Source organism: Lissotriton helveticus, chromosome 6 (genome assembly GCF_964261635.1).
Source record: "Lissotriton helveticus chromosome 6, aLisHel1.1, whole genome shotgun sequence".
NCBI lineage: Eukaryota > Metazoa > Chordata > Amphibia > Caudata > Salamandridae > Lissotriton > Lissotriton helveticus.
This window is the reverse complement of record NC_136067.1, coordinates 1,838,321,366-1,838,393,454: the sequence shown is the minus strand read 5'-3', so window position 1 is coordinate 1,838,393,454 and position 72,089 is coordinate 1,838,321,366. Positions and strand designations below refer to the sequence as shown.

The 72,089-nt window shown below is 45.4% G+C and overlaps 1 protein-coding gene across 1 annotated transcript; it reads right to left on the bottom strand.

Annotated features, from left to right (window-relative positions):
* Positions 1–35,156: 35,156 nt before the first annotated feature.
* On the bottom strand, positions 35,157–55,914 carry LOC144763802 (chymotrypsin-C-like). Its single transcript, XM_078649749.1, has 8 exons — positions 55,848–55,914; positions 50,917–51,005; positions 50,733–50,830; positions 49,419–49,544; positions 47,653–47,789; positions 46,958–47,103; positions 35,495–35,647; positions 35,157–35,247 (listed from the first exon to the last, which is right to left on the bottom strand). The coding sequence occupies exons 1-8, from the start codon at positions 55,885–55,887 to the stop codon at positions 35,230–35,232; spliced, it is 807 nt and encodes a 268-aa protein (XP_078505875.1). The 5' UTR covers positions 55,888–55,914; the 3' UTR covers positions 35,157–35,229.
* Between the last annotated feature and the right edge of the window lie 16,175 nt (positions 55,915–72,089).

Here is a 72,089-nt window from a genome sequence, read left to right as displayed (position 1 = left end):
CACCCTTAAGAATAAAGGTGACAATTAGTCTCCCTCTGAATGGATAATGAATAAAACAACAAATGGCGGGGCTACACACTTACTGCTTAGTTAATGCTCAGTGTGCATGGTTCCTTGTTCCAAAAAGTGGGTCCTAGTTAGTTGGAGGACGACTGCCCGAACTGATCAGGAGCAGGGTTGAATGAATTAATCTGGAAGAGACATAAAAACCAGCAATGGGACCGTGTGTGGTCAAAGTTGCAGCATATCAAGGGGGTACAGTCTTGTCCAAGCACAATACTGTGTAATTACCGGACGTGTTTGACTGAGGTGAGACGTGCATGGTAGTATATTAATGAGAGATGTGTGTGCTCATAGGAAGCATCTGCGTCAGTGGTAGGAAAAGAGAACCACTGGAGTACACACAAGTTGTAAGCAATTTGGACCTAGCGACAGAGAAGAGTGGAAAAACGGTAACAGAGGGTTGGTAGTAAAAACTAAACCCATCTGTCCAGCGATGGAACACTATTTTAACCAAAACTACCACCCGTAAAATACTTAAATGTGGGGCTAGTTGATGGTAGAGATCAAAGGCACCCCGAGTGGCTGCTCAGATGAAAACAGGATGAGAGCGGGCTGTTAGCTCTTGAAACATGCAAAACAACGCATCTGAGCAGCCACTCGGGGTGCCTTTGATCTCTACCATCAACTAACCCCACATTTAAGTATTTTACGGGTGGTAGTTTTGGTTAAAATAGTGTTCCATCGCTGGACAGATGGGTTTAGTTTTTACTACCAACCCTCTGTTACCGTTTTTCCACTCTTCTCTGTCGCTAGGTCCAAATTGCTTACAACTTGTGTGTACTCCAGTGGTTCTCTTTTCCTACCACTGACGCAGATGCTTCCTATGAGCACACACATCTCTCATTAATATACTACCATGCACGTCTCACCTCAGTCAAACACGTCCGGTAATTACACAGTATTGTGCTTGGACAAGACTGTACCCCCTTGATATGCTGCAACTTTGACCACACACGGTCCCATTGCTGGTTTTTATGTCTCTTCCAGATTAATTCATTCAACCCTGCTCCTGATCAGTTCGGGCAGTCGTCCTCCAACTAACTAGGACCCACTTTTTGGAACAAGGAACCATGCACACTGAGCATTAACTAAGCAGTAAGTGTGTAGCCCCGCCATTTGTTGTTTTATTCATTATCCATTCAGAGGGAGACTAATTGTCACCTTTATTCTTAAGGGTGACTGCTCACTCCTGCCTTGCTTATCCCTTTGCCTATCCTCCCTGCTTTTTCCAACGCCACACTCCCGTTCTAGAAAATTCTGTGAACTGTGCATCCCATGGTAGGCGTTACGTTTGGAAACTGCAGGCTGTATTTAATTGTCGCAGTAAAGGTTTGCTAGTGCTCCATGTTTCCAAAGGAAAACCTTTTGGTAATAGGAAATGTGATCACTTTTCTTGTTCTATGATTAAAAATGTAAATGTGTTCCAGGTCGGCCTTCAAGGTGACCTCATGTACCCTTGTGTGAGTTTTTACGCATTGTTTTTCTCTGGGAGTACTGGGAGAGGCTTCCTTTGGATGGGGTTCCTATTTTTAAAGGTGTCAGGTTTCTAGGGGTTACTGCGCATGAACGTTTTAGGCGACAGACACTCCCTGGAAGTTGAGCACAGTAAACTCTCTTCAAAGGTGTTAATAACAGAACCCATGTATTTGCAAACCACATGTTCACTCCTGGAGTCTCTCGGAACTGATGACGTGTTTGCTGTTGCTTAAATCAATGGTACTGATTTGTCGACCTTGCAAGGATAAATAGTAAGTAGTGTGGGCCTGCTGGGATTCGAATAGTGGCAATGCAACTGACTCAGATCCCTGGAACTGGCGTTACACTGGAAGGAACTGTCTTCAACCAGCTATCTTTGTGTTGTTTCTGTTACTAACTCAAAACCTGTGACACTACAATACTGTGAAAGAGAGAAGCAATTTAATTGATTTCGAAGTTAACAACCCAAAAAATCTCCAAGTGAACCTTCTCTGTAAAATATCCTGAATCGTACCCCAGAGCTCCCGTAAATGTTCAGCGCTCCCTCACATTCAACAAATACATGCACATGCATACATACATGCACATATCAGTGCTTAATTTGTAGGGAAATGAATGCTGGTGCCGAAAGCTCTGCTCCGTTGGGTGCTATTAAAAATCATTGAGCTAAATTCCAAGGCTGTGTAGTCTTGAATTCAGCTCAGGCCTCTTTATTCCATTAGCAGACTATGCTGTCCCTTTATCTCACTTTTACCAATCCCTGCTTTCTCTCTTTATGCCAGTTCCTCCATCTTTCTCTTCCCCCTTCTTTCCCATTTGTGTGTTTTTTCCTCTCTTGCTTGCGGTCAATATCTGATGAGAAAAATAGGAGCTGGTCCCCGAAAAATGAGAGCCGGTGGGCCCCACCGGCTCAAATTAAGCACTGACATACATAAGGGTAGATACGAGAGAGCCACCTGGGAACACTCCGGACTCATGTACTCACATCCAGATCTCACATAAGTGAATGCAGCACAGAAGGTTGTGTTGCGGTTAAATTGGCTTTGAGTCACCAGTGTTGACCATGAATTTATTATTTCACTATTGTAATCTTTTAAAATAGGAACAAAGATATGCTGGTATAATCTGGTGCCAGTCTAAACTGTTGCTAAGCACAATAGAAAACATTGCAGACTATTGACATATCACTCTTATTTAAATTATGAGTCAATACCATTGTTAGAACTGGGGGTCTCTAGTTGGCAGGGGTAGGTACCACTGTCCAAATAGGGACCCTTGCTTCTAGTCAGGGTAAGGAGGAAACCCTCTGAGATAACCCCTGCTCACCCTTTAGGTAGCTTGGCACGAGCAGTCTAGGCTAACCAGAGGCAATGTGTAAAGTAGTTGTACCAACACTCACAGTAACACAGTGAAAACACCACAAACTGACTCCACAACAGTTTAGAAAAATAAAGGTACTTAATCTAAACTACACAAGACCAAAACTGCAAAAATCCAACATACACAGTTCAAGAATATGGTTTCAAAAGAGTTCTTAAGGTTTGCGATAAAATTCTTCAGGTTGCGATAAAATAATCCACAGATGCGTGAAAAGTTCACAGTTGCGTCACGTTTACTCACAGTACCTTTTAGTTGAGACAAAGTTCCAAAAGCAGAAGCTGGTGCGGTGGAAAACAAGCGATGAATTGCTCCTGAGACCCTGGGGAGGCGTTTGCGACAGCCCCACTGCAGCAGGGGGCGTGTTGCGATGAATCCGGTCTGTATGGGGAGGTAGGCCACTTGTATGGATTCCGGTGCGGAGGTTCCGTAGGAAGTTTGTTCTCGCAAAAGGCACGATGCGACGATCTTTGGAGTTGCGACGATCTCCGGGGCGACAATGCGCGGACCAGCGGTGATCTTCCCTCTCGAAGCTCCTCGACGCGATGGTTTCTGCGACGACACTTGCAGCGACGTGATGCGGTCCACAAGCAAGCGGTGCGGCGATCTCACCCAGCAACGACAGGCTCTGCGACGACACTTGCAGCGATGTTAGACTTTCCCGCACCGTTCTGGTGCGTCCCACGAACGAAGGATGCGATGGCTCTGGCAGCGGCAACAGGCGCTGCGACGATCTCGGCCTTCGTAGCGGCGGGAATTTCCTCGCACTGTCGGGGATGCGCTCCGCAGCGAGCAATGCGATAACTTTTCAATTGCAAAAGTCTCTCAAGCTTAGTTTCTAGCTTCCCAGCACAGGTACAACTTCCAGAGGCCCCACAACTGGATCAAGCACTCTAGGAAGGACAGAACTCTCTCAGCAGAGTTCAGGGAAGCTGGGGGTGAAGTCCTTTTGTTCCTGGGACTTCAGAACAGGGAGCCAGCTCTTCTCAGGCTCTTGGAGATTCCTTCAAGACAGGGGACACAGCCCAACAGCAAAGTCCTTCCCCTCTCCTTGGCAGCAAAGCAACAGGTCAGTCCAACAGAGCAACAGCAGGACAGTCTTACAGTCTTCCTTCTTCAGTTTCAGCTTTCTCCTTGGCAGAGGTTCCTTCTTGATTCCAGGATGATCAAATTTTCTGTTGTCAGGGGTCCTGTACTTATACCCCTAAAAGTCTTTGTTCTCTTTGTGCAAGTGGGCCCTGTGCCCGGTCTGAATCAGTTCTGGGTGTTGCTTGAGCATTTTTGTTACCTGGCTTTTCCTTTCCTTTCAGAGTGAGGGGCAGGGTCGTCAGCCGCCCAGCAGGGGGTGGAGCCAGCATTGTGGAAGGCAGGCACAGCCCTATTCAGTGCCAGGTGATATCTCCTCCCACCACTCAAGTTGCAAATGCAGTCATTTAGCCTAGGGCTGACTCAGCCAGCCTCCTGGGGAATCCCCAGCCCCTGTCACTCTCAAACCAGACCGTCAGTACACAAACAGGCCAAGGCACACAGAAGGGTCAGACAAGAGAACAGCAACTTTCTAAAAGTGCTGTTCTCAAACACAGGATTTAAAAACAACTTTTCCTAAAAGATGTGTTATTAAATTCTGAGTTCAGGGATACTAGACTCCTATGTCCTATCTTGTTCCTATGAGAAGAAATGCTGGTAGCCACTGTAGCCAGCATCCCCCATGTTAATCTATGGAGCAAGATAGCCTTACAATAGTGAAAAACGAAAATGGCGGCCATTCACTACCAGAGCATGTCACCTGCACCAGTACATGCCCTACCTTTCACATACACTGCACCCTGCCCAGGGGGGTACCTTGGGCCTTCCATAGGGGTGGCTAATGTGCACAAAAAGGGAAGGGTTAGGCCTGGTCAGTCGGGACACTGACCAGGAGGACATGGCAGTTTCTAGACTGCACACAGGCACTGCAGTGGCAGGCCTGAGACACCATTTTAGGGCTACTCATGTGGGTGGCACAATCAGTGCTGCAGGCCCACTAGTAGCATTTGCCATCACCAGCCCTGGCACACCCAGTGCACTTTACTAGGGACTTCTTGGTGATACAAATATGCCAATCAAGTATATCCAATCACAATAACAATTTACACAGAGAGCATATGCACTTTAGCACTGATCAGCAGTGGTAAAGTGTGCAGAGTCCTATTGCCAACAGCCACGGGTCAGGAAAAATAAGGGAGGAAGAAGTAAAAAGTTTGGGGATGACCCTGCAAGAAGGGCCAGTTCCAACAACCATTATGTCCAAACCAAGGTATACTCAGCATTCTCTTGACATTTTTTTTTTACACATTTGGTGTTAAGATTTGTAACAGGTTTGACAATCACATTTCACTGCCCTCCTCCTCTCCTCTTGCATTAGGACAACATTTCAAACATTTAGGGGCAATCAGGCAAGATGGTAGTGGGTGTCCTACTCTGCTGACTGGTAACGCATTTCTCTAAACCCAGCGCTGATGCATGCAGGATAAAGTGTCCTTTGCACATATTGGCAACTTGCACAGATGGCAATTTGGTGAACGCAAATTTGGTTTGCCTCCTTGCATATTTGAAAAGTACCTTGTGGCATAACTGGATGTTAAGTGTGACATACAACACCACACAATTCCACTCCACGCAATTCACCTCCACACAATTCAACACCATCCAACATAATTACATCCCACATGATACAACTCAGTGCAACATAATTCAACTCCACATAATTACAACTGACTCAATACCACATAAATACACCCAACATAAAACCACTCAATGCCACATAGCAACAATACACATAAATACACTCCACAATATGCCACATAATTTCAATCAGCATAATTTCACTCAACACCCCACAGTTCCACATCACACAATTCAACTCAACACATTTTGATTCCACACCACAAAATTCAACAACAAACAACATAATTCAACTCAACAACACAATTACACATCACACCACATATATCTAATCCACACCACATAATTCCACAAAATTTAACAGCATACCACATAATTAAACTACCCTACATACCGCTCCACAACACAGAATACCAATCCACATAATAACACTCCATGACACACAATCCCACTCTACATAATTCCAGTACACTCAATACCACATAATTAATAGCCACATAATTCTACTTCAAACCATGCCACATAATTCCAGTGCACAAATCCACTCCACACCACACTATTCCACGATTCCACAAATATTCATCCACTTCAGTCCATGATACATGGGTAAAATACATGTCATTTACAATGTCAATTGCTCTAACTCTCGCAAAAGTGAGACCTATTGGCTTTGCCAATGCCTGTTAAGTTCTACAGGAGCAGAATACATGACTGTCCGCAGATGCTGACTCTGTAAACAAGGATCTGACAGCTAACTGGGAATGTGGCGGGGTGGGGGTGAGGGGGTATCACACAACTAAGTTGTACTTAGCTGTGACAATTTTGTGAGTTGAAGTACAAGAAGAGAAGAAGGTCCAATCCGAGGTGAAGAAAGATGGCACATTAGAAATCTAGCTAAAGAATAAAGCATTAAGGACGCCTGACATGCTCTTGCATCTGGCACAAGAAGCAAATATGTTATTAGTGAAAACACTACATTATGGTAAAATACGTGCCCTTTAAAAGGCTTACATGCACACGCGGTGGTCTTATTCCTGAAAACATGTGCAGCCTCGGGTTTCCTACCACCCGCGGCTTCACAACTATACACACAATTTCCCGGGTTAAGAATAGAAACCTGTGCCAGGTGCAGCCTCCCAGGCATACCCTGAAAAGGTTTTCTGAAGCTATTTACCTGTGCAAGTCACACTCAGACACACCAATAGTTTGTGAATGAGACCTTGAGGGTTAATATCAAAAGATGAGTAAAAAACAAAGCACTTACCGCAGGTCAGGAGGACAGCAGCAAGCAAACACCTGAACATTGTAGCAGTTGAGGATATAATGAAACCCAGGTGTTTTTTATAGGGTATCTGACAAGTGTCTTAGATAAGCTAGAGTTTCTGTTAATTAACCTATAGAAAAAACCTGCCGCCTTGGGAACTGTTCTATGGGAATGCTGCATGTTCTGTCAAACATTAATAAAAATCTGATATGAAGTTATTTATACCGATGGATTTAAAAATACCTACTCAGGACAAGAAGGCCTTGTGCAATTTAGATTGTAAAAGTTGTGTATTTTGTGCAGTTTATCTTTTCTACAAATGCCATAAGCATGTTCTGTGAGTGAAAGTGCCATGCTCTTAGGAGTCAGTTCATCTATTGTTGAGGGCCGGGGCCTTGTTCGATGCACTTCAAATTACACAAAGTGCTTCCGTCTGTTCGTCATTACATTTCCTGTGAAATTACAGTACATATCTGGTGATTTTCCTGCAGAATTTCTTGGCAAGTAAAATAAGAAGAATTGACGGCGGGAAAACCACAATATTCCGAGCTTTCAGCACTGAACAGGGAAACACATGCAGCTTTCCTGCACTACACCCAATTCTGATCTGCGGAACTCATAACAATGTGGTAATACCAGGGTGCATAGAAACAAAACCCACGGTAATGATATTTCCCCTGGGTGATATTACTGCACCTAAAGTACTGGGACCTTTAGAACGGGAGCTGAAGTGTGCTGGACAGAGGCTCGTGTACCTCTGTAAACTCATCCCTCAGTGTAACCCTACCAGTGCCCACAGGTTAATTAGAGTTAAGCGGAATCCCGAGGACATTTCGCCTTAATGCGCATGTGAGATTTGCTGTAGCTCGATTGTCTGAAGTATGAAGCAAACTCTCCCCAAACAAATCTCAAAGATTATTTAACTATTACATATGTTTGTCTGCTGACACCCCCCTCACTCAAAGCTGTCCTCTCTTCCAAATGCTTTTTAGGTCTCGCCTATGCTGCGCGCAAGCGTTGCTTTGGAGTGACGTCTTGGAATCAATCCAGACTTTTTGGGAAACACGTGCATGTTCTGCACTGTTTCCAATGAGCGCTCATTTGCAGAACCAGGGCACATCAATAATGCCACTCTGGCATGGCTTGTAGACTCGCTTCTCTGTGTCGCACAAATATATAGGTCAGCCAAGCTCAGGGGTTCCCACGCTGCTGGCTTTGAATATCATAAAAAGTGCAGGGATATTGCAGCCCACTTTTGGAAACTACAGCCTTAGAGGGGAGGGAGTCGTGGCCCCTGTGCCAGCCCCTGTGGGCCGAGGACAGAAGAGCGCTGTTGTTTACACAGAGTCCCGACCTGAGACAATGGAAGGTTTTAAGATTTCCAACACAGTGTTTCTACTGCTGAGCCTCACAGCGAGGCGAATATAAAATGTGCTTGCTGGCTGGGCTGTGTCAGAAAACCCGTAGTCGCCAGAACAATAACTCCTGGCAAAATGTCAATCAATCAATCAATCACGGCATTTATATAGCGTGCTTCTCACCCGGGAGGGTCTCAAGGCGCTGGGGGAAAGGGGTGTGTTACTGCTCGAACAGCCAGGTCTTGAGTTGCTTCCTGAAGGAGAGATGGTCTTGGGTACGTCGAAGGTGAGTGGGGAGGGAGTTCCAGGTCTTGGCTGCCAGGTAGGAGAAGGATCTTCCTCCGGCGGTGGTTCTGCGGATGCGAGGTACGGTGGCGAGTGCGTGGCTGGTAGATCGTAGCTGGCGCGTGGGCGTGTAGAAGGTCATTCGGTCGTTGAGGTACTTGGGTCCCAGGTTGTGTAGGGCCTTGTGTGCGTGGGTGAGGAGTCTGAACGTGATTCTCTTGCTGACGGGGAGCCAGTGCAGTTCTCTCAGGTGTCCGGTGATGTGGCTGTGTCGGAGGATGTCCAGGATGAGTCGTGCGGAGGCGTTCTGGATTCGCTGGAGTCTTCTCTGGAGTTTGGCTGTAGTTCCGGCGTAATAAATATATATCATAAATATATATTTAAATACACTATAGCTCGGCTGCTATTTTCCCCTTTTTTTTACAGCCTCGATTATTGCATAATTTTATGTCTAGGTCTCCGATCGCGGGCTTTCCTCTTGTAACAGGGGCCGTGTGATGCTGTGATTAATTCATGGTATAAAAGAGTCAGCTCAGAAAAGGGTAACCGTGTCTAGATGTAATCTTTTAATCTCGGCTGGCCACAATTAAAACAAACTTTGCCGTATAACTCAGCTATCCCCTTTTTGCATATAAAAAAACATATGGCTTGCTGCTATAAAAAACTTATGGCTGGAAACACCGACCCATTAATAGACTGCGGACTGATTTATACATTATTGTTCTGCTGCGTGACAGCGGGCGGCCAATGGGAGCGTGCGATGCCTCCAACTTATTAGGTGACTGTACTTCTCGCTGGCTCCAAGCTGTTACATGAAATCTGCAGTTTCATATTTTTTTCCTGAAGGTCCCGCTCTGTCGTGTGAATGGTGATGTTGACCTCGGGGACTCTCAGCAGTTACTATGTGGACAGGGGCGGCCTTAGGCATGTGCAAGCTGTGCACCTGCACAGGGCCACCAAACCCCAGGGGCCACCACGCCAATATATATCCTTAATATAATAATCCTCTGAGGATGGATATATATTTGCGTGGCGGCCCCTGGCAGGGATTTGGCGGCCTCTGGTTCTGTTCCACTTCCAAACACCCTGACCCCCGCCCCCCCTCATCACTGGCCTCCGCGCTGTGCCCCGCCCGGACCCCCTCTTCCGGGGCCCCCTACCTACGCTCCCTGCCCAGGGCCGCCATGAGCCTAGCCCCTGATGTGGACTCTTTTCTCCTGCACGACAGCAAGGAGCTAGTGCAGTCGAGGTATGTAGCTGCCACAGCCGCCGCCGCCTCGGGTCCCCGGGCTCCTCCGGGCAGGCAGCCGGGCATGAGGGATCACGCTGAGTTCACCCCGTGCTGCTTCCAGTCCAAGAGCACCAGTGCCAAGTATCAATATTTTCAATAGTGTAATCTTCACATTTGACTTCTTTCGATTTCACCCACACCTACGCTGCCTGCAAACCGAACCAGATACTTCTTTTAATAGCTGTTTATTTGGGAATGTATGTGGCTCAACACAGCACAGAAGCCTTAAGCCCCCGGCGAGGATGCTGTTTCGCCATGTCACAACTGTGCATAAGTAATGGCTGGAACCCGAAATATGCAAAAGCACAGCAAGTCAATCATTCTCAACACACAGAGGATGCAGAATAACACACCTCTCATGCATCAGGCGTGCACCGTGGGCATTTGCGATTCAGCATGGCCTCGCCTCTCCAAAAAGCACATTCTCAACTAAAAACTACCTTCGGAGCTCTTCAGCCTCCAAACTGGCCACATAAATCCCGCTTCCCTCCCTAGGCTCACTGCTGTTCACTATCTACTCGAATTGTTCAATGGACTACCACCCACCTCCTTTTAGTTATGTGGTATTAGGCGTATTCTGTTGTGAGGGTTCAAGTGTTTTAATGCCTCCAAGAGGTGAAATTATCAAGTAATCAACCAGAGATGCACATTTTAAAATTGCTGTACACAAATAGCATTGAATCAACAGCAGGTCGAGCTCTGGGGGTGACTAATACACCCACAGGAACAGCAACAGGGCAGCACTGGTGTAGTAAATGGACTCAAGACGGATAAGAAAGGCCACATTTACCACATAAACAACAAGCATTGGCATAGCCAATAGGTCTCGCCTTAGGGACCTTATATGTATTTTTAGACATGCAACACTTGATGTTGTTGCACCAAGGATATTGTGCTGCTTAACTAAATACTTATAAGGGCCCAAAAGCGAGACCTATTGGCTATGCCAATGCTTGTTCTTCTTCCCACTGAATGTAATCTTAGCAGTGCTGGCTTCGGACCCTGTACAGCTCCGCTCAAGGCCAGGCTCAGGCATTTCCCCGGGAGATTGGAAGGATGGGGGGCTGGTTTTGTTAGTGGGGACAGGTTTTGTGGCAGTGAAACAGTTCGAAAAACACTGCAACGTTTCCTTGTACAGCCAGCAGTTTTCGGCAACAATAAAAGTGTCACGATAACTCTGGTGGTTAATGTACCTGCTGGAGTGAGCTGGGAGTTTTGTCTAGTGGCAGGTTTGACTCATCTAAGGTAGCACAGAGGGTTAATATACCTTCTGCAAAGAACGTGTACCGTGCATTTAAAAAAAAAAAGTAATTTCTGTGCATAGCTCAGTGGATTACTGCTTTTGCCACAGATTTTTTTGTTACTGTTCAGTTCACAAGGTACAAACGTAAACTAGGACAGTGAACTATGGACTGCAATCAAAGAGCTGCATGCAAACTGAATGCTACCGGTTAGAAAATAATGTTTTTCCCAGTCTTTCATTATCTTGATGTTGCTAAAAAAGGTTTGTTTGGGTAGAAGTGCAATCTTATTATTAAAGTCAACCCAAACCACTGTGTTATGTTCTGAATCCTGAGTTTGTGTTTTTCCAGACCAAGCACTCTTAAAAAACGTATACCAGTATGAATGACGTGAATCCTACACCTTGTAGTCTCCTTTTTCTTTAGTAAAATTTTCTATGCACTAATTTACACGCACGTGATTCATTGTCTCTGTATGTGTGTGTGATGGAAAGTGCACCAACACCGCCACAGTGAGACGTGCTATTAACCCTTTCACTGCGGCGGCTATTCCGCCGCAGTTCTAGCGGGCGGGGGGGGCGTGCGCCACTCCCGCGCTTGTGACGGACCCGCTCCGTCACGCCCCTCGGGTGAGCTGTGCTTGTGACGGAATGGTTCCATCACAAGCGTGGGAGGGGTTAAACAAATGGAACACGTGAGAGAGGGGCTATGGAGAGATAAGAGCAGCTTTTGGTGATAGTGAGTGAATCATTGAAGATTCCCTCACAACAAAGTTGTCGTATCCTGATGAACAGGCTGGTCATCATTTCCTACGCTACAAAAGCAAATACAATTAAATATATAAAGACATATATTGTCGAATGTACCATTTTTCCCAAATTTTCTTAGGGGGAAGCACTCCCAAAGCCCCTTTGTAGTGGTCTGGCTCACTTGCTATGCACAATACAGAAGCTGGTCTGACAAAATTTGCCAGGGCTGCTTAGGGTTCCCAGTCCGGCCCAGGCAACACAACCTTTTAGATAGGTTTGCCGGTTAAAAATATACTATACACACAAAGCACTTCGAGTAGCCTCGGGGCACGTAGCAATTTATTAGGTAACACATTTTCGACATTTTCCATCATTCGTCAGTTCCTTGCCTTTTATTTTCATGTCTGCAGACTTATGTCTCCGGATGTGGTTTACTTGCTCGAGGTGTGAGGGTTAGCCAACATTCCCCCTGCCAGAGCCAGTATGGGTGATATGGCTGGCATGGTATGGGGTTTCACTTTTGTGATGGTCTGTGGCAGAGAGAGATCTTATGTCTCTCCTGTGTAATCCATAGGATTGAGAATTATTTTATAGGTTATTCCTACAGGAAGCTTACACAAGTATGTTCAGTCTTACAGCTCCCAGATAAGCTATCAGGCTGTGATAGCTCTGTCAGTCATTTTTACAGCCTTAATGCGGTTCTGCATATTATTTTATGTTGAGTTAGGTTATATTATGATGCTATGTTACTGGGCATTTGTTTAGCGAGCACTTCAACTGTATGGAGTACAGCATGGCCTAAGTGGGTCTGTGTCAGTCGTCATAGAGTAGTGTTTGTGAGATTCTGTTTCTTTTGTGATCTATATTTTAGGACTGTCCTTTCAGACAACTTTAGTTGTCTCACCAGGCTATTATTTTTATAACAAAACCATACATAATATACTTTGCAAGAGGAGCTTTGGTCAGAGGGATTCATCTATTGGTCTGTTAAACTGTCATTAACATTTTGTTTCCACCAATCACAGCATCTAGGAAAGGCCAGTGGGTACGCATCAGAAGCAATGCATGAAGCTAAGCCACCAACGCCCGACTGCGCTCTCCAAAGCGAAGAGTTGTACCCTCATTCAAAGATAATAGCAAAGGGAAAGGGAGAATGGGATTGAAAGAAGACGAGAGATTTTGTAGGATTCTTGAGTTCCCTCACTCCACTTTTCCACTTTATAGGGCAAAGCATTTCTTCACACTCAGTCATCACACTCTTTCTCATGGGTCATAGGTCTGGAATAATAAAAACACTATGAGTAAGGTGTTATGCACTACAAAGCGTTAAGCTCAAATTTTATCATTCTTTTGCGTACCTTAAATATTCTTTGGCATGCTCTATAAGTACTAATATGTGTGACTTTGATCAGAATAATCAGGATTGGTACGCACAATGTTCAAAACAATGTCTCTGTGCCGAGTCCCATGTTTGCAACAATGTCTGAATTAGCAACAAAATTACAATAATAGCTCAGGTCTAGCAACAATGACTTAATGGAAAACGTTTCCTTGTTCGCAACAATGTCTGATTTTACCTCAAAACTTCCTACCAAGTCTGTTTCAAACTCTGTGAACTCTGAAGTGTAAAAATCACCTTGTCTTTGGCTACGTTTCTTCATTCACCACAGTACAGAGATCTGGGCCTCAATCCAGCCATATGCAAATCAGTCTTGACCAGCTCCCCATGGGAACAGTGCAGTCCAAACTGCCAGGCTAGGTCATCTCTGGATAGGAAACAAGCATACCTGGACCAGTTTTGGGTTTCACATTCGCCAGACTAACTGGTCTCCAATGGCATGGAGATCATAGGACCCACTTCTGGGCATTCCAGGTCCCATTCTGAGTGACGAGTGCAAAAAGAACTATTGATGGACAGAATCCTGAACAATGTTAAACATTCACTCAAGTACAGAGATATGGGCCTAAGTCCATTGTTTCTTTGCTCCCCATGCCATTCTAGTTGAAACCAAGCCATATGGAAATAATTCTTGAACCTGATCCCCATGGGACCAGTCCAGCCCAGGTCCTCCCTAGGCCGGAAACAAGCATCCTGGGACGGGTTTTGGGGTTTCACCCCTCATCAGCCAGGCTAGCTTGACTCCAGTGGCATGGAGAGCAAAGGACCCTCGTCTGAGCATACCCCACCCACTCCAGGTGACAAATGCAAAAAGAACAATTGATGGACAGAAACCTGAACAATGTCAAACATTCACCCCAGTATAGATATCTGGGTCTATATCAACCATTTTGTTTTTGCTTCCTACGCCATTCCAATATAAACCCATCCATATGCAAATCAGTCCTGACCCTGCTCCCATTGGTTACAGTCCAGCCCGAACTTCCAGGCCAGGTCCTCCCTGGACTGAAAACAAGCATCCTGGGACCGGTCTCGAAATTGCTTCGTTTCAGAGACAGAGACACGGTACTGCGCACTGCCAGACAAAATGAAACGTTCCAGGTAGAGGACAAAGTTGATATGCTGTTTCCCAAATACACTTAGACCGTGCAGCGTCAGCACTCATCCTTCCTGAAAGGGGATACTGTAGTAACGAAGTCCTACAGATACATTACTCACTACTGTTTCAAGGTGCGTCAAGATAATGCACAATGGTAGCACCTCCTTTTTCACTTACCCGGCTTAGGGTTCAGGCTGGATCGATCATCACTCACATGACTTCTAACTCTCGGATGCCGGGTGTATCCTGCGAGCGCGGCGACCCCCGAAACAGGCAACATTGCAGGAGGGGGATTTAGTAATGTTCGAAGTCTCTGCCCTGCGGCTCAATATCCAGCTCCCTTAATCTGTAATAAATCATTGCTGAATGCAGGAGAGTCCGGCAGGCTGCTGCGGATCTGTGACCTACTTCTGTGACCTCAGACGACGAGACGGGACCCCCACATTTTCACTTCCGAGGAAGACCCTAGTGACTCAGGCACCCCTCGGGCAGCGTCAGCGATGCCACCCAATGTGACTCCTCAAACAGTGGACACTCTCATCTAAATGACCACTGATGTGTCTCCTGACTGCTGTGTCTTCTGACCCTCTTTAACTCCTGCCTGTGCCATAGTCCGAATACTATCAAGGCACTGGTAGTCCAGTTTTCTATTACTCCCGGCACCACTACATTTTCTGCAGGCCGACCGACACGTCCCCGCAGGGGACACAAATAAGAGGGCGGCCACCGTAGTGCCACAAGATGGCACACGGGGCAGCCCAGCCCTTTGGAACCCCGGAGGGTCCTGTGCGTCACTTCCGGCCTGGGGTGGGCGGGGGAGAGTATATATTCCTCCCCCGCCCACCGAGCGGCCTCTTTGTCCGCTGTCCCCTCACCCTGACGCCGTTTTGTGTTGGTCGCGCAGCCGTGCGTTCTGGGCGCGATGTCCGATTACGACGGGGGTCGTGGTGCCTATTGTTCGTCGGGTCTTTTAGGTGAGTCAGGGTTGAGGGGCCTTGTTTGTTGTGGTACCTTCGGGGTTACGGCTTTTCAGGCGGGCGTGATGAGAACAGCCTCGTGGGACACAACCTCCCGGCGGGGACTCGGCATGGGTGCTTGACGGCAGGGCACGGCCGTGCTGCTGGAAGTGCCAAGGGGCATTTCTGGCGTGTGTTGGTGGCGAGCGTTGGTAGCGGTGGTCGGAGCAGGGGCCCGACTTCCGCCGCGACATAGTTGAAGATCGAGCCTCCTCATCTGTGCCTGATGGAGGTTGTTGGTTCGAGAAAGGGGAGAGGATGAGTTTTACCTTTACCCAGGTACTCGTTGTGAGGGATGTTTCAGGATCTTGGTCTTCCCCCCCCCCCTTCACGTTTATAGCAGCAGGCAGGGAGGGATACAGGACGCCTTTCTCTTTGTGGTCTGTTGCCGCTGTACGGGGGCCAGCAGGCAACTTTCCTTCATGCCAGACGCTCGGTCTGAGCGTTCGGTCACGTCGCTAGATCAGGCATCCCGTGTCTCTGGGATATGCGCTTACTAGTTCGGTGAGCCTGGGAATATCAATATAAATGTGGTATAGGCTTCTTCATGTATGTGCGCTCGCTGCTCTGTGCGCAGTAGGTGTTTCATTGCCGATACGTACTACATGTTAATTCCGATAACGTACTCGTGTGATTTCCCATGGTCACGACAAAGTCTAATTCTTATTTTGTGTCCTTATAACAGCATTTTTCTCTATGTGCAAGTTTTGCATCGACTGAATTTACAGATGTGTTCATGTGTAGACGCTTGTATGCATTCTCTAGGGTGTTCATGGTAGGTGATCGTTTCTCTTTGTCCACCAGAACAGTTCCTTCTTTGAAAGTAGGCCAGCCTTGGCTTTGCCTTGCACGGATGCGGCTTCTCCTGCCCTTTGCTGAGCTTGGGAGTGGGTAGGGTTGGTTGGAATTATGATGAGTTTATGCTCGGTTCGGCGAACGTTAGTCTTTTACGTGCTACATGTAGGTTCGATTCTAGTTTTGAAAGAGAAGAGCGTATTTAGTATTTTGAGCCCCCCCCTGCGGGTAGGAGAGTGTGCGGGTTGAGTTCCCTATCGGCAACCATCCGAGGGTCCACGCAGTCGGGCGGTGGCGGCTTCTGGTAAGCGCAGTCGCACAGTGTTGAGCTGGTGGGCTGGTCAGGAGGTAGTGGGGGGGCAAGTAGATTACACTTGTGCGGCCATGTTATGGGGCTATTTGTGTGATGTCTGGCTCAGAGGTGTTATGTCGCCCAGGGCGGCCATTTTCAGGGCTGTTTGTTACCATAGGTCCGACGCACGTGTTTAATGGCGTCTGTGTCCGGCCATTTTAAGGGACAACTTGTTGCTGTACTGCCCATATGGGTAAGGGCTCCCGGTGCGGCCATTTTCATAGGCACTTTACCTCGAGGTGTCCGGCGCATGGGGGATGTGGTGCCCGTTGTATGGCCTTTATGCATCCTAATTTCAATTTTGTGGGGGACATGCCTGTCGGAGTCTATTAGGTTGCTGTGTACATGTGCTTCTGACTGCAGACTTGCGGAGTTGCCTCTTTGGAACTTCGAGTAGAGTGGAGGCGTGTCTGTTCTTCCTTTGGCCCCATCTGGGGCATTGTTGAGTCTCTTTATCACGGTCAGCAACAGGAGCGGAGAGAGTTGTTTTTGCTCCCGTGAGTCAGTGCCGGCTTTTTCTCAGTGGGCGAGTGGCGTTTCTGGCTATACACTATGCAAGTTTCATAGTGGCTCGATGTTAGGTTCGATTCCGCTGGGAGAAAGTAATAGAGTGTTTTTATTGCTTTCGAGGTTGCTGTTTCCGTGCCGCGTTCATTACCAAGTTCACTGACCTAATTTCCCTTTGAATTTCCTTGCGGCTCATGTAGCGATTTCAGCCCCGCTCTCCTTGGTTCGCAAACACCCCCCCCCCGTTTTTGCGTTCTAGTGGGGTGCCTTTGTTTCGCTCAGGTGCCTGCAGCCTCTCCGTAGCCATGCTGCTTTCCATGCATTTAGTATTTGCTTGTCCCCGAGGGGTTTGGTACGGCAGCATGTCGATGGGTTTTGGCGGCCTTTTCGAGGACCATTGTGGGGCGGATCGTCAGTTTCCGGACAGGACCGTGGAGGGCCGTCGTGGGAGCCATTCCAGCGGGCACGGGCGTCATGCGCGTTCCGGGGAGGGCTCTCCGCATCGGGGAACTGCTCTGAGGCACGGGGGTGGCTCGCAACCACTTGGTGTTCAACCACTCCTTTTGCCACGGCTTTTCTGTGTCCGGGAGGAGAGTTACTCGTGCTCTCTGTGTTTTCCGTTCGACGCAGATTTTCAGTATGCCGTTATGCTCGTAACAGGCAGCGTTGGTTTTTCGTTGTAATCCGGCGCGTGGGGGATACAGCGGGTACGGTAGATGCTTTTCCTCCTTTCGGGAGTCGCAGCGAACGACGCGCAGGCTGGGCTTTGCCGCGGCCGCGTTGAATTTTGCCCGTTTCCACTGCGTAATCAGCTAGCTCCTTTTGCCGGCCGCACGTGGCAGAGCGATTGTTAATCGCTTGTAGCCCCGCTGTGCACGGTTTACGGCATTGCGGGGAACAGTATGATGCAGCTTTCTTCCCGCTCTCAGGCTTTGCCACGCCTGTCTTAGTGCGCTCTTGTCCTGCAGCGGTGAGGCTCTCTACCTTTAGGACAGAACGGGTTCACGGGAGCACTTTTCGTGCACGCCCCTCTTTCATCGTACATTAGCACATGGAGCGGGTTAATGGGAGCACTTTACGTGAGCGCCCCTCATACAGCATACACCAGTCACATGGAGCGATGTGACAAACGTGGGCTAATATTAGAAGCACCTTACATCGCTTGGCATGTGGTACTTGCTCCATGAGTGATAGTTTCATAGGCGTACTTTGCACAAGTAGAGGCATGTGCTGCATCTCTTGGCAGTGTCCATCCCCAAAACATTTTTACGTAGTAATGGTGTTCCTGTGCAAGTACTATAAGCATGCACGATTTGGACTTAGCGAACAGGGTGTTAGTCTGGGGACAGTCACCATTTGGACTTACACCACGTTTGTTTGGCGACACTACTGCAAGCACCGGAAGGATTCGTTCTGTAAAGGGAGCAGGCAGTGAGTGTCATGTTATTATTGACAGGTGCAGGTTACTTAAGAGTACCAAACCCTGGTGGAAGGCTTCCCGCACGTTTTGGGTCTCTTCACCACAAAATACTCACGGGTATGACACTTCCACAGTCTGGGAGCATATTCTATGTATTTAGGCCTTCCTCCGAGTAATAGAGGGCATCTATTATTTGGGTTGAGGTCAAGTTTGGCCTGGGATGAAGTGTTCTGGGTATTATGGTACGGGGACGTGCCATGAGGGGTCTTTCCTCACACTCCTATGCGCTATGGTCAGTTTCTGCCTTGCTTTTTATTATTTGTTAGTGGCTAGACTCGACACCCCCACTGCCTCGGCGTTGCCCCACCCATCCCCGCTTGTAAGGTAATAGGGGCATATTAGTTAGCACAGTTGTCGGACAGGCATGCCCTTGGTATCGCGGGGGGGCATTGATTGACCCTGTCTCAAGTTAGAACATTTTCAGGGTAGGAGAGGGCAATGCTCCCAATTACTGTCTTTGTCCATATGCGGGCTCCGAGCTGTAGAACCGCCCTAATTGCATCGGGCGCTACCTGTACCATCTACTGGTGGAAGGGTCTCTGGTAGTCAACCAGTGAGTATGAGCAGAGCAGGTAGCTCCACTGGAATTTTTGGTTTTTCTCCGTGTAACACTGTTAAGCCTGGGCAATTGGTTGGATTTACTGGACAATGATTGGTCGGGTTTCTCGGTAAGCAGTGGCAGATTGTGGCCAGTGCTTGCATCCCTCGTGTCGATGCTTAGCATGTGAGCTATGTTCTGGTAACTATTCGCTTGCCTGCACTACTGCCTCTGTAGATTCTCTGTGGTTTGCCCCGCACAACTCCTACGTCTAGGTAACCGGGATTATCAGTTCTCGTAACTGACTGACAGGCTTGCTTGGTAGGAAGGGGGCAGTTGCCCCAGTCTCAGTGTACCGATTTCGTATGGTTACATGAAGGGGGCGGGGCTTCTAATCGTTGTTTTATGTCTCATTTGCAGGATCCGCATTGGAGATCCGCCCTCTCTCCGGGGGCCGCCCGAACTGTTTACAGGTAGAAGGGTCTTAGCTCACGGCGCTCGGTGAGCTAGGGTAAGGGACACCCGGGTCCTCACCAGGTGTCATTCAGCCCGATATGTATTACGCCCGTTTGTTACAGTCCAGCCCTTTCATGCCCTCTTTGGGAAGGTTACTGGCAGTGCCATGGCATATTCTTGCTATGTCAGATTGTGTTTCCATCTTTATTCGGGATGATTACGTGTTTTGCAACACGTTTACGCAGCAGCTTACTTTAGTAATGGAATTATTGGGTGACTCTTCCGACTTGCCCTTGGAGGTTTAGTTGATATATTAGAAACCTTTAATATTGTTTTAAGAGTACAACTCTTTGCCCTGGTGGCGCAGCGTTCAGCTTTGCAGGGAGTCATACCAAGCTCGGTCACCTTTACGCTGTGGGGCGGTAATGCGACCTTGGTGTTTGGTTTTGCTCTCACAGGTTGAGAAGAATATAAAGAGACTGGGACGTGGTCAGCGTCATTCTGACAATAGACTGGGTGGGTGTGCTCAGGTTGAGGCGAAGACTGCGCATGCCGCTTTACCTGCAGCGCAAGGTGAATCTTCACGCAAGCCTGCACTACGGTGCCAGGCATTGCAGACCGACTGTGAGTTTGTGTTTCGCTGCTCCTTCTGAGCTACGCAGCCTCATTTCACACCTGACACTCTGACTCCCAAAGTAGCGTATCTATTGTTAGAGTTTCACACAGGCACACTCTAGCTCGGGATTATAGGTCTAGAGCCGCCTTTTCCTTGGCCTTATAGAGTCGCTTGTCGGGTAATTGGGTGTCTTTACTGACTTGGGGTCTCACTCTGCTTCTTCGTTCTATTGCTGGCAAGTAAGTGTTTTCAGGTCCTTTTATGTCACCCATAGTGCGCTGTATTTATGGTCAAGTCACACATAGCAGTTGACACCTTGGCAGCCATGGATGGGGGCGGCTATTTCTTTGTTGGCTATGCACGGAAGATTTGTTGTAGCTTAGTCATCTTATGCACTATGTAGCATTGACCAACCCATGAGATGGACTTGAGTAAGAAAGGCAGACTTTGGAACAGCTGCCATTTCCCAAGCATTGCTCAGCACTCTTGCCCGAGCACGCTGTGTAGCCCTGCAGATTAGTTGTTCTTGCATTGCCACTCATACAACCCACACCTCCTGGCCCACGCCGAGACACCTGCTTAGTTTTACCCAGCCTCGCCAGTTTTCTATACCTGCAAATGGGCACCCTGGTGTTGCTTTGTCAATTTACACTGAATTTTGGGCCTGCTTTAGCTATCTTTCCCCCTCCTGCCTGTACCCACCTAGACCTCTTTGCTCTGGCTCCCTGTGGCTCAGGTGGATACGTTATGGGCTCTAGTGGTTTCTAGCGTGGGTCACATGTTGGCACTTTCGCGGCCATGTAGACGTTTGCTTTTGCTGCACTCCATGTATACATAGTTGGATAGGCGGCTTGTTTTTAGCTTCATAGGGTCCTACGTGGGTCAGGCAAAGTAAAACGTTTTGTACTTTGGCAAACATGAGGAGATACCTTCCTCAGTGTTATAGGGAGGTTGCCTAGGCATAACTCAATACGGCCTTCTACGCCTGTTGGAGAAGCTTGCGGCCATGAAGTGAGTTGTCCAACTATTGTATTGGGCACCAGGCACCATATGAGGCACTTCGTATTTGGATGTATTTTGTATTTTGACGCACTTGGAGGGCCCAGTAGGGTCAGGTACTATCAGTATTTTCAAACTACAGGGAAGTAACCCCATGCCCCCCTTTTTGTGCACTGAACTATGGAAATGTCTTACATACCAATTCAACCCGTGGGCCTTGTTAAAGGGTGGCCAGTTCATGGTCGGCTATGCATGAAAGTATTAAGGTGGTTTCTGTATTTTGTGCAACTAAGCAGCATTGACTATGTCAACAGATGGGCTGTTGGAGGTGCAGGCATGCACCACGAGTTGGTTCATCTAGATCATCCTAGATAGTCTACAAGTCCTCCCCTTTCTACAGGTTTTGGCAAAAGCGACCATCTATCTTGCTTAGCATGCTTTCGGTCATTGACCCCAATTGCTTCAAGTCCAATTTTCCCGGGGCTAGGTAGTCATCTAAGGGGCGAGGGGCTGACCTCCGATAGGCCTTGCCAGGTCAGGGGTAGCCAACCTTTAGCTAGATCCGGGGATGGGGATAGTGCGCGACACCCAGTCTGGGGGTTCTGGGCCAGTTTCCCCCCGCCAGGCGTTGCGTGGGGCAGCGGGCGCTAGGTGCCTTTTGAGGTTCAGGCATGGGTTTTATGGACTCAGGTGCGTGTCTCTGTATTTCACGGTCAGACGGGTTCCAGCGGATGCTCCTTGTCCACCAGATAGGGAACCTTGTCGACACACTTTCTTTCTAGACTACACCTTCTTGGTGTATACTTCAGGGTCTCTAGCGGTTAACTGGCTCCAGGCATCTGCGACCAGTCCCTGGTTAAGCAAGCAGTGTAGGTTGACACTTTTACGAATTTTGCGCTGGCCATCTCTGCATGCTACGCACCTGAGAGAATGACCACTCTTTACTCACGGTGGGGTTTCTGCCACCAGTGGGGGTCAGGTAATTTCAGTGGTCTTCCTTGTCGCTATCTCTGTAGGCAAGGCACGCATCTAGGGAGGCGCTGGAGCCAATGCGCAGGAAGTCCTGCGCTGCGTATATTTCTAGGGGCATAGGAGACAGGATGTCATTGACCTGGGAGACTATACGCCAGCGCAAGGGGCTTTGGGAGGATTTCTTGGCACCCCTGCCCGATTTAAACGTGGACTGGTTCAGGCTGGTTAGGGGAAGAGGCCCTAGAGATAACGAGCTAGAAACGATCTAGAAATAGCAGGAGGAATGCCGGCCTTGGTGGGGGGCCCTGGCTGCGACGGTCGCCACACCCAGGGCTGTGGCGGAGTTACAGGGCGATCCACAGGCGGAAAGGTACCCGGGAGTACCCTCTTCAGGAGCACAAAGGATGATGAGGCCTAATATCCCCAGGAAGTCTGTGCGGTGGACCCTGGGGGTGCGACGGCACCCCGCTATCCTACGGGCGGTTGGAAACCTGTACAACCGGGGGTCGCTTGAACGCTCCGCCCCTCGTGGGGGGGGGCGTGAGCAAGAGGGTGGACCAATGGTTCACCGGAATTGGGAGGGGCTATCTCCTCCCATAACCGCTAAGCAGCGATTGGCTAAGGCCACGTTGCAAGTTGGCCCATCAGGTGGTAGGTCGCGAGGGGCCGCTTGCCTTTGGATTGCCTGTAAGATAACCCACCTTGTTGGCATGTGTATATGCTAATAAACCTGCAGCTACTTTTCTCCAACAAAAAAAAAGTTGTCTTGTCTGCTTATTTCTGCGACATGCATGTTACTGCGAGCGGGCTGGTGAGTGGGCCGATATTGGCACTATGGTTTCTCATAGGCTACTCATAACACTCGCTATGGGCATATACACAGCCCGCCCCAGCATTACACTACAGCACTTACACCATGTTTGCTTTGGACGTACTGCCAGTTGTGGTAGGTCCTCAGTATTCGGACCATGTCCCTCCCCAGCTATTACCCCTTCTCCTGGCCTGCCCCCATCCCCAGCACTATGGCAGGCGGGTGCCACCAAACTCAGGAAGTGTTTGTTTTCCAGGTGAGAGCGGGTCCTTCGGAGCACTCCTCCTTCTGCCCCTTCCCTCGTTGCACCGCTTTTGTCTCGTCATGGCTCCTACAGCTGACACCTGTCTCCTCACTCTGAATGTATGTGGCATGCACACTGCCCGCAAGTGCTACACGGTCTACTCTTACATCACGCATCAGCAGGCACATATAGTCCTCTTACAAGAAACACATGTTACCACTGGAGAACTAGACCGTCTGCGCTAGCGATGGCAGGGTACCTCTGCACCACTACTTACTCAGCATTCGCAGAGGGGTACTGATATGGCTTAGGCCTGGTGTCCCCATTCAGGAAACCCGCAGGGTGGTCGACACAGAAGGGCAGTATGCACTTCCCGAAGGGCTCTTGGACGGTCAATTTGTGCTCCTCTGAACAGGGAAGATTCTGGGACTCCCTTTCAGGCATCATGCCCAGTTCACGGTGTCACCATGGATTCTAGGAGGGGATTGCAATTGTGTACTCGACCTCTCACTGGACAGATCCCATCCACCCTTCCTCGCTTCCCACCTTGCGTGCAGGGAGAGCGCGTTTGTGATTGGGTGAATCACTAGTCACTTGCAGATATCTGGAGATCCTGACACCCCCCACTAAACCGTACTCATTTCACTCTATTCCGCATAGCCTCTATTTGTATTTTTGTATTTTTGGTACTTATAAAGTGCATCAATCATCCCAAGGGACATCACGGTGCTAGGAAAGAATGCACATACTAAACGGATTACTCTTGCTCTAAATTGTAGGTAGTTTCAGTATCTAGGAAAGAAAGTGGTTTTCAGTTTTTTTCCTGAAGAGTGCATAATGTGTGCCTTGATCGCTTCTTGTGCTCGGCTGCGATCACTTCCCTGGTCCAGCGTGCAGACTACCTAGGTCGTGTTCTATCTGACCATGACGCGCACCTGATTTTCTTAAATGGCAGTCCCCCGACCCCTGTTCCACTTGGCAGTTGCCGTGCGACTGCCTCGAGGATGTAGTGTTTCACCACGATTAAGAAAACAATATCCGTTGCTACTTCTCTAAAAACTCCAACATGTCATCCACTAGAATGCTGGAATGGGACACCTTTAAGGTTGTCACTAGGGGGGCATGCCTTCGGCAGATAGTAGGAGTCCATACAACACTTTGCAAGGACCTACAAGCGGATGGGCATTAGCTTGCTGCCCTCAGTAAGACTGGGGACGCCAATTAGGCGTCCTCAGCACAGCTCGCAGAGACAAAAAATGCATTCTCAGCTTCGTTAGCAGATCTTCAGCGATAAGGCACATGCTGCCAGGGTGCATCGAGAGGAGGACAGATCAGGGGCACTTTTGACCTGGCTTATTCGACAAGACTCAGACACTTGCCCCCACTGAGGTAGTCACCTCCTCTGGCGTTCCAGTCCATTTCCAAATTGACATCATGCAGACCTTTTACAACTATTATGCTGAAGAATACAGGGCTCCGGTAAATGAATGCTCAGTAGCAATAGGTCGGTTCCTCACCGCCTTTACCTTGCCCCAGATTACTCCATATGAGGTGACCTTATTAGACACAGAGATCACATTGGCTGATGTAAAACAGGCGATCTTGGCCTTGGCCCTCAATAAAGCCCCAGGCCTAGATGGCCTGCCTCTAGAATATTACAGTACCTTTACGCCCTTCTGGCACCCCGGTTGGTGGACATGCACAAAGGCGTCAATGAAAGATGGTAAGCCCCCTCGTTCCCCTTCGCGAGTCTCTCTTGGTTTCAATTTTAAAGCCAGATAGGGACCCAACCTTGCTAGCCTCCTATAGGCCGATTGCCCTCTTGTTGGCAGATTACAACATCCTTGGTAAGATCTTGGCAGACCGTTATGCCCAAATCCTTCTGGCACTCGTACACCCAGACCAGAAAAGGTTTGTCCCAGGCAGGAGCACCTCCCAGAACATTTGCCATCTTTTCAACGCCCAGGATCGGATGAGGGGCCTTTTTGCCTTTTTCCTTGTGCTGCTTGTCTGGTCCTGGAGAAGGCGTTTGATACCTTGTCCTGGCCCTATTTATTTGCAGTGCTTCATCGCTTGAGCATAGGACCTAATCTCTTGGCCTACACAAAGATACTGTACTCGAATCTTACCTCTAGGGTTTGCTTGGGTCTCTATATCTCGACTCACTTCACCGTGTCTCAGGGATGTCTGCTTTTTTCCCCTGCTCTTTTCCTTGGCAGTGGAGCCCCTGGCTGTCCACCTCCAGGGGGGAGGGAAGAGACTGGGGCATTCTTCTGACGGGCAATACCTCAGTGTGTCCCTGTACGTGGATAACTTGCTGCTTTATCTACAGGACATCTTGATGGACCTCCAGCCTCTTTGTGTTACACTGGCGGACTTCGATGCCGCGGTTGGGATGAGGGTCAACCGGGCAAAACCCTCTGTCTTTACTCTTAGCCCGACCTTCCGTTAGGGAGGTGCATATTTGCGATGCCTGCCTCATCTGGTGCACGCAGGTACCTTCCTATCTGGGTGTACGACTATACCACACTCCCCGTGATCTCTATGAGGGCAATCACTGCAGAGCACTGGCAGACATATGCTCACTGGTTGGATTTTGGAGGACCCTCCCCCTGGCTCCCATAGGGAAAATCCCTCTGGCGAAAATGTTTTTTTTACTTCGCCTCCACTATTACTTTAGGAACCTCCCGGTTCTCCCGCCACATTTCTTTTTTAAGGAACTGAATACCCTGCTTTGCTCCACTATCTGGGGAAGTGGTAGTCGGCGAGTCACCTTAGCTAAGCTGCAGCTGCCAGTGGACTGGAGAGGTCTGGTGGACCGTCATTTGAGGCATATTTCCTAGCGGCAAAGCTCCAGCAGTTATCATGCTGGACAGTGGGGCTTACCTAGGGGAAGCCTGCTCTGATGCTGGGCATTTTATTGTTACCGGCAATCCCACTCCTGCTGTTACCGGGGACCTGGCCTACCTTGACCCATTCAATACAGGTGGCTGTAGCAAGGTCCAGTATGTTCTCGGTTCATCGCCTGTACCGAGGGACCCGCTCAATTCAAGTCAAATGTTTTTATAGAGCGCACTTATCACCGTGAGGTCTCAAGGCGTTTGCAGCAAAAAACAGTCGACGACGTCAGGCGCCTGCTCCTGAAACAGCAGAGGTTATTCGGGAAAAAGCCATGTTTTGAGGCATTTGCGGAAGAGTTTGTGTTCGGTAATGGATAGAAGATGGGGAGGTAATTTATTCCAGAGCAAAAGGGCAAGATAGGAAAAGGAGCGACGGCCATTACGGGAAGGATGGACGCGTGGCTGGACCAAAAATGATTTATTGCTGGACCTTAAAGGTCTTTTGGGTACGTACCAGTTGAGATTCTTTAAACGATATTTTGGACCGGTTTTGTAAAGGATATTGTGTGTCAGACTCAAAATCTTAAAATGGCTTCTCTGACGAACGGGAAGCCAGTGGAGTTTTTTCAGACAGGGGGCAGAGGCTGCTCTAGGAGGAAGGTCCAGAGTCAGTCTGGCCACAGCATTCTGAAGGGCTGCAGCTTGGAAAGCAAATCCTCATTGAGTGCTGCAAACAGGGCATTGCCGTAATCAAGACAGCTAATGACCAAGCCCTGCACAAGAGTTTTCCTGGCTTCAGTGGATAGCCACTTGAAGATCTTCCGGAGATTACGCATGATCCCATAACAGATGCCTGATACATGGTTGACATGGTTTTTCATGGACAGGGCACAATCAATTGTTATTCCCAGGTTACGGACAGCTGATTTTGGGGAGGGACATGTTCCCTATTCCAGAGGCCACCAATCTTGTGACCAGAATTCCTCTGCCTTGCCAAACAAGATGATATCAGTTTTACTACCATTCAATTGGAGTTTGTTATTACTCATCCAATTGCATATATCAATCATGCAGTTTTTGAAACGAGAACATGTACCATAATAATCTGTGCCGCATGTGATAAGCAATTGAGTGTCGTCGGCATACGATACGGTTTCAAAACCGTATGATTTGATGATATTAGCCAACGGAGTTAGATACAAATTGAACAGCAAGGGGCTTACACCCCACTGTTGCTGCTGGCGGGCTTACCCGGGAGGGGGTTATCACAGTGCCCAAGCACTACAGGCCCGGACTAACCTCTTGCTTCTTGAGGTGGAGTCCCTTTTTTCTGATGGCCAACTACTCCCTTTTGATCAACTGGCGGACTCCCCCAAGGGCAATTCCTTCTCCACTAACTTGCACTTGACTGCCGGCATCTCTGGGATCTGTCTATGGGCGAGCCCATGACTCACCCAGTGATCTACACAATACTGTCTATGGACCCTGGCCATCATCTTATCTCATGGATATACAAGGCCTTTCGGGTAATGACCTCTGCCCCACTTGCCCAGCTGCGACACAAATGGAAGGAGGAGTTTGAGAGGCCATTACACAATAAAGAGTAGGAACATGCCATAGAATTCCCTAGGAAACTATCCCAGAACTCCAGGTTCAAAAAGATACAATGTTTTATCCTACACTGATCCTACCTGACGCCGGCGCTGCTTCAACGCTACTACCCCGAGTCACAGTTTTCCTGCCCCCGTTGCCAGGCCCCTAGTGCAGCATTTCTACACATGTTTTGGGCCTGCCCAGCCGCGCAACACTATTGGGGTGCCATCCATGCCACACTACATGAGGTCAAGGGGCTTCCTGATATCTCCTCCTGGGAGGCCTGCTTGTTAAGCATATTCTGATGCAGGAAACACCACAAAGTCCAGACGCGGTTTACAGCCCTGGCCCTCCTAGGCAAGCAAATTATCCCAGTGCACTGGCGCGCGCCTGCAGGACCCCTTTTACATGCCTGGATAGCGGCAGTTTGTAAGTGGGGCGCTGCAGAGGGGGATGTGCTCCGTAACAAGGAGGTACGTGGAGTGCGTCAATGCCCCATCTCCCCCAATTGGGTTATGACTCCTGCGCTTTTGACAAACAATTGATAACAACTCAATGTCCCCGCTAACGCAGGATTCACCCTGGGCATCTCACTGAAGGTCCCCTTGGGGACTGAACAGGCCTCTTATCCCGAGGTCCCCCGCACTACAAACATGTACACTGGGCACCTGGAACCCCCGCAGGACCATTATGCGCTACCCCTCGCCTAGGCCTGCACCCTCAGCCACCCAGAAACTAACAACAAACATCTGCCCACCCCCCTTGTGTCACTTACCCAGTTTCTGTACCCCAAGTTAGTAGCTGGTTCTCTATCTCTCTTTTTCTTCTTGGGTACATACACAGTAGGAAATTCCTCAACCTACAAGACTACATCATTCATTGTAACACTAGCCTACTACTATATCTAACCTACCCACCAATCCTAAATTACCGTAGCTAACCTATATCCCCCTCTGCAGTGTGCACATTTTATGCCTCCCCTAAGAGATAGTTCTGTGAAAAAAGGTGCTAGTTATGCCTTTGGGACCTCTAGTAACAGACTAAGTTACTGCAGCCTGCATCAGGAAACTTCTGATTGTAGTTCCTGAAGGCCTTTAAATTGTGAATGCTATTGCGTTTTTAAAAATAGCAACACGTATTAACTTTGGTGCTGCTTATTTTATTGTGCCTTGGAGAAACAAGAAACATTGTTCAAGTGTATAGCAAATTATAAGCACTGCGATGAGGGCTGTTGTCAGTCGGTGACAAAAGACACTTGGTAGTCAAGTAGTGCCTGAGGTACATGGCCAAATGCTATGCCCAAGCTGTGATGGATTGGGTTGGTGAAAGAAATTTCCTAGTGTTGATACTGCCCCCTGAGAGAGCAATGTTCAAAGACATGCTCAGGGCCTTGGCCTCTGTCTGCACTAAGTCTTCTAATACTTCAGCAGGAGCTAGAGATATAAGGTCCCTTGTTGGGTTTTGACTCTCAGAAAAGCTTCTCCTGTGACCTGTAACCCCCTCCCCTACATCGGCACACAGGCTTCCTCAAATCAGATTGTAGGGCAGCAGAGTCATAATTTGCTCATCCCTGTCATGCAGGGTGAACGAATGAAGTCCTCTTGATGTGTGCCACCTTTTGTTTATTTAATCTCTTGGAAGAGGAAATCAGCATTCATGTGTGGACTTGAAAGTGAGGCTGGACAGCCTGTGGGGAAGGTCTACAAAGCACACTGAGGGGGTACAATCATCTTGTGTGGTAGGAAGGAAGCAGGGGATTGTGCCACCTTCAGCAAAGCTACATGGATTGCTTCCGAGCAGAGGTGATGCGGGTAAGAGAAGTAGGCAAGCTGCCTTGAAAAGGTGAGAGCAGAAGAGATGGCCGTGGCACAGTAGCTGATGCAGATTAGGCGGTCATCTCCTCCTGAACTGTGAATGGCTCCCAGTTATTAAAAGATATTGGGCAGAACAAGCCAGTCACCTTGACCAACCACAGAGCCTGGTATTACAGAGGACACCATGGGCCAATGCAGGGAACTCCAAGAGCCAAACAGGATAGTCTGAGAGCCAATCAGGAGAAATTGTGAGCCCCACTGAGGGGTCTGATGGTTTTTAGATAATTTGATTGTCCATACCTTATCAGTGAGTAAGCACCACAGGCAGTAGTGTGCACAGGTAGCAAATATATCAAGGTCACAGGAGAAAAAGGACAAAATACAGATATTGGCAAATCAATTAAGTCTGTCTTAGTTTGTTTGTCTGAGTGGCAGTGTGAGCAAAGAACTGGGTGAATTCAGGAATGTGTACATTTGTAGCTGATTGGATGCAGGAGTACCTAATGGGTGCTAAAATGTGGCTAATCAGTGACTGAGTGCACTGACAGATGGATGAGTGTGTGAACGGTTGTAAGCATTTATTCATCTACCCATTGTCTTATTCTTTTTTTTTTTAAACAGTTTTTTATTAACGAAAACAGGCATTGGTACAGTGATATGCAGTAGTATTGGCATGTCCATAGAAGAAAACAAGACACCGTTAGCAAAACAGTACATACATTGTGTAAAATATTCCATCCGTAGTGATCCCCGGGTGGTCCTCAGCCCTCCCCACAACACTTATGGGAATCAGAGACGTTCGTACCATACTAAGTTGCTACTTCAGGGTCACACATTCACCCACGTGTCATGTCGCCGGTGAAGGGGGTGAAGGGGGTCCAGTATCAATCGTAAGGCAGGCCATTAGTGCTTGCCTCTCATGTTGCATCTCCACTGTTGGGGAGATGCAGATGTCCCCTCGGTATTTGTTCCAGTTACCCCATTTCTGATCTCATTTCTTGGGGCATCCCCGTCCCTTTAAGACCGTTTTCTCAGCTATCATAGCACAGTCCATGTCTTTCGCCCCGTCTGTTACTTGTGGGCTAGTGTCCTGTCCCCACTTCTGTGCTATATTATACTTTGCGATCATCCACCCCATTGTGGCCCATGCCTGTTCCATCTATAAGAGGTCGGTAGCTTCCCATATGTTATGGAGACAGAATTAGGAGAGGGATGCAGGGGCTTTTCACATGTCCCAGCCATTTGGCGTGTCACCCTTTCCCAGTAACTTTGTATGTGTGGACATTCCCATAAAATGTGTATGAAAGTGCTGACTTGGTCGCAGTGTCTAAGACAGAGTGGATCTGGTCGCCTCCGCAGTCAGAACATCAATTTAATATCAAAATAAACCCGGTGGAGTACTTTAAGTTGTATGAGGCGGAGACGCATGGGGATTGCTACTTCCTTAGACGAGGCAAGGGCGTCCCTCCAAACTTCGTCATCTATATCACCCAAATAGGACTCCCAATTTGTGCCTAATTTATGCATAGGATCAGCGCGATTATTTACCAGTTTTTTATATGTTAGGGAGATAGCTTTATGTTCCATTGGATCTAATATCAGCCGGTCCTCCAGTGGAGAGGAGTCAGGGAGAGACGTTTCCTTTGGTAAGGCTTTGGAGACCGCATGCCTGATTTGGAGGTATCTAATCATCTCGGAGGGTGCAAGATGATATTTAGTATGGAGGACAGAGAATGTGTCCAGTTTCCCCTTCACCCACAGATCCCCAACTACCATTGTCTCATTCTTGCATTGATCCACTTGCCCATCTGCAATACCACCACACATACACACACACAAACACACACACACAGGTTTGCGAAAACTTGTTCAAAGTTGAAAACAAAATGAAGGAGAGTAGCTGGTCGGATTTGTTAGAATTATACCTGAATACATCTGTGAGGATTAGGGCCCAATAGATGTTCATGGTAAAATGGAAATCAACCATCTTAGCAATATTCCTGATCCTCCACACTTTTAGGTTATATTTTGAACATGTTGAAGTTTAGGAGATTCCCAAGTTCCTAGCACCTTTAATTGTAAATTCTTGGGGCTTCTGATCTAAAAAAGGTCCATAAAATCTAACCATTTGCTTGAGTGTAGATTTTTCTGGGTCTTCTGTAGGGTAACACAGTGGAATCAGTTCTAATGGGATAAAAATGTAGCATTTCTGTTCTTTATCATATAAATGTACAATCTTCACATGCAGCAGGGTAAGATACCTGGTCCAACCTCCTACATTCAATGGAAGCCTGCTAACACCTGAATAAGAGTTTGGAGGAAGGGTACTCCATCACAAATATAATGGGTTATTCATATGCCCTTTTACACGTGCATTGAGATACATGCACTTATATTAGGGCAGAGAAGACATCTGCCATATTTGTGATGGTATACCCGTTCACTGAACCCTAAATCACGCCCCAGTTATTGAGCAGCTAAGAACTGACTGAAGGGCCAATGTCTTTTGGTGTAAAAGGTAAATTCCTCTTCATATTTAATGACTTACTACTGGCATATCCCATGATGATAGCAGCTATTGTGTTTTTGTAGTGCAAATGTGCATTGGATTAATTTTAATCTGCTCTCCTTTTGATGGGATTTCATGGAGACAGCAAAGCATGACAGGTTTGGGTTCCTTGTATGGTTGCGTATTGTGGTTTATTTCAGCTTATGTGTTTAAATCTGGCATTAGCCCTGACCTTTTGATACTTATTCAAAGGGGCTTTCAGCCAGCTGTTTTCATCAAATGGTCTGTTGTTAAGTCATTTAAATTTTGATTCACCCCACTACAGCATGCAGCATGGGTAGTAAAGGGTTATCCCCCTTCAGCCTCCGGATAGCTTCACTCTGAGTGACTGGATTTTGCTCTTTCTCAGGGAGCACATCCACACACCAAAAAAGTTCTCCTCAATGCTAGAGTTTTTTTATTTTGTTATTATTACTTTGGCATTGCCTTTAGGTTTAGAGTCGGATGTGATAGCATCCAGCTCTTTCATGTTGAGCACAGGGCACTTTTATGATTTATCAGTTCCTGTCTCCTTCTAATGGTGTTGTAAATACCTTTTGAAGTGGCCTTTGTTAATCTGATTGTTGCTATTTCACAATATACCAAATTGTGTCAATTTGAAACTGTTCTTCATGAAGTTGTAATTTTTTAGTATGCACACAATAAAGTGCAGTTAAACATGCAATCCTGTATATCATGCTAGCATGTATATTATAACTAGGGCCTACAGTTAAATTTATAAACCAATGTTGTCTGTATGTCCTGCTTGCATAGGTTTCTAGGGGGCTGTTAATGTTCTTGTAAGTCCTGCTTATATAGATATTTAACTATTGTATGTAAAGTCCTGCTTAAATAGATATTTAACTATTGCATTACTATTTTAAGATCTGCTGTTTATTCTTTTGTTTTGTTCATTTTATATTGCGCGAACTCAACCCGAAGGTATCAGAGCACTTTACATGAGTACCCGTTGCATTACAGACTGACACATTCATTTTGTTAGGCATGGAGAGATTAACAGGCATATGCATCAAAGTAAATACCGGGAGCAAAGGGGCAGATTCTGAGAATCTGCCCCTTTGCTCCCGGTATTTTTGCATTTGGGATGCATCATCCCAAATGAAAAAATCGCAATTTAAGGAATCTCTAAATTGAGATTCCTTAAATTGCGATTGCATTTAAGGAATCCCAAATTGAGATTCCTTAAATGCAATGCATGAAAGTCAAAAAAATAGCGAATTCGCTAATAAGGGGAGCAAATTACCATGAAGTTGAACTTCATGGTAATTTGCTAAAACTTTGAAAAAAGCACTTTTCTGCATTTTTCAAAGTTTTAAGTTGTGCACACACATGCCCTTAGGGCATGTGTGTGTGTGTGCAACATATGTGCAGAGATCAATTTCAGGGGTGCAACAGGGTGTCATTTTGACACCCTTGCACCCTTGAAATTGCATGAGCAATTTGCGAGTACCTACTGGTTCTCGCAAATTGCTCATGCAATCTCCAATTCATTCCTATGGGCCTGTAGGCCCATAGGAATGAATGGGACAGCATTCCTTAATTGCGACTAGCAATTTGCGAGTAGCAATTAAGGAATATTTAGGAATCGCTATTTTAATAGCGATTCCTACATGCATAGGCTTTTGGTATTCCTAAATAGCGATTCCTTAAAAATCGCTATTTAGGAATAGCAAAAGGCTACGATGATGCATCTGCCAGATAGTGATTTGCCCAGAATCACAGGATCTTGAGTGTCCCCACGGAGACTCAAACCCGGTTCCCCAGCTTCAAGGTTGACCGCTCTAGTCATTAGGCCACACCCTCTTATCTACTCCTATTGCCTGATCCATCTATCTGTCTGTTGATCTATCTATCTACATTTGCATTACTATCTATCTTTGCAGCACTATCTATATATCTTTGCAAAACTACCTATCTGTCTTTGGAAGCCTCTCTCTCTATTTGTCTTTTCAAACCTCCATATATGTCTACCTTTTACGCCTCCCCATTTATCAGTCTTTACAAGCCTCTCTATCTATCGGTCTTTGCAAACCTATCTGTCTGTCTTTACGAGCCTCTCTATATATCTGTCTGTGCAACGCTCTCTATTTGTAAGAAGGTCTTTTGAAAATTTAACAAAAAAGCATTAGTAAAGGCAAGAGGCTGGCAGCCAACGTCAAGCCGATTGCCTTTTTAGGTCTGGTGGTAGTCTAGACCTTTTGATTTTAATCCAATTATGTGCATAACATAGTAATGTATAGGGTTATCAACCAGACTTCATCCAATGTGTCTGTTGTGCTGTCATTCACATTTTAGCTACTGCAGCATGAATCGTAGGGCAGTGGGTTACCACACTTCAGCCACTTGTTGACTTCACTTAGAGTTGCAGGATGCTGGCCTTTCATCCAGCATATCCAGCATATCCAGACAGAAAGTAGTCCCCTTCAGCATCAGGGACTACTATAGTAATGAATGCATTTTTGAAACACCAAAATTATTTTTGCCTTTAGTAAAGATTTTGTTTTAGCTTGATGGTGGCCTGGTTGTTACACCAACAATACGGTTTTGCACAAACCATGATAGAACTAAATAGGAAATGCTAAAGCCAAATGACTGGTGGCCAACACCACCCCCATTGGCTTTGACAATGCTTCTTTTCGTTTGTGTTTAGGAACAAAATAATACTGTCGGCATATCTTAATCTTGAATTTCTGACAAGAGAGATTGAACTTTAGTAAGGGTGACTCTTGAGAGATTAGTCTTGAGTAAGAGTGCCTCTTTGAACATAGAACTAAAGATTGATATTTTACTAAATGTATCTGGACAACTTGAAAGTACTCATCTGCACTTCCATTTTAATTCAAGAAAAGGCTCCAAAACCTGCTTGTCTCTAACATTTTGAAACATTTGGTGTTAAAAAATAATTTCTTTGTCTTTGCCTTGCAGATTCAGCTGTCTATACTTCTAATGTCTGTAGAATTATCCCACCATTTCTCTGCAATGGTCATCACATAATGTACTTCTATCACACAACTCAATGCCATGTACTACAATTCACAAATGCTCTAAACTGTTAACTTTAGCAACATTTAGCATGGAACACCTAAGTCTCCCCTTTTTTAAAGTAGGTTTAGTGGCATCATTATATATACTTCAAACAACTCTTGTATACAAGCCCCCACAGCAGTGCCTTTGTGAAATGTATGCCTGCGATATAGGAACACAAAGAACTCATCCGCATTACTGAAGTAAATTCCTCAATGCCAACAGATATACTAAGTCATCTTTTCTCACAATCACACAAACATGTTACTGATCATCAAAGTTTATTGGTTTAGGATGCATGACAATTACAGACAACAGATCACTGTAGGTTTCCACTTTAGTTGGAGGCAATTTTCTGTAAGAGAAGGAGAGAGGAGAAGAAAGACTAATGAGTTTTATAAATGATAGGGCAGTCTCAGCAGGCTTCAATGTACGCATAACACTTCATTTAAAAAAAATGTATTACACTTTTTTTATAACTTGGGCCACCCATAAGGGTAGGGTACATTCCATTTAAATAATTTGTGTACTATAAGATGTATATTTATGATGATATAATTCTGACACCTTAGTTTAAGAGAAAAATAAAAGCATTCACTCACCTCGTTGATCCAGTCGATGTAAGCGGAGACGCGAGTGAAGACGGTGGGCTTCTTAGCGTAGTTGCAGCTCAGACCTGAGCCAAAGCTCACAACGCCGTGCACATCCCAAGCGCCATCATCTCCTTGGCAGTTCAGAGGGCCACCAGAGTCTCCCTGTCACAGACAAAAGAAATAATTTAATTTCAGTGTTCCAGCTTGTCCTTGTACCAAGATAAACAGAAAATATAGCAAAGAAAACCAATGTTGATGGTTAGCAAATGTGTATTATTGCTTTCCATTCAAGGTCTCCGTGTATGTGTTGTGTATGTTACATATGTAACATAAACCTGCCATCACGGATGTCATCATTTTCGTCTGGAGAGTAGACAGGTGTCTGTAAAAGACATATCTAGGGATATTCGATGGCACATAAACCCTCAAATAGCACAGTCCCCTAAGAGTCCCTCTTGAATTTATTTTTCTAAGCACTAATCTGGATCCAGTACAGAGGATTTAAATAATAAGCAATTTATTGCCTGCTCTTAAAAACTCTTCCAAGTAGAGAAGACACATTATTCCACCATTAAACCTTTATGAAGGGAGGCCAGGAGCGTTGGTGGATTAATGTAATTCTTTCTCACCCCTTTGAGAGTGTTGCAAGTCCCTGTTACAAAACAACAGTTCATGGCTGCCTATCAATCAAACAATCCAATTTAAAACCTTCTTAGTAAACAAAATGTCCCCCTTTATGCATGGTCTGGTGTAACTAAAAGGTAAATTCAAGACACCCTCACAACATAGGTCATTAAGCGCATGTAAAACAGGTCTTATCAATAATCTGCTAAATATTATTCTGCTGACAACTGCTTACTAAGCTTAAAAACTGGATGCTGGGGAATTCCATCCTCACCCACTTTCAAGCAGGGGTTAGAGAGAAAGTGAGAATGGTAGATCAAATTTTCAGCTTTCTTCTCATGTACTGGAAAATGGTCAAAATAGAGCGTGGACATCTCTATGTTGCCTTCATCAATCTACAGGCAACATTTGACCCAATCCCCAGAGCTAAACTTTGGATAGTATTAAAGGAAATGGGTGTCCCAAGTAACATTTCGACACTCTCATCAGACTCATAACAACACTAATGCCCAGGTCAAATGGGGAAGGATGGGGATGTAACTGACTGTATTTCAGTTGACAAAGGGGTTAGGCGGGTGTGTTTTGGAAGCCAACCCTCTTCTACTTTGTATCGATTCTCCTAAAATGGCTAGAGTTAGGTTCCCTGCCCTCTTATTCGCTGATGATACTTTGCTCATATCTAAAACCATAATGGTTCTCCAATCTCTTCTAGATCAATTTGTGGGTTTTTGTGATGCTAGAGGTCTCGAATTCAAGTCCGAAAAAACAAAGTATATGAGCTTTATTCCACACAAGTTGAAGAGGCATTTATTGACGGAGGGTGATAGAGCAATAAAAAAAGTACCCCATTTTGACTATCTTGGAGTGAAAATCTCGAAGTCTATGTCCTAGTACCCACAAATTTCCAAGAGTCAGATAGTACTCCAATATACAGCAACAACTGTATTTAAGTACTTTAAATCAATATCTACGAGACTAATATCTCGCCTGTGCCGAGAATTCATTCTTAAAAGCTCACTTAAACCTACCTTACAGTACCCCTACATTACAGCTTTACCTAGACATGGGATTAAAGGTATTGCAGATATAATCAAGCTCAGAAAAATCATTTACTGGTCCAGAATTTGGCAGACAGAGGAATTAGCTCCGAATAGAGAGTGCTTACAAGAGCTAATAGCTAATGATCATCAAGGCACGACACCGTGGCTTAGCTACGTGTAGTACTGGCTGATGACCATGAGACTCAAACAATTGTGGGCTGAACGTCCCACGATTAATAGGGGTTCCTGCAATCTTTTAAAGTCATGTTTTTGGTTGCATGTAAAGGAGTCCTGGTGTACAACAGTGAGAGCTGGAAATATCACTGACCATGTTTTGGACATTAAATATGTTCCAAAGCTTGAGCTGTTTTTAGATGAAATGACTCCTTATTTAGCCAAACATTTATATATAAAATTCAAATATGGAATTTTACCCTTAAGACGCTTTACAACTAATTGGTCAGCTTCCATCCCTCCATTGCTCCCTGACTGTTGTCCGAGATGTGTCTCACAGAAGGAAACTGAGGCACATTGTCTTTTCTTCTTCCCACTATACATGGTTCACAGGAAAAGGTGGATTACACCAATATGCGGTTTGCTGCGAATTGTGCAGTCCAAAGAGGCCTTGCGGATATCGAAATCTGATACAAGAAATGCAATAGTTTTTGTCTGGCTCGTTTTTTACAAACAACTTTGCATATATGAAACAATGTTATCATGATGCAATGAATTGTATATATTACCTACTGGCGGTCGCCAGTAGGTATATATAGTTAGGATTTTTTCTCTATGGGTTTTTTGAAAATTCTATGTCTAATAACTTTGGCGTTTGTGGACGGAATTGGCTGAAATTTTCAGGAAAATGGCACATTTTGTTTCTGAGCAGCCCTTGAAAATTTGGGGGGGGTTCGTCCAGTGGGGGCCGAGAAAAAAGGGGGGTCCCAAAACGTGTTTTTAACATTGAGTTTTCCATAGGGCGGTTGGCCTCACTTTTAGCCCGAACGGCTGAATGGATTTGCACGAAACTTGGCAAAATTGTAGGGACTGGTAGCCCGATGTGCCTTTTGTAGGTCTCAATATATGTGCTCCAGTGGATTTTGAGAAATTAACGTTTTAAAAAAGATATATATCTGTAACAGCGGACCGGTTAGCGCTCTGGTTCGCGGACTTTTCGCGCAACGGAGCTTTGTGAAGCGAAGCTGATTGGTTCTCCGGCGTCTGTCAACATTCCAAACAGTCCGTAGCGGCCGCCATCTTGTCTCTCGGTAGGATCGAGAGACAAGAGGAGGTCAAAACAAAGGGGGAAATAACTATAAGGGGGCATAGTAGATCCTCGCTGACCCCCTAGGTTTGATGTGGAGGTTTTAAAAGGGCCCCGCGGGGCAAAAAAAAATAATAAAAATAATAATTGAACGGCTGAATGGATTTGCACGAAACTTGGCAAAATATTAGGGACTGGTAGCCCGATGTGCCTTTGCTAGGTCTCAATATATGTGCTCCAGTGGATTTTGAGAAATTAACGTTCAAAAAAAGATATATATCTGTAACAGCGCTCCGCTTCGCGTAACGGAGGTTTGCGAAGCTGATTGGTCATTCTGTCACTGGGCTATAGTTGGGCTACATCTGGCTGATATTTGGGCTACATTTGTTTTTTTGTGTGTCTGGCGGCCATCTTTGGGCTACATTGGGCTACATTGGGCTTCATTGGGCTACATTCGGCTAATTAGCAAATAGCTCATCGCAAACTAGGAATGGTAAAGAATCGCTATTTATTCCTTAAAGTTCGCTATTTAGGAAATGCAAATAACTTTGATGATACATATGGCGGTTCATCTCTAACAAGATAAGAAGCATAGGGATAGATTTATGATGACTGGCGCATCACCAGGGATGTGTTAGTCATTCTGTGCCGCTGTTCCGTCACCTATGGTGTGCTGCATTTACAATGCGGCGCATCACGGGGCAAAAACAGCACAGATGCGTGATGTATCTGTGCCGTAAAGGTGGCGCATTGCTGGAGTTGTATCGCAAGTGTGATGAAGGTCCAGCAAGGGTCGGGGGTGCCCCTGTCGCAGGGTTTCTGTTCTCACACAGAACTGTGGACAGAGGATTGGAACCTCGGCGAATTAGGGTGTCCCAAAACTCACGTTAGTAATCAAAAACTATTTAGCAAGCTAGGTACAGTGTCACATTGGATATAACAAACTCTCAATGTTTAGACAATCCAGAATATGAACTTATAGTACCTCAGGATACGTGGAACTCATGAACAGTCGGTCGTTATATATTTCTTAGAAACCAGAACATGGAGTTAAGAAGAACACATGTGTATTTGAAATGTTTATTTACTAATGCCGTCTTCTCAGGCGTAGTACCTTAGATAATAAAAGTACACATATTATCAGTAGCAAAATTACCAGCATAGTTACTAGTACATAAAAAGTGAATGGTGATAGTATGTTAACATGCTGTAAATGAATAAGAGTTAGCAACACTTATAAGCAGCCGCGGGCCGTGGAGGGAGTTACGGTGAGGCAGGGAGGCGGGGAGGGGGAGAAGCAGGGTGGAGAATACAAGTACACATATTATCAGTAGCAAAATTACCAGCATAGTTACTAGTACATAAAAAGCGAATGGTGACAGTATGTTAACATGCTGTAAATGAATAAGAGTTAGCAACACTTATAAGCAGCCGCGGGCCGTGGAGGGAGTTACGGTGGGGCAGGGAGGCGGGGAGGGGGAGGGGCAAGGTAGAGAGGGCTCCACCCTGCTTCTCCCCCTCCCCGCCTCCCTGCCTCACCGTAACTCCCTCCACGGCCCGCGGCTGCTTATATCTCACCCTCCCTAATACACATATTATATTATTTGCTAAGAAGGTCTCTTTGTGTTGGTTTAGGGCGTGCCCATACTTTAGTGTCTTAGATTTGAAGGAATCACATCAGCATACACCAGCTCTCTCTTCATGTGAACCGCATCAACTGTTGTGTATGTGTGTTCGGCAAAGCAATATAAAACCCGCCTCATGCCCAGAATTGGCAGAAGTTGCACTTATGTTATGAGTATGAAGTCGTGGAGATCAGACCTCATAACAATTCTGTATCGTGTTGTTCTTGAAACTTTAGCACTCGCTGTACAGATATAGTTTAACAAGTAAAGCAGATAGTAGACCAATAACATATTATTCTCATGTAAACCACGATGAACTACTAGGTGGAAAGCTAAAGCAACAACTAAATGTCGTGTGCAGAAGTTGCAAAAAAGGAAAAATGGCGTTTAAACCGGTAATGAGCCCATGCTAACTTAACACGGTGTAAAGATATCCAGGACCTAGATGACACCTCCTCATGATCCGGAAACGAACTGAATAAGATAATAGAAGTGCCATCTCATGAGAGCAGATTGCAAGTTTATATGTGGACGGTCCGCAAGGTAAAGCATTAAAAACTAGGAAAATTCAATGCTAAAGAAAAATAAAACAGCCAAGTACTTTATCGAGTCTTAAGCCAATAGGCAAGGTAAATAATAAAAACTTGACAATTAAGTCAATGAATTGTCAATGAAATTCTAGTACTCAGCATATGAAACATGAAAAAGGTCTATGACATAACTGTGTATGCAAAATAAGCTGCAACAGCCTCCAACAGGAAGTCACCGTCTTCATCCGAAAACAGTTCAGCCATCCAATTTAAAAGCGGAAAAGAACATACGTGCTCTCCCAGCACCGGATCCTCTATCACCATCAGAGGACAGTTCGGTGGGTTTTCAAGAAAGCTGTGTTCCAAGAAAGACTGTGCTGCCGCCAGTAAATTCCAGGGACCAAGTAGTCCATGCATCAATGCCACAGCCATAATCCTTTCGCCAGGACAAATCAACTCGTGAGTAATGATAGGAGTCATCAGCTGATTAAAGTCGACGTCAGGAGAAACCGGTCTGCAGAGACACAAATCAATGGCCCAATCGAAATCACAGGTCAGGCAGTGAAATACAGGCTGGACACAGGTGAAGTAGGAGAACCGAAAAGATAATCCATATGCCGTGCTTAATATCGCCAACGGCATTGTGCCATAATATTCTAGCATGCGATTGCGGAACAGTGTCAGCAGCTGCAGGGTCGGAGGTTGCATAGGAGGGACATCCATATTTAAAAATGTAAAAAAGCACAAGAGCGTCCGCTGGTAATGCAAGTAAAAATGCAATCCACGAACCAGAGTGGAGAAAATGGAATGAAAGGGAGCAGGGATGACTCCAAAGATTTTCTCAAATGAAGTCACGAGACCACTGGTAACAACTTTAAAAAAGTGTGCCAGGGATTTTGTGGAGGATGCGTTAAAGATAGTCGGAAACATGTTGCTGAAATTGAAAGGCAAACCTGTGTACGGGTGTTCGCTATGTGAAGTACGAAAGTTTCACGGGCCGAACTCAAGGCCACCTCTCTCTGAGACAAAAGAGCTCTTATTCTTGTCATGCCGTTGAAACGTGTCCCAAGGTTGGTATTTGTGGCCAGATTGAAAACTCCCTATGTTCATGTGTGGGAGGAAATAGAACATTTCTGCAGCAAATAACCCGTTCACTTACTGTTACGATAAAAGGAATACTTTTAATTAACTCAGAACAATCTTCATTATTGAGCATCAAATAACTACCATTTTCCAACAACTTGAACGTGGGGATGATAGCAGGAACTGGCGTGCCTTGCAACACGCAAGCCATATTTGGTCGGTGTTTGTTGCATGAATCGTGTAACTGTATGTGCCTACACATTAGTGAATGATCTGGCGTCTCAGTGCATTCCTCTCCATTCAGATAAACTTCTTGATCATCTTTGAAACATCTGTATGTGTATGGAAGCGACCAGACCTCATGAACAAAAGCACTACCTAAAGGTTCATAAAGACCTATTGGTATATATTTCATACAATTTGAAAACTTATATAAAGCAAAAGGCAGCGTTATTAAACCGTGGATAAGGCATGTTGCCAAAAAACCCGCAATCCTCTGCTGATGATGTCACTGAGCATGTCATGAATGATGTAATATGTGACATCATCAGTAGTGGATTATGGGTAATAGTATCTCTAGTTTACTCCCCTATAGCTGTCTTTCTTTTAACATAAGTGTGTGTTTCCTTCCCTTATACTTACTGTTTTTGGTTCGCTTCCAGTTCGCGTACCAGCGAGCGAACTAGGAAGCGAACTAAGAGAAATAGAGGTTGGCACAGTTCCAAATATTGTACCAATTTTTTAATAACGGGGAGGTAGTTCTGAAAAGAACTTTTTTTTTTATTTTTCTGAACATTTTTTTAATGTTTTTGAATTTTTCGGAACAGTTTTATATTTTTTTGGGTTTTTCTTGGAGGGGGCAATGAAAACGATTCATTGTAAAGGGCTCAACAGGAGCAACAAAACAAAAAAAAGAAGTATTTATTATTTTGGGCGTTTCGGACAAACTTGCATATGATAGTCAATAGCTCTGTTGATCAGAGTGATGCTTCTTTCTCCGTAGGAAATGAATCCATCGCAAAATACGCAGGTGTGTTTTACTTCACCAAATCTCATTTGTATATTTGGCACCATCTCCCTGCCCTCTGGTCCCGTTACTTCCGGTACAACAGATCTTCTGGCCATAATAGGGAGATTATCTAGGTCGTTCCGAAACTGTGCAGCACTGTAGTTGTTAGGATGCCACCTAGTCATATGGCGATGCATTGTGTAGTTTCCGAAACTGTATTTTTTGTCGGTCCCTCTGGACAGTCTATCTTGACATATAAGGCAAGTAACGTATCTTGCATTTACTTTTTTCTGACCTTTGGGAATTTTAAAAAATTGCCAAATGAAGTTTTCTTTCCGGTGAGACGTCTTGGGCTGCTCAGGCAAAAACTGCCTCTCTTCGTGCTCGTCCTCCTGTTCCTCTTCTTCTTCTTCTTGTTGAATTACAACTTGAGCAGGTGGTCCACTCTTCCTTGGATGTGGTGGAGGTGGTGGGGAAGCACCAGCTGAAGCTACTAAAGAAGCCATTGCTCAGTGATCACAAAGGGTCTTTCTCTCACAATGATGAAAGTCAGAGTGAGGAAAGAAGGAGGGATTTTCATCATTTGGGAAAAACAAGAGTTCTCAACCAATCAAAAGTGTTCATTTTAGATTATATGACCTAGTCTTACATCATTAGGAAACCAAAAGTGAAATGAACCAATGAAAAGTGTTATTACCAAGTCACATGACTTGCTGTGTTTACGTTAAGCGCTTTGCAGGGCCTCCCGGTTTGCTTCCAGAAACCTGCGCTTTGGCACTCGCTTCGCGTACCAGTTCGCTAACGTAGCACGTCATATGACGTATCACGCGACAACGTGGAACGTCATGCGGACGGGAGGCGTCACGATGTTGTTTTCTAACGCGGCACTTGCGGTAAAGAAACGTTTACCGGCTCGCGGTCTATTTCGCGGCATCAAGGTCAGCTAACGGGAAGCTTCCCGATTCGCGAAGCGGGAACGAAGAAAAAAAAATATTTTAAAAAAAAATTATTCATAAACATATAAAATATATTTTTGGATTTAAAGAAGAATACATTTTACAGCTACAGATATTAGCTGTTAAAAAAACAATGAAATTCACAGAAAAAACCATAGGTTATAGACCATATATAGTTAGGAATTAGCATTTACAAAACCTTGAAAATTCACTGAAAAAACCATAGGTTATAGACCATATATAGTTAGGAATTAGCATTTAGAAAACCTTATTTTACTCACACAAAACCATTGAAATTCCATATATAGTTAGTTGCACTAACTATATATCGCGCACCCGCAATCCACTGCTGATGATGTCACATATTACATCATTCATGACATGGTCAGTGACATCACTGATGACATCACTGATGACAACATCCAGTGATTATGTGTTTCTGTAAAGTTTAAATATGTTTTACATATTGAAGAATGAGTGGATGTATAAGTGTCTGAATGAAGGTTTTAGTAGGTGCGTGATTGACTGTATGAGTGAGTGATTAAATGCGTCTTACTGAATGCACGGGTTAGTGACTAAACTGTCTTAATTTGTGCATCATTATGTCTGTTGTGATGTAAACTGCTGCATGTGTTGATCATTAGCTATACGAGAGGCTATATGTGTTATTAATTGGTTGCCCAAGTATTTCTATGGGAGATTGAGTTTGTGTGGGGGTGGCTGGAAGGTGTGTGACTCTGTGCATAGATGTGTGAGCAGTTTATTCACTAGGTGTATGAGTTCAAGAGTGCATGTGGAAACAGCTACATGGGCAGTTGACTGTGTGCATGAGTGTATTGATGAGTGAATGGATATCTCAATGCTACATGTCATAGTAAGTACATATGTCAAACACAGTACATGTGAGAGTTGGCATATATAAATAACTGTGCATGAGAGCCACTGAGTGAGTGGTTGTATCGATCATTGTGAACTTGTATCAGGGATTGTATAAGAGAGTAAATATGTGTTAGTATATGTTTCAATAAGTAAGGTGTGTATAACTGTATAGTTGAAGAAATGGAGGTGAGATTGTTTCTTTGCATGACTGACTGGGTGTGTGAGTAACTCCATGGATGAGTGGCAGTGTGTGAGTGTCTGTATACACTGAGTGTATCTAAGGTTATATTAGAGTCTGAAGAAGTTTATCGTATTAGCACAAGAATGATGCCAAATGAGACGTCATCAGTGATGTCATCAGTGATGTCATTTGAGATGTCATCAGTGATGTCATCAGTGATGTCACTGACCATGTCATGAATGATGTAATATGTGACATCATCAGCAGTGGATTGCGGGTGCGCGATATATAGTTAGTGCAACTAACTATATATGGAATTTCAATGGTTTTGTGTGAGTAAAATAAGGTTTTCTAAATGCTAATTCCTAACTATATATGGTCTATAACCTATGGTTTTTTCAGTGAATATATATATATATATATATATATATATATATATATATATATATACATATATATATATATATATGTGTGTGTGTGTGTGTGTATCTTAAGTCTTGCTGTAAACTTTTTATATTTTTTTTAATATGAATTTGAAAACTGATTTATTTCAGTCATTTTTGTTTTATGGGGAATACCTAAAAATAAACATACTCAAACAGGTAAAAATAAATGTCATGACAGATATTATACTGGCCCAGTCCATTAGACAGTTATTCTATTTTGTACAAAAATATCTGAATGTCCACTTTATCCAGTACTGACACTGAGGGAGGAGATTGTCTGGTCTAATTTTTCACATTGTTTACAGGTTTGGGATCCAATGAACAGGTATGAGCTAATTTCTTCAGAGTATTATTGTTTAGGAGTGGAAATTGGAACTAATATCCCCAGATTCCAGGGCCTATGACTTACCCACGTAATAGCCCTGCCTCTCCTTCAGGGCAGGTTCTATTGCCAGTGGCGGCTGGTGCATAGGGGCGAATGGGGTGTTGCCCCACTAGCCTCGGGAGCCGGGACGAGGATCGGGGAGGAATACAAGAGACACGTACCACACGCAATGCAGCAGCGTCAAATCAATGAAGTGCCCCGTGTGTTGAAAATTAAGTTCTGTCTGACTCTGACTGGTTTTTTTTCGTCAAGGGACGGACGATGACGAGGTCACAGGAGGTCTCACAGGAGGTCAGAGACCTCTTGCGCATGTGCTGGGCCGGGGCGAGGAATATTGCTCGCCCTGGAAGCACAAACGCAGAAAGAATGATGGCATCATGAAGGGAGTGGCGTAAGAAAGGGGAAAATGCCTGCTTTCAAATGGACGCCTATGCTGCGCCCTAGGCGTCTTTAGCAGCGCGCCACTGAAATCAATGGCAAGGGGCAGGGCAGTGGGTGGCAATAACCGGAGCACTCCCATTGCCTTTGCGCTACTCCCAGGCCTCTGATTGGACAATGGGATGCGGGAGCTTGTGCATTTCTCAGGACGGACACAGGCACTGGACACAGTCAGAGCACCACACTGCAGAACACTCTCGCCCTCCAGCCTCTCACACGCCACAGGCCCGGATGTGTTTCTTGAGCAGAGATCGATGTCACTACTTGGTAAATGGATCGTGCAAATAAACAATACGGAAAAATGATTGATCCGGCAGCTAGGAAAGCACAAGCAGAGTGACGCCAGGTAGGCACAACATTAAATAATCCATGCCCTGCCTGGATTGGCTTCACATTGCAATCAGCCTGCTCCTCATGGTAACATACATGGCATGCCCGCATGGGGGACATTACAGCCTCAATGCCAAGCATGCCCTCTTCTCTCATTAAATTATGATTTTCATGATTTTCTTCCTCTGCGCTAGTACATTCTCGCGCTAGCCAGGCTTTAATTAGAGTTTTGGGAGGAGGTGCGAATGTGAAAGTGAAAGATCAACTGTGGTGGTGAGTGACTGCAGTGCAGAAGTCTTTAGAGTAGTGCGCTTGTACAGTACTTTCATAAATTCCCGAATGTGGCTTGAGTGGTTTAATTTATAGATTTGTGCGTGCGCTGAGTTGAGCTTTGGCTGCCAAAAGGAGGCATCAGGCATTGTTTCTGTTTGGCAGAAGTCAGTTGAACCCTCCCGAGCCCCCTCCCAACACTGGGCACTCAACTCAGACTTCCACGCCCACCACCTTCAAATGTCACCAGCCGCCTCGTATCTATTGCATGCAATACCCTGCAGCCATCAAGGGCACCATCAGGGAGCTGGCGCTCACGAAGGGACAGAAGAATGTCACATCACCTAAGGTGACATAAATCCATGTCCTGTTCCCAAAGTGAACATTGACTGGTCTTAACACAGAGGATACTTACATTGCAGCCAGACACGACTCCATCTCCGCCAGCACAGACCATAGTTTCCTTCACGTTTGATCCCCACCAGTCTCGCTGAGCGCAGGTGGCATGATCGACAACCGGTAGCAGCGCCTGCTGCAGATTGTCAGCAATAGGGCCATTGGCTGAAACAGAACAAATGGAAGATTGAGATACAGCAACATAGCAATCTTCATTCAGAAACAAATTATTTTACAGGCTATTAATTGTAAATCAAATCCTGTACAAGTTCATATCATGGATATTCTATAGGAGAGCAAAACTCTCGAAGAAACTCTTAGGATATTTGTATGCTAATTTCCCAAAGAGCAATTTCCCTAGGGCCATCCTAGGTGTTGCTATCACATTAAATTTTATTACCACTGCTCTTTTTGGTCACAGTAGTTTCCTATAGGAATGCTAACAAGAATCCTGAATGGAGCATAGAAAAGGCTTACTGTTGACCTAGGATTTCATAGTCTTCCTTCTGGTGGACACCATCCAGGCCTGTGGCGATTTATGCGGGGTGTAATTTCTCAACATACTGAGATTCCTCCCCTCTCAATTTCTGACATTTAAGCTGGATTAAGACGAGGTCCCTCATCCGTCTTCATTACAAGCCCAGATAAAGGTGCTTATGAGGTGAACAAGGACAACTGCTGAATGAATAAGGGGGGGGGGGACGTTTTCCTTACTGTAGAGGCGGCCCCATCCAGTAACGAAGCAAGAGAAGTTATTCGGCAGCAGACCTCCTGCGGCTGGTAGGCACGCCGGCTCAATCTTCTCCGACACCTGTACGGGTTCAGCCAGCTTGATCAGAGCGATGTCATTACTGCAAGAATAAGAGGGTTTGTTAGTGGATCCTGCAAACTAAAGGGAAGGGATTAGTCCACAGATATCAAGGACAAAGAATCGTTACACATTCACCAGGGTCACCAGTGAGATGTTTGGGATTTAATAAGGCACATGAATAAAAATCATCACCCTCAGCAACTACAAATTATTCCAGACACAATGTGAAAGCAGACGAAAAGTGTCAGAGGGAGAAACAAAACAGCATCAGACATGGTTTCACAGGGCGAGCCCAAAAATGGTGCCGTGAGACTTCGGCTTTAACTATTAACTTTAGGCACTCAATCTTCCTTGGATCAATGGTCCCGATTCACAAAAGTAATCTGAGAAAAAATCCTAACTTTACGACTTTCGCTATTCACAGAAGGCATTTAGGAGTACTAAAGTTAGGATTTTGTCTCAGTCAATCTTAAGTTTTGGTCATAAGTTAAACGTAAGACAAATATAAGTTTAACTGAGACAAAATCCTAACTTTACGACTAGGATATTGTCTTAGTTATACTTAAGTTTGAATTAAGTTTAACTTAAGACCAAAACTTAAGTTTAACTGAGACAAAATTACAACATTAGTACTCCTAAATGCCTTCTGTTAATACAGAAAGTCATAAAGTTAGGATTTTGTCTCAGATTACTTTGTGAATCTGGCCCAATGTGAGGACAATACAGTGCCCTTTCACAAGAAAACCTGCTGTTTTTGCTCTTTACGAAGATACATAAGTGGAACCTTGGAACCTAGAGATATGGTGCTAATCCTGGCTTTCGAAATTGAACAAAAATTGTGTTGTTATGGGGAAGCTATTTATCCTCCATTCCTTTGTAACTTTACCTAACACAAGAGTTACAAATGTTGTCCGCATACAACTGATTGAAAAAGAGATTCTCTGTGACATAATTTCTAAGCGCCATCACAAGGGGGCCCGCTAGAGCACTCAGAGGAATACTGAAGGCCTTATTTATGAGCCCCTTGCATCATTTTTGTGCCACCATTGCTTCACTTTTCGTGATGCAGCAGCGGCATAAATAACACCCCACGTTGTGCCATATTTACAAAGTGACGCATCTAGGCAGATGTGTCACAATGTAAACCCCTGTGCTACATTATACCTGCATCAGGTATAATTTATGAAGGGGGGGGAGTTTCCCCGCAAGAAAGCCTCGTAGAAGTGGTGCAGTAAAATCTATCAGATTTCACTGTGCCACTTCTATGACGCCACTGCGTCAAAACTTACGCCTGGCTCATAGCAGGCATAAGTGTGGCACAGTGCAATCGGTATAGGCCTCCCTCATGCACTGCTGAAGTTTTGTCATGCTTTCGACACAACACCAGCAATGCGTGGGCCTACAGATTAGTCAGGATTCCTGATGCATCTGTCAATCTTTGCTACATGGAGTGCCGCACAGTAAATACGGCGCATCCAAGGTGTCGCAAGGAGGGCACAGTGAAAAGTGTTGCATTGCTGTTTTACCGCAGTGATGAGACAATTTTCATAAATGAGGCCCTGAATTGGTGCTTGATATCTAGAAATACGAGCCCCCAACATTCCCATTGAGATACGGATCATCGCTGCTTCTCTCTAGCCTCAGTGACATTAATTATAGCAAGACGTACACGATGAGGAAGGAGTTCCACTTTTCATGGACGATGATCTTGGCGGGACTGATCATGACTGATCCTTCTTCATCTGCTGTGTTCAGGCTGTGTTTCCCCAGAGCAACGCGGTAGGTCCTGGAGCTGCTACAAAAACAAAAAAATATATGACATCATGTTAAAAAAATATTTACTGTGGAAACAGAGCAGCTAAGCCCAGACCAGACAAAGACAGATAAAGAACAAAATCCTAAGCACTGGACCTCTCATGGAGATTGATAGCCTGAGACAGCAGTTTTTTCCACACAATGGACTTCTAGGATGCAGTGAGAATTCCCCACCCACACTTGTCCTGCTCCCTAGACAGCCTGCAGCTTTCCTGTGTGAAGTGTGGCAAACATACATCTCTGTCTCAACTTTGTTTAGTAGAAATAAAAGAAACTGCAGAGGGAAGGAAGCTCATGATTGCAGATAAAGACCTCAAACAGGTGGTCTGAGTCATGGTCTTAATTCTTCTTCTAGGCAGAGGTTAGGCTATCTGGACTGGTTCACCCAAAACCTCCCTGGCTCCACTGAAAGCTGTGATACAAAGAGATACAAACATTTTGAACGAACCCGCCCCTTCCTCCCTTCTTCTTCCATCCACCTATACTATAACTCCCTTTCTCTCGCTCTCTCTTCTTCCTCTCTACTATCTCTCGTAAAGCCCCCCACAGTGGCTGCCGCAGTGAACCTAGAAGGGGCGTGTGAAAGTGACAGAGGTGCCCAACAACTCCTGCCTCCTTCCCAGGAATGCCCAATAGACTGGTCAGTCCACACCTTGAGCCCGGTACTCAGCACCTGCAACGAATGCGCAAATTGAGCACTGTGCCATCTGCACAAGCTTCCTCTCTTTCTTTCTCTCCTGCCCCCTTAAATCCCCTCCTATAGTTCTTCTACTAGATATTTGTACTTTGTGGATTCATAAACATTAGAAAACAATGGCTATTGCTAAGGTTGCACATTTAAAATGGCGCTGGGGTATCTTAGTCGTGATGCATGTCTACAAAGGGCAATCCCTGGTCTACAGAAGAACCAGACCTTCTCCTTTCAGGTCCTAGTGTTGTTTTACATTTGACTGAGAACCAGGCTCTCACCGTGCCAGTATTTAGAGAGTCTGGCTCAGGTTTGGTCCATACCATCAACCAAAGAAGTGGCCACCACAATAATTTTCTAGATCGAAGCTTTTCATTGAGAACTTCAGACCTCCTAATCCTTTCGTGTCAGAGACACCTCTTCGTAGGGTTAGCGGTTTGCACCAAATCCCCCCTCAGAGATCTGAGTAGAGCTTGTTACCTGATGCAGTGGGCAGCTGTCAGGACCCACTGCTCACTGATGAGGGTCCCCCCGCAGGTGTGGCCCCATCGGCTCCCGCTCTGGTACTGCAGCGAGATCTGGAAAGGAGCAAAAGCCATCAGTGTCTTCCCAGTGGGTCTGACAGACAGGGGCACATCTGGAAAGATACTGCTGCTTCTTTTACCTGCCAAGGCCAGCTGTTGGGCCTCACATCCTCACCTCCCACCACCCTGGAGGTGCTGGGTGGGTGGGAAGGCACGCCACAGCTGTAGGCTGCAACAGAAAGCAACAAAAGACATTTCAAATGAAAATTAAAGGTGAACGAGGATTGCGCTGCACTTTATGCCACAACTGCAATCTTTTAAGCACTGTCAGTAGAGAAACTATACAGCAAGTACATAAAGCGATGTGCATACCGTCACACAGTATGTCAGTGGAGGAAACACAATACAACATCAGTACTATGTCTGCATCAAGATATACCAACAATTGAAGATATTCCCCCAATCATAGACCCTTCAGGGCAGGAGCTCACATCAAAGTGCTGGAGTTCGTGTCTCTTAACAGACATGTGACAGGATTGTTCATTGCTGTATGGGAAGATCCCTTAACAGAGTACTTTAGCATGATTTTTTTTAACTGGGCACTGGTAGATCTTCGAGGATGTGGGAAACCTGAAGTCTAACCTGGGGTGTCCTAAATTTTGCAGATCATTTTGACACTTTTTTCATGTTCTGTAACTGAAGAGAGCAGCTCCCTCAGCTTCGTGATACAGAACAACAGGCTAATGTTTCCGCTCACATTACAAACACTCACCCAGCCAGAGAGGGTTTGTTCATGGGGGACAAGTGTTACAACAAATGTTCGGGAGGTTGTGACTGCCCTTCACTAGGTACATCTCTAATGTGTCCCAGTCTAGAGTACACGAAAAATACACGTGCCAATCCGACTGTTAAACTTGCAAATGTACTTTGTACATTGCAAAACTGTGCACATTTATAAACCGTAAAATTGCAACCTTAAACTCAGTCTCACCCTTAATGTTAAAACCAACCTTTATCCCAAAATGGCTCCATCGCAGAGGATGGATTCATTCAGCGCCCCCTCTGCCCTGTGACGAAGAGCTCACTGTGGCAAGGCCGGGTGCAGCCAAACTCATTGGCAGGGCAGGCAATACACCACCAGGACCACCCGGGGCCTTAGGAAGACTAAACCCGTCCAACCCCAAAAGGCTTCATCCTTTCTTACCCTGAGACCAGATCACCATTAAACTGGTGTGATCTCTCTTCAAATGTCTACACTTGATGGCCCTGTGGTACCTCAATGCCAAAGTGTTGTGCTTACCCCCATCAGAGCTCTAAATCCTCCGGACGACTGTGCCTAGACCTCACCGGAACAGCAACTTCTCAACCCGCTGAATGGAAACTGAGACAACATGCCTTAAAGACCCTTCCCTGGTCCTTGATACCCTGCGCCCACATAGAGCCTTCCCAGCAGTTGACATGAGTTGATGCCCTCACACACTGTAAGTCTTTTGTAACAAGCCCACCAGACTCTGGGCTCCCCTGGTTCTCCCAGCAGGGTCCTTACTCTTGTTGGTTCACTATCAGCTTCTTTGCAAGTGCTGCCCAGGCCTGGACTGTAGGAATTTCCTTCATGTGTCTCATATTTCAGATTCTACTATGATTTCTCCTTGGCACAACCCTATATTAAAGTTTAATTGTACAATCATATTTTGGAAATTATAGATATCCACTGGTATTTTCTTCGTTCAGGATATTTATAAAAATTATGTTTTGTTATCTTTCTCTGAACTACAGGCTAGATTCATGTTACCCAATACCAAAACTCTTAAATATGACATTCTTTGTAATGTACTACTTAGCACTTTCCCAAATATGCTACCCCACATTAAAAGCCCTGATTCGGTATCATGTATTAAAGCTTTTTCTGCCTCCCAACATACTATTTCCAAATGTTATAAACAGCTTAATTGAACAAGTTCTACTAATTTAACCTTTTTATCCACTTTTTGGAATGCAGAACTCTCTCTGAATTTTTCGTTAAATTATTGGATACAAATATGGACCATATATATTTGAGGGTGGTTTCCTGTATCATCTCAAACAAACGCTTTTATTTTATTCAATTGTCTATGGACTCCTTACAAATTATATAAGGCTAAACTTATAAATTCTTCACTTTGATGGAATTGCAAATGTTATGATGGTACTTTAAAGCAAATGCTTTTTAAAAGCACAGTAATATTTAAATTCTGGAAGAATGTTTGGTATATTATTGTTAAAATACTTCTTATCTCTGAGCCTTTCACTTACAATATGCTTGTTGATAAATCTTATGTTTTACCATTCACCTTATTGAGCCCCATTGTAAACGTTTTAATCTTCTTGTTTCTATTACTATTAAATCCATTACCTCCAATTGGAAATTAGCTAAAGCATTATCAGTGCAAGCGTGGTGGTCTTATGTCACTTTTATTAAATTTGGTGCCCAATTATCTTATAAGGTACCATAAAAAATACATCGTCATTTAATCAGTTATGGAAAACAATTGATGATTATATCAATACTGATTTATAAAAACATTTGAAGACACTAATTTTTATTTATTGACGTTGTTGTATGACTAAATTGTTTGAGGAGTAGTCTCGTTTGTTCAATATTCAACTTTATAATTTAACAGTTTTTATGACAATTGTAAATGTATGGTATATAGATATTGTTATGAAAATATTTTTGAACTTCACATTAATCTGTTATATATACCAACACTGTATCATTTTTTGTTGTGTCTTTGTCTGTAATAAAACCTGATAAAATAATTTGAACACAAAAAAGAAGTTCCTTTATTGTCCCCTAAACCCTTAACTTTGGAATCCTGGTGGCATTAATAGGGTTAGCCTGTAAGATAAATGCAGTCAACACTATCTTGTTCTCGCTCCCCTCCTGTCTGCGCCCATACAACCCCACCACCCATACACAAAAGCTTTTTAATGAATAATCGGCGTACTGTGCTCTCAACAACTCAAACCAGCTTGTTTTTCACAAAAACACACTACCTTTTTTCTAGTGGATGTGGACCTTCCATCCTAGGGAGTAGCCTCATGGCCCACGGCACAAACCTTCCCCCTTCACTGCTTCACCAATATGAAAACCCAGATGTATCAGTTCAATTGATACAGTCATCACTTCTGTGAGCCTTCCCTCTTCCCTCTACCTTACCCACAGCCATCTGCAGGATGGCACGTGTTTCTATCACTCATTCCCTATTCTTCCTGTGGAGAAGATACCTATTAGCTTTGATCCCTCATTCTTTTGCTCTAAATTCAAGGCACTAATCTCAGAATCTCAGGCGTAGGTTAGCTCCTCCATATTTATTCACTTGGGATTTTTCTGAAGCACCTCTTGTAACTTATATTTTGACATCTCCCTGTGAGAACCTTCTCTTAGGGAAGTCCCTCCAGCACTGTTTACACGGCTCATCTTTCTAAGGCCTCAGAGTCAGTACACAGATCGATAGATGCACAGATATATAACTTGGCATTGCGGACACCAGTCAAGTATGGCCATGCAATACTATACAACCTTACTCTTCATCATAGGTTGTGGACTCTGCTCATAAAGAATTTATTATGATTCCTGTGTTAAATAATGTTCTATTTACTGTATGACAATTCCTCTTACTATGTGGATATCTGTTTTAAGATGCTCAGTTGACATAACACACCTCGTTTGTCTCTCCTGATCCTGAGACATCATTGAAAATTAATTCTCATTGTAGCGGTACAAAAAGCCTGTTTAGTGTTGTAAAAACTCAATAAAAGAACCTTAAAAAACTAAGCATTTTGGAAATATGAAGTATCAAGAACTCACCTGTCTTTCGCCCTCTGTAAGTAACTAAATCGCTTATTGACTTGGTATGATAAATCTCTACTGAAAGCGCTTCAAGCTAACATGAGTGCTATGTAAGAACAATAAAATAAAGTGACTAACTCTGCGCATCTACTTAACCAAATGGGAGAAGATCTCTTCCAATCCAGGAGTAGGCGCCAACAGAAGTTTGGTGATCTAGTGGAAGTTCTCTGAAGAAGAAGCGGGCTGGTGAAGTCTACCGCAGAGTCCCTGTATTGAGGGACTTGAAAGATGCCGCTGATACACATCATTGATGGCTGTTCAACACCCAGAGTAGAGAAACCAAACACAGCAGAGTGGCCAGTATAGTGCTATGGTTTCAACCTGTGCTTTTTGTTGATGTATGGTCAAAATTAGGTGGAGGTAAAGGATACAAGGAACTTTCCTTGGAGACAGCAAACGGTTGGGATGCTCCAAGGGTGTTCTGAAGAAGAGTACCAATGAACGCTGTAGGCAGGAGTTGTTACCGCACCCCCTTGAAACTCGGCTTGAGTATGAGGAGGTAAGTAGTTGTTGGGTAGGAGGTCACATCCCTGAGCATGGTATCTTGAGATGGAAACATGTGGAATAAAAGATAAAATCGACCTGAAAGATAAATGAGGCAAGCTAAACTAGAAGACAGCTGGGCATGACCAGTTAAGATGGATTCTGTACTCGGGGACTTCAGAGATAGGAGTTGGCACTCATAAAGATGGGTGGGTTCAGATAGTATGTAGGTATTGTGTTGAATACATGACATAATGAACCAAGAGATGAGCAATGGAGACAAATGTGAACTAAGAAACGGGAAAGAATCGCTGAGGAGAAAGAGATCCAGGGAAGCTCAGGTGTGACATGATCAAGTCTTATTGGCTCTTACGGTCTGAGGTAGAGGGCCGCCATGAGAGGTGAAGGAGCCTTCCTGAAGATGAATAAGTAAGAATGCAAAGATAGACACAAGCCATTCTTGATTTTAATAATATAAGAAGCTTTTATTAAAGAATGCAGTTTGAGTTGCCATGAAGGCAGATGTCAGTTCAGTTAAGATGAAGAAAGTCCAGGATGTCTCTGCCGTTTTTAAATAAATGCTGTAAATGTGCTATTAATGAGGCGGCACATGATGCAACAGTAAATGCTCCAAAAGACTTACAAACCCATTTAATCCATTCATTTCAGAAGATTAGGAAAAAGAAAAGCTCTTACCGCAGCTTACGAGGACAGCGACGAGCAAAAACCTGAACATTGTTGCGGCTTGAGGTCGAGTGAAAAACCAGAGGGTATTTATATGGTAGAGGGTATCTATGTTAGGGAAGGCGGGGACAAGCTGTCACTCAAACTGTAGAAAGAAAAAGCATGCTGTCCTTGGGAGAACTATTCCTGCACATTCTGTGAAATATTAATGGTGAAATCCCTGATATGAGGTTATTTTGAGAACATCTTATCCGTGAAACTTGTGAACGTTGGGGGCAGCCAACATATGTTGTGCAGTTTGCTTTTTAAATGCAAAGTGCATCTTGTCTCTAAAACAACGTGACATGACCATAGGAAGTGAACATTTGTTTTTTGAGGCACGTAGACCTTGTATCCCTGTCAGTGCGTGCCTCAGTGCAGCCCTCCCATTGCGCTGAGATCACGCATATTTAACAAAGAACCTGTGGGTCCTTTCAAATTGAGTGTCATCACTGGTGTACCACTATGAATCAGATGATCAATGTCTGAACAAACAATGCCAAAGACTGCTTAAAGTTTAGATACCATTAAATGCTGATCTTCCCTGAGTAGCCATTGACATCCACAAGCTCTTACATCAATCCTGATCATTTTCACAACCTCCTGATTCAGTCATAGGCCAGCAACCACCAGCGAGCTATTTCACATGGCCACAAAACTCAACATCTCAGGAGGTCAACAGAAAAGAAGGATCTGCTGCATCATCAGCATCGAGAAAAAGAAATCAGCAAAACAAGAGACAAGCAGCCATGATCTGGGCATGCACCCAGAATATGGAATAACAACCTTGGCTGAGCCTTAGCGCACAGACACACCGAGCAAATCAGCATCATATTAGAAAAGGCCAAGAGGGCAAATTTATTCAACGACAATGGCGGTCAGCTCTGATACCAGCTTCCTAACCTTAATGTAAACAAGAATATTGATTTCGGTGCCACTCATTCTTGTTCACTCCTTCTGACACCTGATCATAATTCATGGGGTCAGTATGATATATATTAATTAGCGGAAACATTTTGAGGTTCTTGCAATCACATCATGACCTGAAGGCCCTGACCACACATGGTGGGGAAGGGATTAAGTTCAGTGTCGGCTCCTCTGCTAAGGCAGAGGAGCGTCGCCCCACTGCTATTAGAGCAAATGGGTAAAATAGAATGATAATAACTGAACAATACTATAATTTTATTTTTTGTAGCTGCAAGGCTTGTTTAGGGCATGGCTGGTGGCTCAGGGAGTAGGAGTGAACAATGCACACTAAGTGCGCATGACTGCTTGGCGGGCCGTTTTAGCCAGCCAAGCCGTCATGTGCACTTTGCATAGTCCCCACCAGGCTGTAATAGACAGCCTGGTAGCGAATATGCACAGGCTCCCTGCCCCAATCTGAGCACCGATCCATGGCGCGTGATTCCTTCTTCCAGACTGGAGTCAGGTAGAGCAGAGAAGCAGACGAGTGATGCGGCAAGCAGAAAAGGTAAGTGTGTTTTAAAAATATATATTATTAACCACTCCGACCACCACTCCCATTCCGTATAAGCCACCACTAATTGAGTTTATTGAAGAGGACATTCTTCCCAGGGAGGAGTCCACAAAAGTAATTTGGACGAAGCTGGAAATAGCTAATCTGGTGTGGAGATATAGCCACCTTTTTGCCACATGGAAACATAATGTACGAAGCAACAATGGTAGGATATCCCAAACCATGTGACACCTATCAAGCCACTGGCATAGGCGTCATCACAAGTCCCAAGTCCATTCTTAATTCTAATCAAGATGTTCTAAATTCTATGTCAACTTTCAACGAGTTGACAATCAAATGAAGCCAACAAACAGGGAGACAGGCACGCATAAAACAATATTATAATCAGGTTTTAGCCCATGGGGAAGTTTGGAGCTGGTTGGTCACCACACTACACAGAGACACATCCCAGCAGAGGTAACCGTAATCAATCACTTATAATACAAACTGGGTGTGGCCTAAGATCAGTATTCTTGCTCTCTTGGAATGTGGCAGGCTTGGCAAGACTCCTAAAAGATGAGGACACTTACTCCGTTCTGTTTCTTAACAATATAATCTGCATACAAGAACCTTGGTGCTGTGATCCCCTTCCTGTTCTGGGATGCAGCTGCTTCTTGTGAATGCTAGTAAGGTTTAGAACAAGGACAGGGCTATGGGTGTTTTGAGCATTTATGTGTCACGCACTCTCAATTGCGTAGTCAATCATAATATGTTATAGGTTGTAGGAATTGCAGCAAATATGGAACACAATAGGGGGTGCCAATTGAATGCTCTTTTTTTAATAAACTTTAATTGTGATTCTGCCAATTACCTTAAGTCAAGAAGTATACAGTGGTGGCGGCAAGGAACAGTGGCGGGGGCGGGGAGAGACAAAATATAAAAAGTAAAAAACACTTAACTCCTCATGGCTGCCTCCATCTCTCCCCCATCTCTCCTCCTTCGCTGACAGTCCGGAAGCACACAGGTTCCCTTAAGCTAATCACAATGCTGCAATGAAGCGTTGTGATTGGTCTGATCGCCGTGGTTTGGCGCTCAGACGGGAACATGCAGCCTGTGCATGTTCTCCATCCAGGCTGTGTATTACACCCTGTTGCGTACATGCAAAGTGAGTATGACTGCTTGCTTGCCCAAGACGGCCGGCCAAACCGTGATGCGCACTTAAGTGCATGAACAACTCCTCCCCCTGTGGCACCAGCCCCATCCCGCCCTAACTCAGCCCCATAGCACAGAAAAATGAAAAGATAATAACAATGTTATTATCATTTTACTTTTTCCTTCTCTGGGAGCAGTGGAGCGACACTCCTCCACCTTAGCGGAGGAGCCGCCCCCGGTAATATACAACGCCTCAACTTCACTCTTGATTTTCTCTAAGGGGCAAGAGGAATGCCTGCTTGATATTGACTGGCGACTTCAATCTCACTATGGTTTACAATTGAACGGATGACCCTTTGTATTTTGTATGTGTATGCTCCATACAACAGGGGATTACTAGTGGCCTGGGCTTTCAATATGTACTAGCACTGTGGTCCCTATTGTAAAGTGATTAAAATGATACTCGAAAGGAATATTTGTTTGTATTTAATAATTAATCACACATAATCAATAAATATTAATCTGCAATAAAGGACAAGATCCAGTGAGGTGAACAAGCCTGGTCAGTGTCAGGAAAACTGTGATCCACACGTGTAAAGTACAACAATATACGTGCATCACTAGTCATGAAATAACAGCCCTCAACAAACTATGGTACAATATAGTAGAGCAGCTTCATTATTACAGTCGACAGCGTTTCGATCCCTTGCAATAACAGGGTCATCATCAGGACTCCAATGTAACAAGAGCCAGAGAATTATAGGGCCAGATGTATCAAAGGGTTTTACCTTTTCTGTGTCTATGGGAAAATGTGTTCATACATATGGCCCTAAGTCTTCAATTTTGCATCTCCTCGCATTATGAAGGCCTTCAAATAGCAACGCTAAGAAGGAAGTGAAAATGGTATGGCATGTAATGTGGTATTATGGTATATAATGTGTCTGCCCATACTCTTTTATTGCTTATGCAATACATAACTTTATTTCCTTTTATGCTGTCTTTTCGCCCGCCTTCCCTTTTTATGTAATTCTCTCTTGGGGCTCTTGTTACAGTGAAGTCTTGATGATGATCCTGTTATTGTTAGGAATCGAAACGTCGTCAACTTTAAAAGTAGACCCGCTCTACTGCAATGTATTATTATGTTGAGGGTCATCATTTCATGACTAGTGATACATGTACATTGATACATTTTTGGTACATTACAGATGTGCCTAACACTTTGCCTCAGCTCCAAGCATGCTTGCTCACCAGGTTGAAGCATGCCCTTTATTGGTGGTTAATGTTTATTGATGCTTTATTAAATGTCAACAAATATAATTATATAAATATAATAGTATATGTTTAATCACTTTAAAACCGGTACCATTGTATGTGCATGCGGACTCTATATGGGGCATTCCACCTGCCACCATTGCACAGCAACGCTATGATGCTTTGGGTTACAACCTGCTCAGGGCGCTTTAGTCACTCAATCTACACTCCCTCAATGGCAGGTTCTTCACAAACAATCGCAATGTGGTGTCAGCAGAGCATTTTCCCAGCATCACTTGGGGGCATATTACCAAAGAGGGCGATAGGCGAATATCACCGCGTTAGCTGGAGTTTTCGGCCGCTAAGCGGTGATAATTCAGCAGTTAGCGACAGCTTGTAGGCGATAGCGAGCGGTTTGGGGCCCGCTTGCATGTCAGCGATATTTATCGTTAATGACATGCAAAGTGGGCGTACCCAACCCGTTAGCGACTGAAAGCAGTCGATAACTACGCTATCACCTATTAGCAAGGCAGGCGTAGCGATGGAAATATTCACACTAAGCGCGAATATCTCCAAATACTAACACCTGCCCAGACCAGTTCTTAGCCATGTTATCCAATGGGAGGTGGATAACATGGCTAAGAGCATTTCGTCGCTAATGGGTGAATATCGCTGTATTCTCAGCGATATTCACGCATTTAGCTGCTATCGCCTGGATTTTTATCGCTTTTGAGATAAACCTTGCTAATAGCAAGTTATCTCAGCGATAAAAAACAGTGATGCGCGGCGACAAAAATATTGCCACTAACCCTACTTAGCGATAAATATCGCTATTTGTTGGTAATATGCCCCTTGATTCAAAATATTAGCAAGAATTGAGAGTGATCATGCCGCTCAAATGATGCATCTTAAGTATTATCCACTGAGACATCAAATGGTCATGACTATAGGTGATATAACCAGGCACTATATGTTAAAGTCTCTCTCATGGTCTAAGGGGACATCAGACAGACTAACAAAATGGCTAAATATAGAAGAATGGTCCACAGTGATCCAGACCCTTCTGGAAGTAGGGGTCAGCCAAGCCAACTGTACCACTGTATGGACTCACCTTCCAAAGTTGATGCTGTCACTAGGAATTAAAACTGCTCACACGATGATTCAATGTAGATCCTCAACCAATAAGGGTTGAGACACTGGAAAACTAAAACAATAGAAAAAGGGATTTAAACAGCAATTTAAGAAGAATTAGAAAATACCCGTGAATGCCAGTTTACTGGGGGATACTAGAACAATAAGAAATTGATATTAACAGCATGTCTAAGAGGCAAAGAAGGCTCATACTGACAACACAGTGCGTAAGAATAACATAAATATGTTGATTGGGATGTCCCAAAAAATGTTGGCAATTTATAAATAACCTCTGCTTTCAACATGCACATGAGTCACGCAACTCAATTCCTGGGGTAAATTGGGGTGGCCACATTGACAAGCTATCTGCGGATAAAACAGCTGGATAAGCGTCCCCCTTTGCCCCAACCTATGTTGAATTATCCCTCAGCCTCAGGTCGCTTCACAGTATTATGCACATTTTAAACCCGAGTAAGCTCCAGGTCCTATTCATCTCCTGAACCTTCTGTTTAAATCTATCTAACATCTATTTTTGGGCTGCTAGCCTTTGGACCCTCAATGGCCTTGTTTTCAGAACTCAAATCGTTCACTCTTCTTGGCAAGGCTCTTTACTTCACCCACAAAATAAAAAGGGTGATCCGAGGTTGGTTACAAACTGTAGCATGGTCGCCTTACTAGATGAGGAGGCTAAGAACTGTGCAAAGCTCCTGCGAAGGGACTGCGAGTGTTGGGTTGCATCAAAAAATGTAATTGTAAACTAGGTTTAGAGAAAATATTAACACCTCTAACAATAGTATTTCATTATCCACGCTGATACAATAAAAATGTATCTTATTTGTCTCGCTTCTGGCTTCTGGCAGTGCTGCACTCTGGCCCAGACTATCCAGATGTGAAATCCACCACCACTACTCAGGGCCATCCAGTCTCTGCACTGGAACACAAGGTGTGGAAAATTAGTGCGTTTTGGTGAACATTATCTGCGCCATCTTGCCTCTTCCCCTGATGCCACACTTTGTCGTACGCGCCCGCCATTTTAAGATGTCCCGATCAGAACAAACCCTTTTGCATGCCGCTGGCCCCTGACATAGCCCTTTGCCTTCACTAAGCCTGCACGCTGACCACCCCCTGCTTGCACCTGCCTTGAGTCATAAACCCCTCTTCGACGCTGCTCTGCCCCCGGCCCTCATCCTGTTCCCAGCGCGACACCTCCCTGCTTTCCTTTCATGATCTCCGGCCCTTAGATGCAAACCCCCTTTTTTCCCCGTGAGCCCGTTTTGTCCTCCCCGTTCCCAAGCCGACACCCAGCTCTGCCGATACCATCCTTGCCCCTCCCCGTACAATAGAAAGCTTCCCCCATCAAAGAATCCCCGGGTTGATCAAAGCCCCCCACCCCATGAGATCCGATCAGACTCCCCACATTCCGTGAATCGGCGGATTATCCAGCTGCGCGATGCTCATCACCTGTTGTGACTAGGGTGGGGACTTTAACTGTAAATGTGTGTGGGAACGGGCCCAAAGGGGAGTTCCGAGAATGTCTTTTCCGCACATCAAAGCTTTAAACATGTATGTGTAATCTGCAATAAAGTCATAAATGTGGATATAAGAGGCCAGGCCTCAGAAATACAGTTAGAGCACCTCAGAACGATACTTTCTGTCCGTTTCGTTGTGTTCTCCTCCGGAGAGAATAAAAACCCTTGTTTCCTGCTTTCCAGTCTCCAGCGCCTGCCTCTTCATTGATTTAAATAACTAGAGGGTCACAGAGGCAATACCGCCGGGCAAATATCGATTGTCCCCGACCCGATTGAAACTGTTTTTACAGTTGGCGTCCCAAGCGTGGGGCCCATCAGCGACTCGTGGATCCAGTGGGAGAGGTCCCGACGACAGAGTGAACGACTGCAACGATCGGGAGAGCTCTTGCCCAATAGACCCTCGTCTGGCAGCCGATCATCCGAACTTCACTAGTTCCGAACAGACCTCTCTCGAGTGATCTACGGTCCTGACTGGGAACCATCAGGAGTGCCGTGAGAAAGACGAGAAAAAAGAGGACGATCGGGCGCTGGATTCGGAAGACAGGAAACTGTCCACATGGTCCGGGTAAGGTCGTGTTGCCACGACAAGTTGCGAAAGAATTTGTTTTGATTGCTTGATTGTTCAAAATACTAGTATTGCCTTGTTTATTTTTATTTAGAGATTCACTGTCTGCAAACGGAGAAGCAACAGGCTCTCTCTCCCTTTGCAAGCAGTGGAGGATAAGTAGGGTAGCAGCCGTGCTTGTTCTTTTTCTCCCCCACTCAATAATTGCTTGAAACTGAACTGTTGTTCACAAACTATTGTTTCCTGGAGATTCTCTGTCTGCAAGCAGGGAAGAGACCATCCTTTTTGCAGATAGTGAAAAGGGTAGGTAACGCAGATCTTTGCGGTCCTACTCATTCTCCCCATTGTTATTTTGTTGGTCTTTTGTTTTTTTTTGGATCCATGAGGTATTCACTACCTGCAAACAACGTAGAATAGAAATATTCTGTCTAGTCTTTGCACCTAGTGATAAGATAGGCAGTGCTGACTTTTTAGTCCCTCGTTACGAGCCGTCATGTCTGTCTTCTCCCCATTGATAAATAGCCTGTTTAGCCCGGACCGGGTGTTAGAGGTGGACCATATGGCTCCACTAGAAGGCACCCCTAATAAGGACATGTTCATAAACTATGGGTTAGTCACCATAGCTTATAATAAATTATGGCACAGGTATACCGAAGATAGCCAAGACAAACAGTGGCCACTGGCAGGATCCTTTGACCTTGATAAAATAGAAACGTTAGAAATAGCCCTTCGAAATAATAAGACGACGCCAATTATGCTCGACAGTCTCGGTATGTGGCGCAGAGAGGCTACGAGACGACAGAGAAAAGACGAGGATAAACCAAGTAGGGAAATATACCGACAGGACAACCCCAGGACACCGCTACCCACAACTTATCCCCCGACACTATACAAAGGACGACCAGACTTAGGGTCAGACCAATGCGCTTTTTGTAGGTATGTCGGACACTGGAAAGCCCAATGCCCGACTCTACTGAGCGTGAGTAAAGGCAAAGGGCCGACAAGAACGACAGACCGACAGTACGAGAAAAGGCGCGAGACAGAGAAGAACCCGACTTACATAGACAGACCAGACAGAACTACCACGTTTGATTATGCCCGATGGCACAGATTTCGCCAGGAAAATCTCAGCGGCATGATCAAGTTCTCCTAGGTCGGCCAATGTCAAGACGGGAACCCAGCCTCGTTTAAAATTCACAGACGGAAAGAGATAATTATGAACAATAACTGTTTTTATATTTGTCTTGGGTCTTTGTATGTCGTACTTGTACTGTCCCCCGTCTGAGTTCGTGTGTATGTAATGTACAAATCTGCGTCACCCCTCTACACGTGTTTCCGTGTTACTCGACCCCTGTTAGCAGAAACTTAGCATAAAAGCAACCTGGAAAGAAAGAAATGATAAAACAAAATCCGTAGAACATTAATAAACTTGAACTTTTAATTTAACACAACAAACAAGGAATAATAACGATAAACTGTAGAAAATGGAAGTCAAACAGAACATTCGCCCCCCCCCCCATTCTGGAACCTTCCAAAGTAGGGCAGGGTTACGGCTACGCCCAACCAACGGCAACCCATATAAGGCGAGCCCCGCCGCCAACTCTTGGTCAGGAAATCTTAACGTATGGGGGAGCCGGAGGAGAGGCAGGAGCCCGCAGCCTGGGCATTTGCAGGTAGTCCCGCCACATGTCTCCTTGGCCGGCCGCAACGGGCCTGGAAAGACTAAGGTAGTCCCGCCACATGTCAAGAGGAGAGCGAGGCGCCTCTTCCTTTTCTCTTCCGTCACAGCCGCAGCAGTCCTGGACGGCGGGATGTCCTGCACGTACCTCCACAACAATTTGTCCAAGTTGGGCTGGGAGGGAGAGGCGACGCGGACGAGCCTCCCCCACCTCCACCGGTAGGAGGTTTCCCAGCCCCCAGCCCGGCGCCGAACACCCCCAGTCAGGCGATGGTGCCCATACTTCCACAGCACCGGACACACCATGGTGGCACCCCAGTACTTGCGCAGCACCGAACACACAATGGTGGCACCCCAGTATTTGCGCAGCACCGAACGTACAATGGTGGCACTTGGGGAACACCGGATGTGGAGAGGCCTTCATGCGGGGCGATGAAAAGGAGCGGCATGGAGTGCACTGGGAAAAGGAGACGATGTGAACGAGTCTCCCTCGCCCCCCAGGTGGGGGCATCACAGCTGCACCCCAGCTGAACGTCCCGCTCTCACAAAACAGGGACCTCTTCCTTTCACTCCGAAGGGTCTCTTTCATTCTTGCAAACTCGACGAGAGTGGCCCCTGTAGGGCCTCAAAATGGCGTCTGGATCCGCTGGAAGGCGGGCCCCGGCCACTAGAGTAACTTTGGCCAGCCATACAACTCGAACATTTGTCCCATGGAGCACGAGCCCCCATCTCCGACAGCATCTCCGCAGCCTTGAAGATCATACAAAGGTCCCCGGCGGAGCCTTCGGCCTCTGCAGGTTTCCGGTAAGGGACGGCTGCTTCGATCGCCAACGAAACAAACATGACATTGCCACACCTTCTGTTAGCGTGAATTCTAGAACTGCCGAAAAGGACTCTGGTCCAAACTGCCAGTGATGGAAACATTTCCCCCTGATGCTGCTTCCGGACTGTGCCGGCCCCGCCCAAAATGGCGCTGGTATCAATCGGAACTTACGAACACCTCGTGGTGTTCCTTCGCACTAATATAAACTTGATGTTCTGAGATTTTTGTGATCCTTTGTACACTTGGCTAGAAAAGACAAGGAGAGCTCACTCGACGAACAGTATGAAAAGATCCCCGTTACAAATGTTGATTACGAATATACAATGTATTATATTTTTATAACTAATGTAAACCTCATTTACGATGCATACGTACGGTATGCATATAGGAAATCTGATTACAACTGTTATGATTATGTTTCTAAATTATGAAAATATATGCCCCCAAACCCCCAGCCAATTAATAGACGTTTTAGTCTCTTACAAATGAATGAGTAAAACTTTCCGATGTTTTTACTGTTGCAAACGACACCCCCCCCACTGTACGCACTTTAGCCAATGCCACGACCGACCAAATACGACCACACCCTCCTAATCCATATGCTGAAATGAATTTGCAAAATAAAGTCTTTGAAACTATGAACGGGTATTGCATGCTTTATTTTAAAACAATATGGGATGGGTAGGAAAGTTCTTTTTCTGTGCACCCTACTCTGCTCTCTCTTTTAGGTTAAAGGAAGATGGTTGCCCAGCCCTGGAGGACGGATCGGATCGACAACACGACACTCCGTCTTAAAAGTACGCGACTGACTCATGAACTCTCGCGTAGAGGAAGACCGTGACTTCCAAGGATGGGTAAAACGAATGGTGTAAATGAGGGAATGTAAAAGGAGGGTGAAATGAAATAATGTAAATATTGTAAAGTACAACGTTCCGAAGTAGCAGGGACCCAAGAACCGAAGAACTTTAGAACGCCACGGCGTTGAAAGAGGTTTAAGGATCCCGATAGTGAGATATATCCTTTGACTAGATACCTCGCACTAGGCACCTCTGGTTTCCTTCTTATGTTTCCCCGCACACGCCCTACATGAACACACTACCGCCCCCCGACTCCGAAAACTATATCCCCGGGGACCCTGCCCCAAGGAGGAAAGACGAGTAAGAGGTAAGTAAAAGACTTATGAATCCATGTATTTGAATGCACGCGAATGCTGTCTCCCCCACCCCCCCCTTTTTTCCTCCCTCTGCAGGTTACATCAGAGATTACGGCCAAGGTGTGGCGAAGATCTGAGACCTAGCCATGTCTAAATACACGAAACGGACTAGCGCCGCAGGGTGGTGTCTAAGCACGCCTGCAAACTACTCACGTATCGAACAAACCCGAAAAATTAGCACAACCTGATAAAAAGTGATCACCCTTAAACCAGACCGGACGAATGAACCCACGTTATGTATGATGCGAAACTGTGAGGGAATGTGTGTGTGTGTGACTGAAGCGTTGACCCAACTGGTCAAAGGACCGAGAATGCGAGAAAGTGCGACAAAATGGTACCTCCTTTTTCTTCTTTCCTTTTCTCAAAGCACGTCCCCTCTACCCTGCCTAATGCTCAAACTGCATGATTACAAGATTCTACCGTGGACTCGTGAATACCCTTTACTGTGTAATGCACTAAATAGCCTTTCTTGAATGCACTGCCGCCCTCTCCGTTGCACGTGCACTATTTAGCCTGCCGTTGCACTCTCTCTCTCTCTCTCTCTCTCTCTCTCTCTCTCTCTCCCCCTCTCTCTCTCTCTCTCTCTCTCTCTCTCTCTCTCTCTCTCTCTCTCTCTCTCTCTCTCTCTCTCTCTCTCTATTTTTGCACTACCACTCTCCCGAGTGGTTAGCCCCGAAATTGGCAGATTGCCACCCCTAGCACACCACCTAATTGGCTTCAAATACCGTCAGTATTTGCACAAACGCTTGTCTTTAATACAATCACCCTGAGGCCGCGTCATTACCTCTCCTTTTCCGATAGAAGTCAATGAACCCAGGTTGGGCCGTAAGGGAAAGGACAGGTAAGACGACAGAGGTTCCCTAATCTGGCCCGAAATGAGGGAACTACATGTCAACGGCTCCTATAGTATAAAACAAGGACCTCAGAATACGCGACCCTCCCCTCCCCGAAACGCCGCAATACCCAAACCAGAAAAACGATCACCCCCGTTACCTCCCCTGTCTATGTCCCTGGTTGTTTCCCATAAAACCCCTGTCCTTCCTAGTTAAGTAACCGGGCTGTAAAAGGTTACGTAGGACCCAGAATGATGTTTTACAAGGTTAACAGACTAGACCAAGGTAAAGAAATCGTCAAAATGAACCCCGCAGTAGTTGAAAAACAGGATGCACCGATAGAAAGGAAATGTTTAGCCATGTTCGTCTCTCAGCAAAATACCTGTGTAGTACCATGTTGACGACTCACTGTACCCTTTTGTAAATGTGAAACTCTAGAGAACGGCATATCTTTGCCAGATTTGTCTCCCGAAGGTGGGATACCATCAGATGAACTGTCATGCCTGTAATAAATGATTATGAAGGAAAGTCATAGTAAATCCAGCAGGTCCGCCACCGGTCATTCATATGCCAGTTGTGAACGTTAAAAATAACGGACATTTTCATTCTTTGCCTGGAGCTGGGAGAGAAATAGACTTTTTTGATTATCTTCATCCGCAAATTTTTCTAAAAGACTGTCTTTTCAAACTTGTTTAAGGGTACTGCCGTTGGAGGAGAGAAGGACCGGATGTGGGAGCACGAGGCCTGACTGCAGACTAAGGGACACCTGCGACATTAGCCAAGGCGAGACCACGACTGAAAGGAGCTGCAGGACGAGGCACTGTTTTCGACGGCATGAAAAGAAAGGGTCGACCTGATGCCCCTGCTCGACGTCCAGTGCCTGTCGACAAGTCCCCGCTCTCTGAATTCCGTCACACGCCCGCCTATTTGAAGTCTCTCGTTCCCCTGGTTTGTTCCTAATTTGGCCTTGCTCCATCCCCCTTTTTTTCCTCTGACCTACCCTATGGACTGTTTTGAACGCTCTTCTCCCATCGGAACTTTCTGACAATCACCTCAAAGGACACAGGGCGAAAAGGACCTTTCCGACCAGAAACGCGAGGAAAGGGGTCGTGCCCTGCAACGCAGAACTTAGAACAGAGCTGGACTTGTAGCTCCACCGCCGGTGCTCAACAGCGCCAACGAAAGACCACAAAGAACAATGAGAACTCGTAAACTTCGAACATTTGACATCCTCAATCACCGTTTTTTTTGCCTCATTTCTCTCCCAGCCGCCATTGTATTGATCCTGCTCCAAACCGAATCTGAAATATGTATTAACCTGCCAGTTCACGTTATGATATGTACTTGCTGCTCGCCGTTTTTTGTATTTCATTCCTATGACTTTCCTGCTGAACAAATTTATCAAAGTTTATCAAATAGGTGCACCTCCTAAAAACTAGAAACCTCAAAATGTATTGTTTACAACTCTTTTTCTAGGGTTCCTACCGGTCTTCTTTCTCATGCCCACCACAATAGACCCGAGTAGAAAATGAACCAGCAAGATGTCTTGAATATGTTAAAGGGAGAACTGTGGAAAATTAGTGCGTTTTGGTGAACATTATCTGCGCCATCTTGCCTCTTCCCCTGATGCCACACTTTGTCGTACGCGCCCGCCATTTTAAGATGTCCCGATCAGAACAAACCCTTTTGCATGCCGCTGGCCCCTGACATAGCCCTTTGCCTTCACTAAGCCTGCACGCTGACCACCCCCTGCTTGCACCTGCCTTGAGTCATAAACCCCTCTTCGACGCTGCTCTGCCCCCGGCCCTCATCCTGTTCCCAGCGCGACACCTCCCTGCTTTCCTTTCATGATCTCCGGCCCTTAGATGCAAACCCCCTTTTTTCCCCGTGAGCCCGTTTTGTCCTCCCCGTTCCCAAGCCGACACCCAGCTCTGCCGATACCATCCTTGCCCCTCCCCGTACAATAGAAAGCTTCCCCCATCAAAGAATCCCCGGGTTGATCAAAGCCCCCCACCCCATGAGATCCGATCAGACTCCCCACATTCCGTGAATCGGCGGATTATCCAGCTGCGCGATGCTCATCACCTGTTGTGACTAGGGTGGGGACTTTAACTGTAAATGTGTGTGGGAACGGGCCCAAAGGGGAGTTCCGAGAATGTCTTTTCCGCACATCAAAGCTTTAAACATGTATGTGTAATCTGCAATAAAGTCATAAATGTGGATATAAGAGGCCAGGCCTCAGAAATACAGTTAGAGCACCTCAGAACGATACTTTCTGTCCGTTTCGTTGTGTTCTCCTCCGGAGAGAATAAAAACCCTTGTTTCCTGCTTTCCAGTCTCCAGCGCCTGCCTCTTCATTGATTTAAATAACTAGAGGGTCACAGAGGCAATACCGCCGGGCAAATATCGATTGTCCCCGACCCGATTGAAACTGTTTTTACAAAGGGTGAAGGTCAGACTGGCTCAAAACGGCAATGTTTTAAGGAAAGTATTGACTAATGTGGGTGTAAAGCAGTGGGGTGTTGGCACCTCTGTAATTTAGTCTTCATAGCAGATCTACCTGATGCCATCAAAGTGAACAGAAGCCACCACACAAGGTTAGATTCGCTCTCTATTCAGTCTCCTCAATATGCAGACGGTATGATCATCCTTGAACGTACAGATTCAGGTCTACAGAAGTCTTTGGCAGCCCTTGACAAATTTAAGAAAGAGAGCAAGCTAGTAGTCAACACTGATAAATAGCTTGATTTAGTTTTCAGTTATAACTGGTGTAAAGCAAAAAGCAGGAAAATTGGTGACATCTTAATTGAGAAGCTCAGGAAATACTACTACTTAAGGGTGTTGATCGCCGCCCATGGCTCACCCAAGAGCTTTGGGACGATTTGAAAATTAAATCTGCCCCTCTGTCATACGGCATTGATAGTCTTCACAATAACTTGGAAACACCATTGATTAACCCTTACTCTCAGTCATAGGTTCTATGGGCCTGATTCAAAGGGGCTCCACAGACGGGGCGGAAACTCCGCAATGAGAATTATGATTGTGGAGATTGTAGGGATTCCGCCCGAGTGCGGAGACACCCTCACGACTGCGGAGCCTCCTCCAAGAGTGCGAAGACCCTTTGTGAATCAGGCCCTAAGCTCCTCCAGTCTATTGTTTATGGTTTGACAGCCTTTCCAGGGCAGTCAGGTCCCTGGTTGGCCCAGTCACAGTGTTTTCTGTTAGGGCAAATCTTTCATCTTCCCAGCTCTACCTGCCAATCAAGCATTTGGTAGGAATTTAAGGTGCAGCAACAATGCCTAAACTTATGTCCCACTTTTTGACCACCTGTGACGCGGTTCAGCATGCAAAGGAACTCGCGCTAAATGGCACTATTTAGGGTGCTTTTCCAACATGCCATACAAGATACTTGCCTGCCTCGGTCAAACTATTTAAACACCGCACTTGCACTTGGAAATATTCGGGGCCACTGCAACTTCCCAAGGTTACTTTAAACAGGTAGCTGAAACCGTTAAAGGTTCTATACATTTCTTGGAATATCGAGAATTAGAATACAAAAAACCATGCAGGTTACATTGTGGAGAGACTCTGTGCCAAGAAGTTGCCTAATTATCACTCCAGCCCTTTGGCTAAAGGAGTGAGGCAACGTTTTATCAGGGCCAACTTTAGCATTGGTGGCGCCCGGTGCAACAATGTTTGTTGGTGCACTACCACCCTTTAACAGTGCCCCTCAAATCTGCAGAACAATTCTCTTTCATGCATTTAATTTATTTCATAGGGCCACTCATACCAGTGTAAGCTGTCAGAGCACTTTACATACACATTACATGGTGACAATGAATTATAAGTGTGTAATCAGTGTATAGGAAACTTTACATCAGGCAGAGGACTACAAGGTGTAGTCAGTATAGTTTAAGAGTGCTCGGTCTGGAGAAGCACACACTCAGAATTTGAAACATAACACAATGGTTGGGTGTTGGCTTTACTAATAAGAAGTGAAACCTTTTTGCAACACTAGGACAATGAAAGACTTGGGGGGGAATCATAATGCTCTAATCTATACCTTGCCTTTTGTATGCAGCTCTTTGATGATAGTTAATAGTTCTATATTAGGATTGAAACTTATAAACTGCAAGTAACAAAAGGAGCTCTCTGACAAAAGCAGTTACGCACTGAACTATTTACATTGTATGCACTTTGTGATGTGCATAGTACACGTTTTTTGCAGCAGGCATTTTAACCTCCTGCGCTACTTTATGATGAGTCAAACCTTCCACTAGACAGAACTCCGATCTCTCTGCAGCAGGTCCATCAATCACCAGAGTTATCTTGACATTTTTGTGGTTGCGTGAAAATTGCTGGAGGCAAGGAATGTGGCCGCAGGTTCTTATAAAACGGTATTGTATTTGAAAACATGGCACCCTCCCAAAGTCAGCGTCCGGTGCAGTGGCACCAATCATACTGCCCTATATTCAGCCCTGCATTTTATCATATTCGATGCCTATGTACCCTTTCCCTGGAGTTTAGGCATGCATGGACAGCATACAAAGATCACCCTAAATGCTGTTGTATTTGCAGCTATGA

Bases quoted from the DNA above. Each gene is read 5' to 3' on its own strand.
- LOC144763802 (XM_078649749.1), bottom strand. From the start codon at position 55,887: ATGTTCAGGTTTTTGCTCGTCGCTGTCCTCGTAAGCTGCG. The intron at 49,545-50,732 runs GTAACAAGCTCT...TTGTTTTTGTAG, and splicing joins ACAGCTGCCCACTGCATCAG to CAGCTCCAGGACCTACCGCG. The intron at 47,104-47,652 runs GTAAGGAAAACG...GTTCTGTTTCAG, and splicing joins TGGATGGGGCCGCCTCTACA to CCAATGGCCCTATTGCTGAC.